At 39.7% G+C, this 72,089-nt stretch overlaps 4 protein-coding genes and 1 long non-coding RNA gene across 6 annotated transcripts in view; 1 reads left to right on the top strand and 4 right to left on the bottom strand.

Moving 5' to 3' along the window:
• LOC117482128 (microfibril-associated glycoprotein 4-like) overlaps nucleotides 1–1,438 on the bottom strand; it is a 4,788-nt gene extending 3,350 nt beyond the window's left edge. For both annotated transcript variants that reach the window (XM_034130120.1, XM_034130119.1), the window contains exons 1-2: nucleotides 1,330–1,438; nucleotides 921–1,118 (exon numbers count right to left, since the gene is read on the bottom strand). In XM_034130120.1, the coding sequence (XP_033986011.1) occupies nucleotides 921–1,118; nucleotides 1,330–1,344 (213 nt within the window). In that variant the 5' untranslated portion in view covers nucleotides 1,345–1,438. The remainder of the gene's footprint in view (nucleotides 1–920; nucleotides 1,119–1,329) is intronic.
• An 11,513-nt stretch (nucleotides 1,439–12,951) lies between these two features.
• LOC117482129 (microfibril-associated glycoprotein 4-like) lies at nucleotides 12,952–18,260 on the bottom strand. Its single transcript, XM_034130121.1, has 5 exons — nucleotides 18,159–18,260; nucleotides 17,752–17,949; nucleotides 17,383–17,479; nucleotides 14,350–14,517; nucleotides 12,952–13,485 (listed from the first exon to the last, which is right to left on the bottom strand). Exons 1-5 carry the CDS (start codon nucleotides 18,171–18,173, stop codon nucleotides 13,202–13,204), a joined length of 762 nt encoding a protein of 253 aa, XP_033986012.1. The 5' UTR covers nucleotides 18,174–18,260; the 3' UTR covers nucleotides 12,952–13,201.
• An 11,384-nt stretch (nucleotides 18,261–29,644) lies between these two features.
• Nucleotides 29,645–38,765, bottom strand: LOC117482130 (microfibril-associated glycoprotein 4-like). The gene is made up of 5 exons (XM_034130122.1): nucleotides 38,664–38,765; nucleotides 38,264–38,461; nucleotides 37,895–37,991; nucleotides 33,499–33,666; nucleotides 29,645–30,185 (listed from the first exon to the last, which is right to left on the bottom strand). Exons 1-5 carry the CDS (start codon nucleotides 38,676–38,678, stop codon nucleotides 29,902–29,904), a joined length of 762 nt encoding a protein of 253 aa, XP_033986013.1. The 5' UTR covers nucleotides 38,679–38,765; the 3' UTR covers nucleotides 29,645–29,901.
• A 3,232-nt stretch (nucleotides 38,766–41,997) lies between these two features.
• LOC117482238 lies at nucleotides 41,998–45,390 on the top strand. Its single transcript, XR_004555849.1, has 3 exons — nucleotides 41,998–42,337; nucleotides 42,766–44,119; nucleotides 44,322–45,390. It is a non-coding gene; the product is annotated as an uncharacterized LOC117482238 (long non-coding RNA).
• Nucleotides 45,391–63,340: 17,950 nt separating this feature from the next.
• The window catches only part of LOC117481583 (noelin-2-like), a 33,634-nt gene continuing 24,885 nt past the window's right edge, over nucleotides 63,341–72,089 (bottom strand). Inside the window, 4 exon segments of the mRNA XM_034129317.1 lie at nucleotides 63,341–64,258; nucleotides 66,810–66,896; nucleotides 66,898–66,984; nucleotides 68,758–68,934. Of these exon segments, the coding sequence (XP_033985208.1) occupies nucleotides 63,938–64,258; nucleotides 66,810–66,896; nucleotides 66,898–66,984; nucleotides 68,758–68,934 (672 nt within the window). The 3' untranslated portion in view covers nucleotides 63,341–63,937.

Genomic DNA, 72,089 nt, shown 5'->3' on the forward strand with positions numbered 1-72,089 from the left:
AATCCAATGTCTTTGTGTCACTTTGAAATTATTACTGATAATCCATCATAAGATTTATGGCAATAAACGTAGTTTTCATATAGTGTGTAATGAAGCTTTCGGTTTGGGCAAACTGCGTGCGCATCACTCTCACTCCTCAATGGTAATGTGTAGGTGGAATTAGGAACCCCCGCTTGATTCTATTGGCTCTAACGGTTAAAAAGTGGTGTCAATCATCAAAATCGACCAATGGGTTCCAGAAATATGGCAAATACACCCAAATGACCCCAGAGGTGGGTTTCTTTTTCTAAACCTCTCTAAAAAGGTCAAATGTCACTTTTTTTGCATCAATCTTGATACAGGGTACTCATTATATGTTATAGTTGGTATTCCTAAAGGTTTTTGTCTACTATCCCATCATTCAAGGGTGGTTTTCACTATAAGTAATGTTTTTTTCTTTGGACGGAAACTATAATTGAAATTGTTTTACTATGTTCAATCTGAATTTACTTTAAAATAAAAACATCTATATTGATTCTGACTTTTCTACATCCAACTCACAGGTGTATCATTGCTTTGAGAAAAAAGATTATTAATTTACTCCTTTTAGAAGTGAAGATATAGTCATTTGTTCTGGGCATGTCATTTTCGAGCCTGAGACCTGAAAAACAGGCTCAGGGCTTAACAGGTTAAACACGCAAGACCTCAGATAACTACATCTGAACAACTTTTAGGTGAATGTAAACAGGACTGTTATAATGTTGGTTCCCAGGTCAATTATGGAAATGTAAAAAATTCAAGCCAAATTATTTGTTATACTTAGAGGCAGCAGAAAAATCTGAAAGAACAACATCTGATGTTAAGATAAGTCATGAGTTCCCAAAGCAGGTTTACAAGGTCTAAAAAAAAGCACACAGTCTGATCAAATCTGATATACTGACCGTCCATCTGCCCCCGTCAGTCTTCATGTCACAGTAGACGGGAAGGGGAGCTGTGGGACCCCCGGGGAAGATGGTGTACACCCCACTGGAGCTGGTGTTGTCATGGCAATAGATGTCATTGCAGTCGATGGGCAGAAAATCCTTCGAGCCAGTGGGAGCTGAGGCTGAAAACCCCAGAAGAGCCACGAATAATGTCACCTGGATGCAAAAGAGAAGAGATTTTAAATACCTACAGCACCATTTGAAGTGATTTCCTGCACAGTTTTTAATGGTTATACATGAGTTTTTAATGGTTATTAAATTTGCTCAGAGTAGATCACGTTTGAGACAGCTCCAAATATTTATGCTATCATTGATTATCAGCAGAGGACAGAGACATTTAAATATATATATTTGTGTGTTTTCTTACCTGCAGCATCTTCATTGTTGAGAGGAAGGTCTACGCTGAGTTCACTCTGTTGTTTGAGGTGACTGTTGTTTGGAACGTAGGCATTTATACAGACGGTGTATCACGTGTTTTTGGAAGTGCATGACAAGTTGTGTTATTTTAAGGTTTATCAATGGTTGGTTGTATTAGATAGGCACATAGCCAATATATAAACAGGGAAGAAAAGGAAAGGCAAAAATGTAACCAGCATTCATTACTGGAATAGGTTGACGAACCTTGATAAACTGGATGTGACAGAAGGTACTAGAATGGAGAAAGACTTGTGACACTGGAGCAGGAGCCATTTTCAACAAAAAAAAAAGATTTGCCCACCTTCTAACAGTGCCACAGATTCTCGATGGGATGATATCTGGTCTTTGAGCCACTTTAGGACATTAACCTTTCTGTTGTTTAACTACTACTGTGTTGCCTCGGCCTTGTGCTTGGGATCATTGTTCTGCTAAAGGGTGAAGAAGAAGGTTCTCCCTGTATTGTGCTGTATCCATTCTTCTGAGATACTCAGTCCCTGCAGACGAAAAGCATGTCAACAGCATGATAGTGATAACGCCAAGTATTATGCAGAGCTCTCTAAAAGGTTTGCTGGTACACCTTCACTCCACGTTTAGCCACTGAACTCTGTAGCTCCTTGATTGTGATTGTTGGCTTCTGGTCTCAGTATTGCTTGTGTAGAATACTGTAATGCAGCTTCCACCTCTTTAGATTCTCAGTCGGAGCTATGATACTCAAACTATTGGAGGGTTTTACCCAGAAAATGAGAGCTATTCTAATGTTTCACAGGTGGGGCCAATTGTAGAGCCTACAGCGTCTTTGTTTGAGGAATAGTTTTCATTTGTGTCAACTTGTAGCTTCCAAAGCACTGGGGTTTTCTGTATACAAAACTAATTTCACATTGAAGGTCAGTCTTCTAAAATGAAATATCAGAACAAAATCCTAACGTTTTGATCCTTTGTAATCCAAACAAATCAGATAAGTTTCAAGTGGGTGAACACTGTTGCAAGTCAGTTTATGGACTAAAACTAATTACACAAACAAGGAATCTCTATCTGTGGACCCAAGGACCAAAAGCTACAAGTTTAATATTAATACGGTTTAAATAAACAATGAAATAACAATGGGAACTATCTGAGAAACTACTGTGAACAGACAAGGCCACACAGACTGAAGGAACAAAAGAGAAAGGTTGAACAGGGACAGGTGAATCTGATCAGGGCAGGTTATCGCAAAGCCGGGAAACACACCAGGAAATAAAATGAATAGATTGGACAAGGGCCCAGAATGTGACAAAAAAGCATTCAGTATTCTTTATTTGGAAGAAGTTGAATAAAACATTTTAAAAACAGCTTAAAATTCAATACAAATAAATAAAATATTGGGGAGTTTCACTCAGGATGTGACCTATAGAGATCATGTATATTCCAGTTATTGTAATAACTGATTATATATTTTAAATTTAAAATAAACTTAATTTCAACCAACACACCACCAACATCTTCAAAAGGAGCCAACAAAGATTATCCGTCATCCATAAACTCGAAGAACTGTACGTTTCCCCCCCTCTTCTCCGTCTGTACCAAAACAGTATCAATATGCTCACTGTCACCAACCAGACCAAACTCACACGCATCACCAACACTGCTGCCAGGGTGATTGGACTCCCTACACCCAACCTCACAGTGCTTAACAACAGGGCCATCTCACGCATAGCAACCACAACAGAACTGGACATCACACACCCACTCAATCAATTCCTCGCCAGTTTGGTATTTTGAGCAAAACACATCATAGATATGTTTTTTATGTATTTGTATATATCTGAGACCCATAATATATGCCTAAAAATAGCATGATAGGAGATCTTTAACCTCTTAAGCCCTGAGCCTGTTTTTCAGGTTTCAGACTCGAAAATGCCACTAACACAACAAAGACTATATCTTCACTTCTAAAAGGGGTAAATTAATAATCTTTTTTCTCAAAGCAAGGTTACATCTGTGAGTTGGATGTAGAAGTGTCCGAATCAATATAGATGTTTTTATTTTAAAGTAAATTCATATGGAACATAGTAAAAACATGTAAATTCTAATCTCCGCCTAAAAAAAACATTACTTATAGAGAAAATCACCCTTGAATGATGGGCCAGTAGACTAAAAGCTTTAGGAATCCAAACTATAACATATAATAAGTACCCTGTATCAAGATTGATGCAAAACAAGTGAAATCTGACCTTTTTAGAGAGGTTTAGAAAAATAAAGTCCAGGCGGACTCACCTCTGGGTAATTTGGGAACCATCAGTTCCATTTCCATTTTATTACTTTGAATTATCACTATAGGTATTCATTCCATCCAAATACAACTGTTGTAAAAAAAAAAAAAACATACAAAATGAAGTTTGATTCCAATTGGAGCAGATTTATTTCAAACATTTTACAGATTTATTTCAAACATTTTACAGATTTATTTCAAACATTTTACAAACACACTATACAATAAAACCACACTCTAGATAGGTAGACTTTATACTTACCTCCTGAATGTAAAACGTTATACTTACCTCCTGAATGTTACAATATTTTGGCATGCCACTCCTGGTAACAATTATTTTTGATATTCAAGCACAGAGGGACCTGGCACTTCACGCAGTGCCAAGGTGTCTTCACCCTCTTTTTGCCAGCATCATGGCAGTTCCTGCAGTACTTCCTGATACGGACATCTTTCCCATAAAACATGGGCCCGCATGTGAGTGGTGGGGGGGGGGGTGGTGGAGGTGCAGAGCCTTCAGCATATTCCAACATTTCTGCAGCAAGCTGCTCCCTGAAAGTCTTCTGTGTGTGTGGCTTTGTCCTGCTGGGGTCACCCTTCATCTTGTACAGCTCCTTGTGGAGAAGGAAGCTGTTCACAACTGCAATGTCCATAAAATGGTAAAAAAAAGTCTTGTACCATTTCATCATTTTGTGGAGAAAGCTGTAGTACCCGATCAAAGCGTCAGACACATCCACGCCGCCCATGCTTCGGTTGTAGTCAAACACAGCGTCAGGAACGGGAACAGTCTTTGTCTGCCACACACCAGCCTGGAAGTTATATGGCCATTTCTTCCTGCAGTCGTCAGATCGGTAGTGAACAGTGACGAGGCCTGAGAAAATTATAATAAGTTGAGGAATGTGAGGGTGAGGCAGGTGTGGGCTGGGTGAAAGTAGACAATGGTGAAGCCATTTCATCCTCATCTCCATCACTATGAAAACAAATGTGGAAAAACAAAGAGATTAGATTAATTCCTGTAATTCCTGTTTCCTTGGCAGTAAACATGCCATTTTGAGTGTGTGAATGCAATACATTTAGTGACTATAGATGAACACTGGCCTATACTTTTAGTAAATGTAACAGACAAGAAACACTATTTTTGTAAATAATCCCTCTAATTCCTGCCAAACATGCCATTTTGAGCGTACATTACATTACATTACATTTAGCAGACACTTTTATTTACTATATGAATAATCGTACACCAAATAAATAAGTAATTGATAAAAACAGAGAGATTACATACCTTTCCCGTGGTGGAATTTCATCATCAGAGTTTTGATTGATTGATTGAAAAGTTTATTAACAGCTTGTATATTGGGTACAGTACAGTACAGCTCAAAACATACAATTGTTAAGGGGATGCAGACCAGAGAAAGACTTTCGTCTTGTTTACATCAGGGTCCCCCATTTCCAATTCATCATATCATTTAAGACATATAAGACATATTTGACATACAGATGGCTTATTTACAATTTACATACAGGTGTTTTTTTACATACAGATGGCTTATTTACAATTTTCATTTTAGATTTCGTTCTAATACATCCTAACTGGACATTTAAGACATACCAAGTCTACAGATATACAGTTAGTAACAGAGTATAAAATGCGAGTATATACATAGATGGGGGGGGGGAAGCTGTCCATTGTACGACAGGTTGAGATTTGTACCATTACCGGGGCCAGTTTTGCAATGCTCTCCCCCGAAGGTGCTCTTTAAGAGAGGTTTTGAAGGTAAGTATAGTTTTACTTTCCTTTACAGTTGTGGGAAGAGCGTTCCACCTTGATGTGGCATAATTGCGAAACGTGTATTCCCCCTTTTTTGTGCCAAATCTGGGTTTTACATGATTTGTGGAGCTCCCTCTGGTGTTATGATCATGGTATTCCTTGACCTTTGGGAAGAATTTTGACATGTACATGGGTACCATAGAGGTGTAGTGGATCTTGTAGACCAGGCCCATTGCAAGTAGCTGTACTCTGTCGTCTACTCTAAGCCATCCTAGGTTGTCAAAGTGGGCAGAGGTGAGGTGGGTTCTAGATGAAAGGTTAAGCAGTAGTCTGACCAGTTTATTTTGCGATGTTTGAAGTTTTAGCGCCTTGGAGGTGCTATGGTACCATGACGTGCAAGCATAGTCATAGTACCCTTGAATGAGTGCTCCTGCCAGAGTTTTCAGGGTGCTTTTGTTTACCAGAGAGGAGATCCGGTATAGGAATCTAGTTCTTTGATTGACTTTTTTTATTACATTGGATGCCATTTTGTCACAGGAGAGGTTTGCCTCAAGAATAGATCCTAGGTATGTAATTTCCTTCTTACTAGTGACAATAATGTCACCCACTGCAACTGAGAAGTCGTCGGATTTGCTGAGATTATGTTTCGAACCGAAGAGAATGGACTCTGTTTTACCCAGGTGTAATGATAATTTATTATCGGCGAGCCAGGTGCAGATTCTGCCGAGCTCGGAGCTGAGGGTTTTTTCAACCTGCAATCTGCTCCTGTCAGAGACCAGCAGGGCTGAGTCGTCCGCAAACAGGAACAAGTTGCAGTCACATGCTGATGACATGTCATTTGCATAAATTAGGAACAGTAACGGACCTAATATGCTTCCTTGTGGAACACCACAGAGTCACAACGCTCCGGGTTCCGTTCTGGCTGCAGGAGATCCTCGTCGTCTGACTCAGAATCAACAGGTAACATATCTGCATCGCTGTCAACATTAGTCACAATTTCCATTGCCTGTAAAGTAGTAAGCATCTCTTTCCTGCAAGCCATTATTTGACAAAAATCAAAGTATAGAAAAAAGTCCTAAACGCAAATCTTGTAATCTGCTCCGTTATCTGCTGTCCGCTCTGTGCGCTCTGGGTCCTGCTGCAATTCCTGTTGTTTACGTACTAAACACGGCGTAGAGTGTGGTGCGTAATGGGTCTGCCGCTGGCTGTCATACTTTATACTTTACGCAGGACCATATCTATGGAACCCATTGGTCGATTTGAGTGATTTACACCTTTTTCTTAACCATTAGATCCAATAAAATCCGATGGGCAGTTCCCAAATCCACGTAAACATTACCATTGCGGACGTAATAGAGAAGCAAACGAAGCATATCTGAAAGTACAAGCCTTGACTGCAAAACTTTATACCCAGTTTATTGCCATAAATATGATGATGGATTATCAGTAAAAAAATTCTACGTGACACAGAGACATTGGATTAACCTTGAGCGGCGTTTTTATTCCGTTGAACACAACTTTTGATCACAAATCAAAAAAGGTAAAATGTAATTATTGTAATATTTTTGAAACCGGATGTTGTTTACTTTCTCTTTTCTGGCTGAAAGCTCCGCAAATTCGGGGTCGTACAGTGATAACACTACATGTATGGAATCTTTGGAGTCTCAGCTTTAATCGGATATCTTGTTTGTGCAGTTACGATAAGTAATAAGGGCATTTTGAGAGTGAGTGCTGTGCAAAAGTCCGTTAGCATTAGTTAGCATTTTTTCGCTCAATACTAATTCAAAGGCTTGGTATTACTCTTGTGTTTCTTTTAGCTAAAAATGGTTCATATCTTCAGTTAGCTGAGATTCTTCCCGTTAATCTGGTGCTACACATTAATAGTTTCATAAATGTTAGATGTAGATAAAAAAAAATTAAATATTGAGGTCATGATTGTAAATTCCACTACTGCAACTCCGTATTATTTCAAAACATTTGTATTATTAACTGATTATGTTTTTTGTATTACCTTTTTAAACTATGTTGTAAGAATTTAACCTGTTAAGCCCGAGAGACCCCGGTACTGGGGCACTGCCGCAACATCTTGCAGGAAACAGTGTCTGAGGGCATGTTCATTTAATAAAACTATTAATGTTTTATATCCATGTAACGGGAAGAAACTCATCTAACTGATCATTTTTATTTTTATTTCAAAAGAAAACCCACAATGCTAACACTGAGCCTCTGAATTAGCAACGAGCGAAAAAGGCTAACACCTTACTGCACCGAAAATCACTCACAAAACCTTATTATTTATCTCTTTTCTACATCCATGACATCGTTTCACATCGTGAGGTGACACAGAATCGAAGGGTACCCTCATTATCACTCAATTATACAAAATGGCGACGTTATAAGCAAAAACGGACATCAAAACAGGTGACGCTAGGTAGCTAAAAATGCTAACATTTTTACCTTGGCTCTGTAGTCTCTCCAAAGTGGTCTTCAATGGCATTAAAACGATAAAAACGCTGCTGAAGTTAATACATAGGTTAATCCAATGTGTCTGTGTCCCTTTGAAATGATTTCTGATAATCCATAAGCATTAAAACTGCTTTTCCGTTTCCAGATGTCAAAGCTAGAGATAGGTTCACTCTGATGCTAAATTACATGCGTGAAGCCCCCACCTCTTCTCTTCGCAATGAGTGTGTGTGGGGGACTCCCCCTTAGATTCTATTGGCTCTAACTGTCAGAAAGAGGTGTCAACCATCAAAATCGAGCAAGGGAAGCCAGAGATATGGAAAATCCACCCAAATGACCCCAGAAGTGATTTATTTTTGCTAAATCTCTCTAAAAAGGTCAAATGTCACTTGTTTTGCATAAATCTTGATACAGGGTACTTATTATATGTTGTACTTTGGATTCCTAAAGCTTTTAGTCTACCTTACCATCATCCAAGGGTAGTTTTCACTATAAGTATAAAAGAATCTTTGGACGGACACTATCATTTACAGTTTTTTACTATGTAAAATCTGAATTTTCTTTAAAATAAAAAACATCTATATTGATTCTGACTTTTCTACATCCAACTCACAGGTTTATCATTACTTTGAGAAAAAAGATTATTAATTTAACCCTTTTAGAAGGGAAGATATGGCCATTTGTTCTGGGAATGTCATTTTCGAGCCTGAGACCTGAAAAACAGGCTCAGGGCTTAAAAGGTTAATAAAGTTTCATCAACTTCTTCAAGGAATGAATAATGAATATTTTTTCTTTGTTCATTCTTTGGCACATTCTGGGCCCGTGTCCAATTTGATGTTTCCCAACTCTTTTATTACCTGCTCCACCCTGATCAGACTCACCCGAACATATTTAACCTCCTTTGTTAGTTTAGTCTGTGTGGCATCCTTCGTCTGTGCCAAAGAGTTGTTTTGTTTTTGAGTTAGAACATTCTCATATAATCATTGATGAATTAAAGAGGTCATCCCTTTTATGTTGCAGATAATAAAGGTGGAGCTAATTTTAACTACTTTTAATATTTAACATTTATAGGCTACTTAATAATACATAACACTAGTTTATCTATAATTTGCATTATTTATCTCAATCTGCAATATTAATAACTCATATTTGGAAATAATATTGTGGATTTCTGGTATATAGTTGGTACATCTAAAGTGCCTCAGAAAAAGTACAGTTCTTGAGTAAATGTACATTACACAACTTTTCCTCTAGCTGCGTCTGAAATGTTGACATCCTTAGATCATGAATGCTCGCCTCATAGAAATACAACAATGATGAATGCAGTGTTGCTACAGATATGTGTGTTTGAATGGTGTCATTACAGGGTTTCCACACAGGAGAGGCTCTGCTGCATGGAGATTTAAATTACATTTGTAGTTTCCCCAATTTTGCACTAGTGATTGGTCAACTATTTCTGCGGTTTTAAAGAGGCCATATTATGCTTTTTGGAGGTTTTCCCTTTCCTGTAGTATGCTGTAAAGTTTGTGTGCATGTAAATGGTCTGCAAAGGCTAAATCCCTGTGTTCCCTCCAGAGAGAGTTTCTCTCTTTTTACTATGTTCAATCTGAATTTACTTTAAAATAAAAAAATTCTATATTGATTCTGACTTTTCTACATCCAACTCAGAGGTTGATCATTGCTTTGAGAAAAAAGATTATTAACTTACCCCTTTTAGAAGTGAAGATATAGTCATTTGTTCTGGGAATGTCATTTTCTAGCCTTATACTCAGGTGCGACTTGTAGTCCGGAAAATACGGTCACACGGTAATTTGGATATTCCAAGTCTTAATAGCACCAAGAAACACTGTATTCTTTGTGTTTCTTCTTCCAGCTTAACAAACCCTCTAAAACCCAATATCAGTCAGCAGCAGTGGCTGCCGGCCCATAGGGGCGCTAGGGGCGCCGCCCCCCCTCTTCCCACATGTTTGATTTTCATTACAAATAAAAAATAAATAAAAAAATATATTTAAAAAATATATATATATATTTTTTTAATGAACAAGGTAAATATTATATAGTTGGTATCAGTAAAATGTATAATCTACAATAAAATCTCGTTTAAAAAAATTGTTTTACGATGTCTAAAGTTACTGATAAGTCACATGTTTCCTGCCTGGCCGCAGCGTGTATCATTACCCTCTCTCGTCCGGGCGGTAAGAAAGGAGCCCTCAGCCAGAGCAGCAGCAGCCAACAAGCTGACTGTTGCTGTCTGTGGAAACATGGGACACACTTTTCTTATGCAAACCCACTGGAAGTGTTGCTTCATTATTTTTGAGAATTTGGTAGTACATTTACAGACCTACACTTTTTTCTGTACAGCTACACACAAATAGACAAAGGCATTTTTTGTCTTAATGCAAATTGTAATACTTTAAATGTCTTTACATTTGACTTTGAATTCTTTGGCATAAAAATTAAGAAAACAGAGAAAGAAAGAAAGCTAAAAAACGATGTAGAAGTAAAATAAGTATGTAGAAGGTGATACAACTTTTAATAACAAAGAAAAAGGTAATAAAGAAAGATATACATAACATTTCAAACACATTTTATTTAAAATGTGAGGAGTTGCACTGGTTATGTTCCTATAATGTGAGAGATGTAACTCAGGTTTTCACCATGGTCCTTCAAGGGTTTAAACTGCAGGGGGCTTGCCTCAATAGAGACATTTAAGAGGATCTCTATAATATCCACATTTTTGGTGCCACTTAAAAAGCTGTAATTGTTTTGTTCACTGTAACACCAACATGTGCAGATGTGTTAACAAAGTAACAAACACCATCAAACATTGCAAAAGTGAATATTTTTCAATTGAGTTGTCAGCCAGTTGTCCCTGACTAGATTGTTTCGGAAGTGAAATGTATGCTTTTGAATTACTCCAACAGACATTACCCCTTTCCTTACATTATCCCAGTCCTCAGGCCATAAGACTCTAAGAGCTCATTAAGTGCCTCCATAACCGTTTATCTGTTTGCATCTGGCTATTTATTTATGTATATATCATATTCCATTTACGTGTATATAGACTCTTCTCGCACTATCTGTATTTTATTTGTATTTACTTGTACATTTTGCAAAATTCTTTATTTCTATTCTGTTATTTATTTCTGTATTTGTATTGGTTTTATTTGTTTTATGTCCTATATATATTATGTTGCATTGTTGAAGGAGCCTGGGACTTAAGTTTTTCATAACCATAATTACACTGTAGCTAATGTGCACATGACAATAAAGCTTTGAATCTTTGAAAAGTCATGACCATCAACACTAACACTGGCTGTCACTACACACCGTACCATACCCATGTTACATTCATATTCATACTGTTATATCTATCTATTCTTATGCATATGTGTTAAGAAAATATCACTCGTCACCGGCTTGAGCTTCAATATCAGGATCCATGTATTTATTATTCTCTCAAGAATGGAAGTAGTCATCACAAACAGAGCATTTGGTACAACTAGTTCCTGAACAGTGTCCTTCACATGCCTATATACAAGAGAGGGAGTTACACAGTCACAATATACAGGAGTTCAAAGCAGTATTCAATGCTTAGTTCAGATTAGCTAAGGCCCACGTAAGCAATAAACATGACAGTCATATGTCTATCTCCATAGAGGCTGAATCATCATGTTAATCACATAGCTATCATATGCCTAAAACAGTGTGTCGTGACGCTCTTCTAGGTAATCATACATCCTGTTCTGTACACAGCTACGTTGGGCCTTTGTTATCAAGTGCTACTCTGATATTGGAAGAGTACATTCAGTATTTTCCCAACAATATATGTATACACCATACATGCCATAGTGAGACATCTGACACATGTTACTCTGAGAACCAGGGTTACGCTGGTAACAGTTATGCCAGATTTAGAAAGAAGAAGAGAAGAAGAATATACCCTTAAAGGTGGGGTAGGTAAGTTTGAGAAACTGGCTTGAGATACACTTTTTGTTATATTCCATGGAATGCTCTTAACATCCCGATAGCAATGAATATCTTACAGTAAGAGCTTTGACAAAAAATCCATACAAAAATGTCATCTGTGGAAGCCGTAGTACTGTAAAAAGCACGACCAATCATTTTAGCCGGCCCGGCTAAAATAACTGGATGGCCTACCTGCCTGTCAGCCTTCCATCTGTGCACAAACTTATCTCGTGCCCTCATTGGTCATGTGCGCGTTCGTGTGTTGGAGGAGGGGCTCTGTAAGGAAGTGGCAGATTTTCTCCGGTTGTGTATTTTCAAATTCTAGCGATCTCGAGCTGGTTTCTCAAACTTACCTACCCTACCTTTAATTGTCCCACAGAGGGGAAATGTACATTCTGCATTTGACCCCTCATAGTGTTAGGAGCAGTGGGCAGCCATTATGCAGAAGAAGATAAAGAATGTATTTCTTATTTCTGTTTCCAACTGACTGAATAAAACACCTTTTAAAATCTTTTAAATGGTGTTTGAAATAATTAAAGCGGTCTAAATTAGCCAGAAATAAGACAGAATCCTTTTAATGACTCCAAGTGTCTGATTTGTTGTACATTCAAATATCTAACAGTAAATACAAGTATATCTTAATCAACTCATGAATGAATAAGTTGATTGACAGTAAATGCCAAATGTTTTAAATGTAAAGATGGAAAAGAATCATGGTTCAAGCTTTCGAATGTAAAATGTACAATATAATAATGTTGACAAAGCGGTAGGAAGATTTGACTCTGGGTCCTTTTGACAGCATTTCTCAACTTTTTTTAAAAGTTTAATAAATCAAAATATTAATTGATGAAACAAATAATATTTAGCAGATGTATAAAAAAGAAAGTAGGTGCAATTACCTCCATAATGTGGTATGAATTATAAGTAACAACCTTGTAATACTTGAAAAACATTTTCCTGATAACACATTACCTAAACTTATGTTTAAGAAATGTATGCAAGACTTTCTGTTGTAATTTCTCGTGTGGTAAAGGATCTGAATACTTCCTCCATCCAACAAAATAATATTACATTAATGGAAATTATAATAATAATAACTAAAATAACACAGTATAAAAAGAAAGTTTGATCACATACGTTTTATTAAAAGATCCCAAAGACTGAATCCAGTAAAAATGTTAAACAAATTAAGAAAGAATCAGGCAAGAACAGATTAATTCAGATTGTATATGTGTGCAAGAATAAATGTGTAAAATAAACATTTCACATACATTTTTCCCCAAAAATTGATTGTAGTGAATAGGAATAAAAAAAAAAACCTCGTCACCTAATGGTAAAGTTTCACCATAACTAGTGACTCTGCGGATAATCAGGTTAATGTGAGCATGCACATCCAGAGACGGATCTGATCTTCATGTCGAAGGTTTTCAGGGAGTACTTCGTGCCCTTCCATGTCTTCCAGATAACCCCAACATATCGATATACAGTGGTGGTCCCGCGAGGTGCGTATAAGCCGGTGGGGTTGGCATGGATTAGGGTTATGCATTTGGAGTACCAGAATCCACCGATAGAATTCTGAGCGCAGTTTACAGTGTAAATGTCCTGGTCTCTGTCAAACGTGGTGAACTTCATGTTGTTGTGGTTTGTCAAACTGTCCCCTAGAAATAAAAACAAACAAACTTGAAACCCAGAAACACTTATTTTAATGCCAATGTGTGTCAGTGGGTAATATATTTTATTTTATGTTTTTATAAATGACTTAAAGAACAATAGGTACAGCACATGTATGCCTCTTAAATAGTGATAGAATATAACCGGGCACATTTGTATTTAAGTAGAATATTAAGGTATTTCTATTTTATGTAATTTAATAAAAGTTTTCTAATATTACATTTCTCACACGTCCAAATTGCAACACTTAAGTCCCAAGAAATACCCACCAAGTGTCACCAGACCAACCTTTCCTCACGCTATTTTTCATTACATTTTTAACAAACACTATAGAGAGGACATATTATGCTAGTTTTCAGGTTCATATTTGTATTTTGTGTCTCTTATGTGACTGTGACATGCTTTAATATTCAAAAAGCTCTTTATTTTCCTCAAACTGCCTGTGCTGCAGCACCTCTTTTCACCCTCTGTCTGAAACCAGAGCCCAGTCTGCTCTGATTGGTTAGCTGGCCAGCACAGATTGTGATTTGTCAACCGCTTAGAGATACCCCGCTCCTTAGCCTATCGCGTAAGATGCGTTGGAAAGCTAGACAATACAAGCAAGAGTGTTACGTAGTGATGTCACTATGTTACGGAAGTAAACAAAGGAGTCCAATGGAGGCGTTTAAGACATGGGGGGAGTGTGGGAGAGAAACTCCCTCTGGAAGGAGCTTTGGGAATATAGCCCAGACCATTTACATGCACAAAAAACTATATAACACTACAGGGAAGGGGAACCCCCCCCCAAAAAAAACATTAGGGCCTCTTTAAACCTACATTTCCGAAAGTAATATCCACACAGTAATCCTTACCTGCTTTTCCGCCAGTGAATTTGCCCAGGTGAAGCTGATAACCGTCAACCTCAGAATCGATGGAGAAGGAGGAGTACTTGGCGTACCTCTTCCCACGCTCAAAGTCCTCCATGTCGATCCGCAGCTCGTTCTCCTTCCTCAGAGTCAGCAGGAAGATGTTTTCCAGGCCTTAGAAAAGGAAAAAAAAATCTTATGTTTTCCCATGCTCCTTAGGGACCTGGGGAACATGATGCGCGGTAGGCTCCATATAGAGTCTCCGCACTGTTTTTTCATGCACACTCTACACAAGGTAAGCGTGTGTGAGTGTGCCTTATCCAAGCTGCGGCCCCAACTTCTCCACGGTTACAACCGAATGGGAGGAAGTGGGGATGCGGTGGATGTTAGCCAAAAGCCGGTCAGGGACAGTGTGATGGGTCAATGTTGTTGGACGACAGGGCGTTTATACATCGGGGCTCCGCCCACTGTACCCATAGAGTCCAGTAGAGGGCGGAGCCTGTGTGAGATATAACGAGGGGTTACGTATTGTAACCCTGGTTATATATGCACAGGCGGAGCCCTCTACCTGGGGGCCCTGTCTGTCCTATGCCGCTCGCTGAAGAGGGTGTAGGATGACGGTCGGAGGGCGTAGCCGCCTTATATACTGTGGGCCTGCGCACGCATTCAGGTAGGCTCGCCCCGATTGGCCGGCTACGTTTACGTAACTCAGTAGGTGAAAGCACGCACAGCATGATAGAGAGTAGTACCCATAGAGTCCAGTGAGTAGAGGGCTCCGCCTGTGCTTATATAACCAGGTTTACAATACGTAACCCCTCGTTTTCTTCTTCCTTAAGCTAAACATACAGTATCATATATGGAGCAAAGCCTGCAAGTTGAGGCAGTCACAGGGGCCAGTCAGTAACGCTGACCTGGGACCCCCCTGTTACCCCTTCCAAAATAAAAGTTTATAATATTACCATTTATTGGCTATAAGGCTGGCGTCAACGGAACTACTGTAACTCAGCATTGTAGTCGGACCCCTTAGAGCGGTACACCGCCACTGGCCATGCAGGATAAAAATCAACACTTGTCATCTCCGACCAGAGGCTGTTCCCTTTTTACTTCAAGTAAGATTCAAGCCTAGACATTGAGAGACTAAAAATCACAGAAACCGCAGGATATTGTTGCTGTAATGTGAAAGAAGAGAACACTTCACCTGGGATGCCGAGACCCGGATGTTAACAAACGGCAACCCGCCCCAGGCATTGTGTTTTTTATGTGGGGAGAAACTAGCCAACAGCTCGATGAAACCAGCGCACCTCCAGAGACATCTCAGCACCAAACACCTGTGTCATGTTGGTAAGCCACCGGAGTTTTTCAAGAGAAAACTTGCTGAGTACAGATCCTCGCAAGAGATGATGCGAAAAGCCTCCACAACATCAGCCAAAGCACTGGAGGCATCGTATGCGGTGTCACTGCTCATCGCTAAAGCCAAAAAGCCGTACACGATCGCTGAGGACCTGTTACTCCTAAAGAGTGTCAGTGCAGTGTTATTACATAGTTTGTTTATAATTGCACATTTTTTACAAAGTTTTTTTTTTTTTTTACCCTTTCATGCATTGTGGTCACTACATTAGAGACTGCTAATTTAATGCTGTTTTCTTGTATATGCATGGGGTTTCGGATGGTATAGTTGCACATCAGGCACCACTGTGGATTTTATTATAATATTTGTGTATTGTATTATGTAAGGGATAATACAATACACAAAAAAGAACACCCTTCAGGCTCATCAAGATCCACTCGGGTGTTCTTTTCCCCATAATGACCAAGTCGCTGCACATTATCCCGCTTATTACAAGGCCACATTCTCAACAAAGTAACAATATGACTCCCAATATTAATTGACATGCTTTTATAGATTTAGAAAATGTTTTTATTGATTTAAAGAAAAGTAGGCTATTATTATTATTTAAAATGACATGCATCCGCTAAGAAAAATAGTCCGTTGTCACTGTTTGAACTACGTAGCAACGGCAGGAACTGCTTCGATAGCGTTTTTGCGGACCTTTTTGATTACAGATTTGAAAACATCGTTGCTTGCTTTAAAAGTAGCACAATTCATTATGTCAAACCTTGGAAAGTATCTAGATATCCCTGCCCTAATGCCAAAGTAACGTTGCAACTGAATATGTTTTGCCGTTTGATGTCTATGTCAGGACCGTTGCGTAAAAAGGAGGGTTTCTGCCCCGTTACTTCTCCGCTGTTTTCTTGTCCCAGTTTGCTTTTCGGCCAAACTGTATACAGTTAAATCGACCGGACTTCTTTCTGCAGATGTGACGTGAGCTTCCTTAACAACGGTCAATAAATCCTTGACAGCGGTCTGTACTACTGGATTAACAACGTGTCACGTGTTCTGAATTGACCAATCAGAATCGAGTATTCAACTAAGCCATGTAATAAACATAGATAGTTTTTGCATAATATATCATTTTGTTCATGGGTTTATTATTACGTAAAAATCTGTTTTAAAAAAAATTCTCATGCATAAAGATGAAAATATCGTTAGTTTGTTGTAATTCGTTCATGAAGGAGTTAATAAATCACACACTGATGGAACATGACTATATTGTAATTATTTATTTTGGCTTCTTTCTATCAATTATGTTCGGGGTCGGTCAGGGGTATACATTACTGAAAAAAGTTTGAGAAGCACTGCTGTAAAGGACAACAAAATAACAACTGAAACAAAGAACTGTAACTTACAGTTACTGAAATAAATAACTGTACAGAAGCACAAAGCAATTACTGTATTTTATGTTTATTTTACGCAATTACTATATAGTGTTTTTGTCTTTTTTCACCCGTTTTTATTGTATAATATAAATACAAAAATAACTGGCCCCAGGCTGGTCCCCCCCCCAGAAAAATTGGTCTAGAGCCGTCACTGGGCAGTCACACCAGCATTCACCAGTAGGCACCAATCATTTAAATGTTCCTTCATCTGCCAGCATATTAAGATGAAAAATGTGTTGAATTTATTAGTTGAACACTCACCGAGCCAATATTCTCCTGCCATGTTCCCAAATCCGAATTTATAGTTACTCCAGGGCCTGTAGAAGTTTATAGTCCCATCCATCCTCTTGAGAAATACCTGAGAGGAAGAGTAGGAAGAAGATTGATACAGGATAATAGGATACCAACATGTTCTACTACAATAACTACATCTGGAGAACTTTACAAAGTATCTTGACCAGTAAACAGGACTGTTGGTGGAAATGGAAAAGAAAAATCAAGACAAATTATTTGTTGTATTCCTGGAGGCAACAGAAAAAGCTGAAGCAGTTAAGACAAGTCATGAGTTCTCAAAGCAGGTTTACAAGGTCTAAGAAAAGCACACAGTCTGATAAAATCTGATATACTGACCGTCCATCTGCCCCCGTCAGTGTTCATGTCACAGAAGACTTGCAGGGGAGTGTCGGGACCCCCGGGGAAGATGGTGTACACCCCACTGGAGCTGGTGTTGTCATTGCAATAGATGTCATTGCAGTCGAAAGGCAGAAAATCCTTCGAGCCAGTGGCAGCTGAGGCTAAAAACCCAAGAAGAGCCACGAATAATGTCACCTGGATGCAAAAGAGAAGAGATTTTAAATACCTACAGCACCTTTTGAAGTGATTTCCTGCACAGTTTTTAATGGTTATACATTAGTTTTTAATGATTATTAATTTGCTCAGAGTAGATCAGTTTGAGACAGCTCCAAGTATTGATGCTTGTATTGATTATCAGCAGAGAACAGAGACATTTAAATATATATATTTGTGTGTTTTCTTACCTGCATCATCTTCATAGTGGAGAGGAAGGTCTACGCTGAGTTCACTCTGTTGTTTGAGGTGATTCTTGTTTGGACCCTAGGCATTTAAACAAACTGTGCATCACGTGTTTTTGGAAGTGCGTGACAAGCTGTGTTATTTTAAGGTTTATGAAAAAAAATGTAACCAGCATTCATTACTGGAATAGGTTGAAGAACCTGATCAACTGGATGTGACATAAGGTACTGGAATGGAGAAAGACTTGTGACACTGGAGCAGGAGCCATTTTCGACAAAAAAAAAAGATTTGCCCACCTTCTAACAGTGCCACAGATTCTCGATGGGATGATATCTGGTCTCTGAGCCACTTTAGGACATCAACCTTTTTGTTGTTTAACCACTACTGTGTTGACTCGGCCTTGTGCTTAGGATCATTGTTCTGCTAAAAGGTGAAGAAGAAGGTTCTCCCTGTATTGTGCTGTATCCATTCTTCTGAGATACTCAGTCCCTGCAGACGAAAAGCATGCCAACAGCATGATAGTGATAACAGCAAGTATTATGCAGAGCTCTCGACATGGTTTGCTGGTGCACCTTCACTCCACGTTTAGCCACTGAACTCTGTAGCTCCTTGATTGTGATTGTTGGCTTCTGGTCTCAGTATTGGTTGTGTAGAATAATGCAGCTTCCACCTCTTTAGATTCTCAGTCTGAGCTATGATACTCAAACTATTGGAGGGTTTTACCCAGAAAATGAGAGCTATTCTAATGTTTCACAGGTGGGGCCAATTGTAGAGCCTACAGCGTCTTTGTTTGAGGAATAGTTTTCATTTGTGTCAACTTATAGCTTCCAAAGCACTGGGGTTTTCTATATACAAAACTAATTTCACATTGAAGGTCAGTCTTCTAAAATGAAATATCAGAACAAAATCCTAACGTTTTGATCCTTTGTAATCCAAACAAATCAGATAAGTTTCAAGTGGGTGAACACTGTTGCAAGTCAGTTTATGGACTAAAACTAATTACACAAACAAGGAATCTCTATCTGTGGACCCAAGGACCAAAAGCTACAAGTTTAATATTAATACAGTTTAAATAAACAATGAAATAACAATGGGAACTATCTGAGAAACTACTGTGAACAGACAAGGCCACACAGACTGAAGGAACAACAGAGAAAGATTGAACAGGGACAGGTGAATCTGATCAGGACAGGTGAATCTGATCAGGGCAGGTTATCGCAAAGCCGGGAAACACACCAGGTAATAAAATGAATAGATTGAACAAGGGCCCAGAATGTGACAAAACAGCATTCAGTATTCTTTATTTGGAAGAATTTGAATAAAACATTTTAAAAACAGCATAAAATTCAATACAAATAAATAAAATATTGGGAAGTTGTACTCAGGATGTGACCTATAGAGATCATGTATTTTCCAGTTATTGTAATAACTGATTATATATTTTAAATTTAAAATAAACTTAATTTCAACCAACACACCACCAACATCTTCAAAAGGAGCCAACAAAGATTATCCGTCGTCCATATACTCGAAAAACTGTACGTTTCCCCCCCTCTTCTCCCTCTACTATACCAAAGCATTATCAATATGCTCACTGTCACCAACCGGACCAAACTCACACGCATCTCCAACACTGCTGCCAGCGTGATTGGACTCCCTACACCCAACCTCACAGTGCTTAACAACAGGGCCATCTCACGCATAGCAACCACAACAGAACTGGACATCACACACCCACTCAATCAGTTCCTCGCTGCACTGCCACCCAGGCGTAGGTACAGAGCACTGAGATGCAAACGTTTTGGAAAAAGCTTGATTCCTGCAGCCATTGCTGCCTTAAAGGTCTCCTATCATGCAAAATGCACTTTTTTACGTCTTTTATACATGTGTGTCAGGGAACTCACAAAGTGTCAGAAAATAAAACCCTCTTTATTTTCCTCCGTACCCAAATCTCTAAAAACGGGGGTACAACGGAGCTGATCCAGATTTGAGTCCGATATGACGTAATATCGGAAATGTGGACCCACAGCATTATCAGAAACGTTGCTATCAGAAACAATGCGTGACGTGTTTTGGACGTAATATGGTCTTTGTTTACATTAGCAAGCGTTGCTAACACTCAGAGCTAACCTGTACCGGAGAGAGTATGTGTAAAAAACAACAAGTCCTCCAACTCATACGACCAACTAGGTCGATTGTTCAAGCCCTTATTACGACCAAATAGGTTGTTTGTTCAAGCGCTTAGTACGACCTATAATCACGTTTTAAAGTTTTCAACCTCTAGTGCTCCCGTTGATTGCAAACGTTACAGAGGGTCATTAGGCGCGTTCACACCGGAGTACTTTGGAGTACTTTTCCCACAATAGTTCATCAGAACTACGATATATTTGCGTTCACACCAAAAAGCCCCAGGAACTAAAGTAGCTCAAATTAGTTCGTCCGACCCGCTTTTCAGTCCCTGCTAGAGAGCAGGGACTGTTGTGGGAGAAAATAGTTCGTACATCTAGCTAGCTAGCTATTCTCAGCCATGCCCGCTATGAACACGTTTTGACTTGTGAATAAGTGTGCAATGTTCTGTAATTTGCTTCACTAACTCATGGCACTAATCGTGTGTTTCAGGCGAGGTGTTTCTCTCAGGATTAGAAACTAGTTTTCCCCTCCGGGATAAAACGATAATATAACGTTAGCAATTAGCATGCTAGCTGGACATAATGCTACCTCTGTATTCTTACCTCTAACAATACATTGTAGTTGCTATAATTTCAAGTAATTTGCAACATTCATTCTACATGTTAATGGTAAAAGCTTAAACAGTTGATTACCTGCATGCCACAAAGACTGATGTTCTAATATTTTTGCACATTTAAGTAGAAATGTAATTGAAATTCTATTTATTTTTCCTTTTTTTTATTGATTGTTATAATTGTACTCAGCCATGTTATGTTAGATGTCAATCCACTTACACTGTAACTACTCTGGCCTTGAAAGAAGGTTACACATCTAACTGATGTCCACTAATCCCTATAAAACAAAGTTCAAGCATACAATAAGCACAAAACAATAAATAAGGGCACTTTGATATTTATTCTTTATTTGATATTATTTGATCCTATCTATCTATCTTATCTTCTACTTTACACCTGCATTTTGTACACTGTCCCTGCCTGCACCATGTCCAATGTTGGACAATGTTGTCTCGTTGTTGCGATTAAACTGATCTTGTATCTTGCATATTTCACCTTAGGAAAGTGGGCACGCGATGACAGCTTCCTTGACACCATCATGGCGATGGACCGCCGTGCCATGGTCAGCAAGGAGAATGAGGACCTGCGTGCCAAGGAGATGCATGACGAACGGCTGCTGCATTCACACAAGGCCCAGGAATCGAGGTGGAGCAACACAATACCTTTCAGGCTGGGCTTCTGGCAGTGCTAAGCGAGCTCATTAAATCCAACAGGCCTTCAATACAAAAATTAAGAAAAACTTGTCGTCATTGATAAACTGTACAATGACTTGTTGGGAGGCGTGTTGTGCAGTGGTCTGGTGCGTTGGTGTTCGGATCAGGGGAGCACAGGTTCAAACCCCACTGCAGTCAGGATGTCGTTGTGTCCCTGGGCAAGACACTTCACCCCAAATTGCCTACACCTGGGACAGTTCATTTTGTATTATTGTGATTATATATATATGCCACTGTTATTAATACTGACACCTAACTTTGCACTAAGGTGTGTCTGCTGCTGAGCCTACCTATTGTTATTATATATATATATATATATATATATTGCCACTGTTATTATATTGTTTTGATACTACTGACACTTATTGATCTGCTGCTGATAAATAAAAGAGAACCTACATGCACAGCACTAGCATCATGACTGTCTTTGTTTAAACCAGCAGCAGTGCAGCGGTACACAGACTAACCTGTGTGTGTGTAACATAGTTCTTCAGGTGTGTATGCTTAACATGCATGTATTTATCACAGTAAAGATGGTATACAAAAGTTTTTAAAGAGCTTTCAACCTCATCCCATTGTCTTTAACACACATTTAACATAATAATATACTCATTAATATACAAATATACAGTATGAGTACTGTTTTGATACTGACATTTAATCTTTGCACTTAATCTTTGTGTGTCTGCACTATTGTAATTGTGTCTGTTGACTGGTAAATAAAAGAGAGAACCAAATGCACTGTACAAAAGATCAGCTTTATTGTCAATTTACAATTTCCATGCTGTTCAGATGCCTCTCCCCAACGTTGCTTCCAGGCGAATACAGAGGAGTTGAAAAGAGCCCTTGGACATTCGGAAATCTTTGATCCACTGCACATTGGTGTACGTTGGCACCACCTCCCACCAGGCCGACGTTCTATTGTTCACCCAGAGTTCAGTAGTATTCGCATATCTGGAACACATACAAAGACACAAATTAGCCCTACATAACTCCATAAATCCTACATTAGATAGTATTAATGTGATTTAATGAACGTACCATTGCTGTTCTTTGGGCGTGATAACGGCCATCATCCTCAGCTGTCCTACGGCGAAACATGTCCATAGCGTGTGCTTTCGTCGTCCAATCCTTTTGTTAAGGCTTCTTAACCGCCTTCGCCTCCGACTCAGCATTTCTATTGCATTTGAATGGTCGATCTGTATTTGTGGCTGAGTTATTGGCTTAAATAACTCAGTTACGAAGCTGTATAACACGACCACCAAAACGTCAACTTCATACCGTGTCTGAGGTCGGAAGGTAAACAGAAGCATACAGCGGAAGCGGAAGTTTTTTTTCTTCTTCTTCTTCTCTCGGTTTTTTGGCGAATTGCAACTTTAAGGTGCATACCGCCACCTACTGTACTCGCCGTGAAGTTGTTTGCGGCCTGCCAGTAAACCCAAAGCAGAAGAAGAAGAAGTGACGTCAGCGGCTCATTTGCCTAATCCACCCCCAGGAACTCATTTTGGTGTGAACGCGATTCTGCTTTAGTTCATCAGAACTAAAAGAGCTCTCATGAACTAAAGTTCTCATGAACTACTGTGGGAAAAGTACTTGGTGTGAACGCCCCTATTTATTCACATATAACCCTCTCTGTAAAATCCTAAATTGTAGGATAGTTTGGCCATTAAAATGCTTTTTGATTAGATTTCTAGCGAGAAGTGTATATTGTACTTTTAGAATCCATGTCCAGTGGATGTGTAGGATCTATAGTTTGATAGATATTACGAAGATGATTTGAGGTTTCGCCAGGAGAACGTTAGCGTCAACCCTCACGGGGTGAAAACAGTATTTCCGGTCTCGAAGTTTTCATAATAAAACCAATGATCAAATGATTTAACAGTGATATCTGCAGTACTCATCCACTAAAAACATCAGTTTATCCTTGTTAATTATACGACATGAATTGGTTTAAATTGTGTCCAATGCTTTTGTGTTTTTCCCATAGGTTTTTCCCTTTCGATTCTGAGAGACACATTTCTTTTTTCAGAGGTTTTGATCTACATCGAACTACCCATAATCCTGGATGTTTTAGCCGCAATGCACGTCGGGATATGGTGTTTATGTGATATGAAATCGGAAAACATTTAAAAAATAAAAGATAATACCTTATTCCGAGTGTTCTTGCTTTTCTCTTTGGAAGTCATCACATTACGGCATTGTAATACACGGTTCGGCTGCATTAAATATTACATATCTGCAGACCCGACGCCAGAACAAATCTATAGAGAGGGCTTATGATTTTCATGGGAGGCACCAGAGATTTTCTTTTGGGGGTGCTGTGGGGTAGCTTGACGTTTCATAGAGGGTGCTCAAACATGTAGGGTTTCCCATTAATGTACTGGGCGCTGCAGTGGAATTTTCTAATGCAACAATCCCCACACGCACATACACAGTCAGTGGACTGTTACAATGAAGGCTCGATAATCAGCTCACGGTATATAGGTGTAAGCAGGGGTAAAGTGCTCATCAGTTCTTATCAAGTCATGCTGTGTGAGTATCACTTTAAATTTCATCTAGTTTTTACTTCGTACATTCTATTTTTAATTACAAAAAATAATAATGATAATAGTTACTTTAGCAAAGGTATTGATTAAGCCCAATGTTAATGTTGATTTAGATATTCATCTTGTGTTTCAGTAGTAACTGCAGCTTTAGTTGGCGGTGGAGCAGGTAAGACTTTTTCATCTGATTGTAAACACACTTTAGATTAGACACTCTTTATTGAGCCCAATTTGGGAATGTTTACTATTTCTGACTCACTATTCATTTTGGAGTGGCCAAACAAATTGGCACTAACAACGTTTCCTCTGCAGCTGGAGCTGTCGTCGCTGCTCCTGTTGTTCTGGCCGCTGTAGGGTTCGATGCTGCCGCCATGATGTCAGCAGGTAAATGTCATCACTTTTATGTTTTGTATTTTAATCTCTTGGTTAAACTAATGATAATATGGTAATATCAGTTCTCAGTGTCTGCATAGTTGATATTAAACCTTTGATCCTTGCTGTACAGTAGATGCAACAGGTGTGGCTGGCGTCGGAGCAACCATTGGATGGATAACTGCAATCCTCATCTGAGAAATCATGAAGGAACAGGATGAATATGTGTACTTTGCCAAATGAAGGAGGAAAGTACAATTGACAGCACTTTCACTGGCTAAACAGGATGAGTTTCGCTGTGTCTCGCTGTATCACGGACCCGGAAACCTGTAAACTGGTTAAGCAACATATTAAGTGATAACTTAATACCTCAGAAATGTTAGATATGTGAGTTCATTGTCTCTTCGTGTTGCCATTCCCTGCTTGAAGTCTGTGTCTTGGCAGGCTTTCACTTACAAGGAAGGGAAACATAATTTAACTTCAAAGTTTGACTTCAAATGTAATAGATTATGTGCAATGTGTGTCTTCTTTGCTGTCAACAACTCTGATACTTATTGCAACTGCAGCTGTAAACGGATGATAAACAAGGTCAACTGAAAGGATGCTCAGTAGTTTACTGTGAGGGCACATCAAAGTCTGGAGATTATCAGCTGTGTTTTCATGACTATGAGAAACACCTTTAATTGTACACAATAATTTGATCCAGCTTTGGGCAGCAGGCTTTTCAACTAGAGTTCAAAATAATTGCAGTTAGCGTGCAGTAGATCTGTTTCTTTTGAAGGAGGAGTCAGAAGTAAACTGGTTAAGCAACATATTAAGTGATGACTTAATACCTCAGAAATGTTAGATATGTGAGTTAATTGTCTCTTCGTGTTGCCATTCCCTGCTTGAAGTCTGTCTACTAAAGGGTGACGTTCTTTTTTTCTTAGTTTGATTTTTTTAGTTTTCTTTGTAGGTCCAGATCGTGCAGCCAAAGGGCCCGACAGGGATCCTGTGCCAAGTGCCAACATGAGGTTGACAGTTTAGTTTTTTCAGTGAAATGTCTTGATTACTATTTTATGAATGGAAGATGAAATCTGCTACACGACAGTCCTAACAGCCAGAGCTATACTTAATGCTAATTAGTCAAAGTGAAAAAAGGCAAATAATATATCTGCCAAACATCAGCACACAGCATTTTCATTGTTAGTATGCTGTCGTCCAGCTCAAAGCACCACGTTCACTCTTAGTCTTTTACATAAACTCCAGTAAAATAATTGAAATTGTGTGAATGAAACGGTAAATAAAAAAAAGATTTGCTTTATTTTTCATGCATTTTATTTGGGTTTAGAATTGGCCGCATAATAAGATAAAAGTATTCACAGAGCACAGAAGCATCATGTTAATGCCTTCAGATTCAGTTATAGTGTAAAAACAAAGATTAATTAGAGCTAATTCACATCCTGCAAATGAAACTATTTAGGCATCATCGTCCACATTATAAAACACACTTTTGACTTATACAAATAATAAATTACAAGATGAAAATTGGATATGTTAGACTTTTAATGATCATAACAATATAATTGCTTCTGGATTGATGCTCAAATATTTAAGCCATGGCATACACAGTTTAATGTGCATGTTTAAAGGCTCATCAGTTCTTATCAAGTCATTCTGTGTGAGTATCACTTTAAATCTCATCTAGTTTTTACTTCGTACATTCTATTTTTAATTACAAAAAATAATAATGATAGTTACTTTAGCAAAGGTATTGATTAAGCCCGATGTTGATTTAGATATTCATCTTGTGTTTCAGTAGTAACTGCAGCTTTAGTTGGCGGTGGAGCAGGTACGACTTTTTCATCTGATTGTAAACACACTTTAGATTAGACACTCTTTATTGAGCCCAATTTGGGAATGTTTACTATTTCTGACTCAATATTCATTTTGGAGTGGCCAAACAAATTGGCATTAGCAACGTTTCCTCTGCAGCTGGAGCTGTCGTCGCTGACCACATGATCACACACTACATTTAAAAGAAGCTAAAATAAAATCGGAGCAAACTGAAATAGTTAGGCATGCTGCCAGAATGTTCTTTTGGCTTTCAATAAAGAATACTCATTCTCAAACTAATTCATTGTTTTTCAAAGCAGCAGGTGGACATCTGATCTGTTGATATAGGCCCGTACTAAGTTGGACTCTATACGCCTACTGCCTGAATTTTCTTTATGGTTTATGTGTCTGAAAAACGATGGTTGTTAACAAGTGGCTGAATAGGACTACAGAAGTTGTCGAGGACGTTGTACGTCATTACGCCGAAAATGTAAACACTCCCGTTAAATTTGTTTGCCCCTGTTCTGCTTGAAAGCAAGTATCTGCGCTCTTGCAAACTGTTAAAACAAACGCTTCAACTTGTACAATTTTGAATCTGTATTTTTGAATATCGATCTTAAGCCAGGAAGCCAGACCGTCTCATTCCGTAGACCGCTCGATTTGCTGTTCCTTCACTTTATTTTTATATTTATTTTATATACATTTATTTTGGACGAAAACTTAGCATGAGGAAAGGCATGTGTGGCGTGAGTGCGTGAGATATGTGTTAATTGCGTGACTCTCACGCTCAATGCGTGAGGGTTGGCAGCCCTGAGAAATCCAATTGCTTTTTTGTCGAGGGAACCCATGCGCAGCTTACTTCCGGGTAATTACGTCATCCCTGCACACCTCTATTGTCGTTCATAATAAAAATCAGGCGATGGTCACATAAAGAATGGTGTATTTGGTGTGCCTCGACTTAAATATAAAATGTAATTAGATTCCCTTTTTGATTGCATTAAACTCTTGGTATGTAAATAAACAGTGAAGACATTTTTATCCCAAAAGCAGGCAGACCTAAACTGGGTTAGAAATCCTCAACAGTGCCTTTCTTTTGTTTTCCTCCTGGTGCTTTACAGTCAGAATAAATTGTATATTGTATATGTATGTGTGACGCCCTCTGCTGTACAAGGCTTAGGTTTCAAGAAGAGAAACCTAAGCCTTATACACAGACCTGGCGCCAGAACAAATCTACAGAGAGGGCATATGATCTTCATGGGAGGGCAGTCACACGTAGACAAAGGTTTGTCTTAATGCAAATTGTAATACATTAAACGAGTCAGCAGGAATAGGTTATATGGCAGTATTGCAGCAGACCCTGTCCTGTGTGGAAAACCCCATAATGACACCACTATAAATCTGTTGCAATACTGGAATACCTCCTGGTTTTAATGAGTTATGTTCCTATAATGTGAGAGATGTAACTCAGGTTTTCACCATGGTCCTTCAAGGGTTTAAACTGCAGGGGGCTTGCCTCAATAGAGACATTTAAGAGGATCTCTAAAATATCCACATTTTTGGTGCCACTTAAAAAGGTGTAATTGTTTTGTTCACTGTAACACCAACATGTGCAGATGTGTTAACAAAGTAACAAACACCATCAAACATTGGAAAAGTGAATATTTTTCAATTGAGTTGTCAGCCAGTTGTCCCTGACTAGATTGTTTCTGAAGTGAAATGTATGCTTTTGAATTACTCCAACAGACATTACCCCTTTCCTCACATTATCACAGTCCTCAGGCCATAAGACTCTAAGAGCTCATTAAGTGCCTCCATAACCGTTTATCTGTTTGCATCTGGCTATTTATTTATGTATATATCATATTCCATTTACATGTATATAGACTATTCTTGCACATTTTGCAAAATTCTCTTGCACTATTTTATTTCTATTCTGTTATTTCTTTCAGTATTTGTATTGGTTTTATTTGTTTTATGTCCTATATATATTATGTTGCATTGTTGAAGGAGCCTGGGACATGCGTTTTTCATAACCATAATTACACTGTAGCTAATGTGCACATGACAATAAAGCTTTGAATCTTTGAAAAGTCATGACCATCAACACTAACACTGGCTGTCACTACACACCGTACCATACCCATGTTACATTCATATTCATACTGTTATATCTATCTATTCTTATGCATATGTGTTAGGAAAATATCACTCGTCACCGGCTTGAGCTTCAATATCAGGATCCATGTATTTATTATCCTCTCAAGAATGGAAGTAGTCATCACAAACAGAGCATTTGGTACAACTAGTTCCCGAATAGTGTCCATCACATGCCTATATACAAGAGAGGGAGTTACAAAGTCACAAGATACAGGAGTTCAAAGCAGTATTCAATGCTTAGTTCAGATTAGCTAAGGCCCACGTAAGCAATAAACATGACAGTCATATGTCTATCTCCATAGAGGCTGAATCATCATGTTAATCACATAGCTATCATATGCTAAAACCTATAGTTATGCCAGATTTAGAAAGAAGAAGAGAAGAAGAATATACCCTTAATTGTCCCACAGAGGGGAAATGTACATTCTGCATTTGACCCCTCATAGTGTTAGGAGCAGTGGGCTGCCATTATGCAGAAGAAGATAAAGACTGTATTTCTTATTTCTGTTTCCCACTGACTGAATAAAATACCTTTTAAAAACTTTTAAATGGTATTTGAAACCATTAAAGCGGTCTAAATTAGCCAGAATGTGTTGTACATTCAAATATCTAATAGTAAATACAAGTATATCTTAATCAACCCATGAATGAATAAGTTGATTGACAGTAAATGTCAAATATTTTAAATGTAAAGATGGAAAAGAATCATGGTTCAAGCTTTCGAATGTAAGGCTTTGCTGCTTTTCCTTTTAATTATATAAAATGTGTAATATAATAATGTTGACAAAGCAGTAGGAAGATTTGACTCTGGGTCCTTTTGACAGCATTTCTCACATTTTTAAAAAGTGTAATAAATCAAAATATTAATTGATGAAACAAAGAATATTTAGCAGATGTATAAAAAAGAAAGTAGGTGCAATTACCTCCATAATGTGGTTTGAATTATAACAATGAACAACCTATTAATACTTGAAATACATTTTCCTGATAATACATTACCTAAACTTATGTTTAAGAAATGTATGTAAGACTTTCCGTTGTAATTTCTCGTGTGGTAAAGGATCTGAATACTTCCTCCATCCAACAAAATAATATTACATTAATGAAAATGATAATAATAATAACTACAATAACACAGTATAAAAAGAAAGTTTGATCACATACGTTTTATTAAAAGATCCCAAAGACTGAACTGAATCCAGTAAAAATGTAAAACAAATTAAGAAAGAATCAGGCAAGAACAGATTAATTCAAATTGTATATGTGTGCAAGAATAAATGTGTAAAATAAACATTTCACATACATTTTTCCCCAAAAATTGTTTGTAGTCAATAGGAATAAAAGAAACCCTCCTCACCTAATGGTAAAGTTTCACCATAACTAGTGACTCTGCGGATAATCAGGTTAATGTGAGCATACACATCCAGAGACGGATCTGATCTTCATGTCGAAGGTTTTCAGGGAGTACTTCGTGCCCTTCCATGTTCTCCAGATAACCCCAACATAGGGATATACAGTGGTGGTCCCGCGAGGTGCGTACAAGCCGGTGGGGTTGGCATGGATTAGGGTTATGCATTTGGAGTACCAGAATCCACCGATAGAATTCTGAGCGCAGTTTACAGTGTAAATATCCTGGTCTCTGTCAAACGTGGTGAACTTCATGTTGTTGTGGTTTGTCAAACTGTCCCCTAGAAATAAAAACAAACAAACTTGAAACCCAGAAACACTTATTTCAATGCCAATGTGTGTCAGTGGGTAATATATTTTATTTTATGTTTTTATAAATGACTTAAAGAACAATAGGTACAGCACATGTATGCCTCTTAAATAGTGATAGAATATAACCGGGCACATTTGTATTTAAGTAGAATATTAAGGTATTTCTATTTTATGTAATTTAATAAAAGTTTTCTAATATTACATTTCTCACACGTCCAAATTGCAACACTTAAGTCCCAAGAAATACCCACCAAGTGTCACCAGACCAACCTTTCCTCACGCTATTTTTCATTACATTTTTAACAAATACTGTAGAGAGGACATATTATGCTAGTTTTCAGGTTCATATTTGTATTTTGTGTCTCTTATATGACTATGACATGCTTTAATGTTCAAAAAGCTCTTTATTTTCCTCAAACTGCCTGTGCTGCAGCACCTCTTTTCACCCTCTGTCTGAAACCAGAGCCCAGTCTGCTCTGATTGGTTAGCTGGCCAGCACAGATTGTGATTTGTCAACCGCTTAGAGATACCCCGCTCCTTAGCCTATCGCGTAAGATGCTAGACAATACAAGCAAGAGTGTTACGTAGTGATGTCACTATGTTACGGAAGTAAACAAAGGAGTCCAATGGAGGCGTTTAAGACATGGGGGGAGTGTGGGAGAGAAACTCCCTCTGGAGGGAGCTTTGGGAATATAGCCCAGACCATTTATGCCGCGTTTCCACTACACAGCCTCGCTCGGCCCCGCTCGGCCTCCTTTGGCCGCGCCCGGCCTCGTTAGGACCAGCTCACTTTGTGGCGCGTTTCCATTACAGTTTAGGAACCAGGTCAGTATCTATAGTAACAGTGTAGGCGGAGCGACGCTGCTTAAAACTGCCGTGACGTCATCTTCAATGCGACACAACAATGGAGATGTGAAAGCGATCGTTTGCTTGTTTTTTGCTGTGTGGTTTATTATCACAAGAAATAGACAAGAGTTGTTTCGAAAGAGGCGACGTATAGCAAGACGAGGTATAGAAGAAGCTGACGCGAGAGTTCGGGCAGTCCTCCTACGCCGCAGAGACTACAGGACGACTCGAATCACTACTAACTACAATGCTACTTGGTAAGCTAACGTTCGCTAACTAGCAATGTGTTTAGGCTCACTCTCCCTATACGACCAAAGTATTTCAAGTATTTAATTAATTGTAGCTACCACTTTTACGTATTAAAATATGTATGCTTTTGTTTGTGTATTTCAGAAGTTACCGACCGAGCTACCGAGTGGTGGAATGTGATTGTTCCATCTTTCACACACTCAGTGGGTGGAGAACTTCAGGATGCCTGAGGAAAACCTACGTGTAATACCTAAATATTCATTGTATTGTATTGAACATAAATACATCTTTTCTTTTTCACATACATGTGTTTGTCAAATTATTTAAACCAAAAAAATGTTATCAGAATTGACTATTTAGTAAATATTTGAATTTCAAGCACCAGTACTGCCCCCATAATAATAATCTAATAAATTAAGCAAATATCAAAGCAAACTATAAACATAAATACAAAAGTGTAAAACACAACAGAACTATATTCATAAATGCAAGTGTAAAAAATTGTTAACATGGATGGAGGCTAAAGTATCCACAGCATAAAATAATATGATTATGATGGTTTGTCTGAAAGACACAGCCTCAAGGTTCAAGGTTTTTTATTTTGTCATACGAACATAGCTAGTGTAGTTATGACAATGAACATCTTAGGTCACAGGCTCCTCCAACAGTGCAACACAATAACCCAGATCAACAGAAATATAGTGCAAGTAAATATTAAGCGCTGTGCACCGCTCTCTTTGTATAGGTGTTTTCTTTTGTTCTCTTCTCTTTGAAATATATAAGCAATGTGTTTGAGTCTAGCACAACGAGGGTATTACAATTGAGTAATTTTTCTACATGTATTTATCATGTATTCTTAATACCATTATGTAATGTTATGTTTTAGAGGAGGACCTCAAGCTAGCAAACTCAATTTCAAACAGTATGCAGAGTTGTCCTGCTAAAGAGTTAAAATGTATTATTTAACCAAGTATTTATTCTCTTATTTGCTTTAATTGCAACAGATGATAAAGGTTTCACTGTGATAAGTATTCTCTTAAATCCATAAACCCCTGTACAGTGCTTTGTGGACGATGGTGTTTATGATATTTCTGACTGCAGAGGGACGCCTAGATGATGCCATCTTTCTGTGCGATCGCTGGTGGGTGCAATTATTTATCAACAAGCAATAAGATAAGACATGGCATTGATTCTGCTGGGCCAGTTGCCGTTCCTGCAGGGCCAGATCGTCTCCTCCTCGGTTTGTGCTGTTGATGCAGAGGACGTTGTTCGGAACTGTTCCTCCTCGCTAGTCCCAATGTAATCATCTAGAACAGAAACATGACTTGTAAATTCCACAAACTACTGCAGCACAATACTATAAATAGCAACAACAACTATAGAAAAGACAAACTGAACGTAAACAATGGCACATATGGTGTTAGCAAACAATAGCTCTCGCTAATGCTATCTGCCTAGCTAGCCTTCGGGGCTCCATCGGGGTTGTCGAACATAAATGTAAGGATAAAATAAACTTATTTGTTAGAAGTGAGCTTTAAAACAGATAGGGACACAAAGCAGGGACACAAAGCAGGGACACAAAGCTTTCAAGCAAATAACACAGCGTTAGCAAAAACGTACCATGCAGACTCCAGTAACGCCGTTGGAGAGTCCAGTGTCTGTGTAGAGACCTCCTGAAAGACTTTGATATTGCGAGTTGTCCCGTCGAGCACCCGCTGGACCTTATCATCTGCAATATAATGGACGTCGTCACTTCCTCGACCGACCATGGTGTGCTTTTCTTTGCCATTGTTGTAGCTCCTCCGTTAACAAAAATGCTGTTTGTAAAAATGGATTATCTCGCGCGCAGATTGTGACGATTCTCTCCGACCAATCAGCAGCCGAGAGCGTTGACGTCACAAACACAGCCCGGTTGTCTTTGGCCCTGGCCCCACGATTTTATGAGGCCAGAAAAACTGAGAATTAGGACCAGCCGGCCGGTACTAGGCCAAGTGGAAACGCAACCACAAACGGGCCGCTGACGTCACAGCCCTCTTAAACCGGGCTGCGCGCTGTAGTGGAAACGCGCCATAACATGCACAAAAAACTATATAACACTACAGGGAAGGGGAACCCCCCCCCCAAAAAAACATTAGGGCCTCTTTAAACCTACACTTCCCAAAGTAATATCCACACAGTAATCCTTACCTGCTTTTCCGCCAGTGAATTTGCCCAGGTGAAGCTCATAACCGTCAACCTCAGAATCGATGGAGAAGGAGGAGTACTTGGCGTACCTCTTCCCCCGTTCAAAGTCCTCCATGTCGATCCGCAGCTCGTTCTCCTTCCTCAGAGTCAGCAGGAAGATGTTTTCCAGGCCTTAGAAAAGGAAAAAAAAATCTTATGTTTTCCCATGCTCCTTAGGGACCTGGGGAACATGATGCGCGGTAGGCTCCATATAGAGTCTCCGCACTGTTTTTTCATGCACACTCTACACAAGGTAAGCGTGTGTGAGTGTGCCTTATCCAAGCTGCGGCCCCAACTTCTCCACGGTTACAACCGAATGGGAGGAAGTGGGGATGCGGTGGATGTTAGCCAAAAGCCGGTCAGGGACAGTGTGATGGGTCAATGTTGTTGGACGACAGGGCGTTTATACATCGGGGCTCCACCCACTGTACCCATAGAGTCCAGTAGAGGGCGGAGCCTGTGTGAGATATAATGAGGGGTTACGTATTGTAACCCTGGTTATATATGCACAGGCGGAGCCCTCTACCTGGGGGCCCTGTCTGTCCTATGCCGCTCGCTGAAGAGGGTGTAGGATGGCGGTCGGAGGGCGTAGCCGCCTTATATACTGTGGGCCTGCGCACGCATTCAGGTAGGCTCGCCCCGATTGGCCGGCTACGTTTACGTAACTCAGTAGGTGAAAGCACGCACAGCATGATAGAGAGTAGTACCCATAGAGTCCAGTGAGTAGAGGGCTCCGCCTGTGCTTATATAACCAGGGTTACAATACGTAACCCCTCGTTTTCTTCTTCCTTAAGCTAAACATACAGTATCATATATTGAGCAAAGCCTGCAAGTTGAGGCAGTCACAGGGGCCAGTCAGTAACGCTGACCTGGGACCCCCCTGTTACCCCCTCCAAAATAAAAGTTTATAATATTACCATTTATTGGCTATAGCGCTGGCGTCAACGGAACTACTGTAACTCAGCATTCTAGTCGGACCCCTTAGAGCAGTACACCGCCACTGGCCATGCAGGATAAAAATCAACACTTGTCATCTCCGACCAGAGGCTGTTCCCTTTTTACTTCAAGTAAGATTCAAGCCTAGACATTGAGAGACTAAAAATCACAGAAACCGCAGGATATTGTTGCTGTAATGTGAAAGAAGAGAACACTTCACCTGGGATGCAGAGACCCGGATGTTAACAAACGGCAACCCGCCCCAGGCATTGTGTTTTTTATGTGGGGAGAAACTAGCCAACAGCTCGATGAAACCAGCGCACCTCCAGAGACATCTCAGCACCAAACACCTGTGTCATGTTGGTAAGCCACCGGAGTTTTTCAAGAGAAAACTTGCTGAGTACAGATCCTCGCAAGAGATGATGCGAAAAGCCTCCACAACATCAGCCAAAGCACTGGAGGCATCGTATGCGGTGTCACTGCTCATCACTAAAGCCAAAAAGCCGTACACGATCGCTGAGGACCTGTTACTCCTAAAGAGTGTCAGTGCAGTGTTATTACATAATTTGTTTATAATTGTTACAATGTTTTTATTTTTTTTTACCCTTTCATGCATTGTGGTCACTACATTAGAGACTGCTAATTTAATGCTGTTTTCTTGTATATGCATGGGGTTTCGGATGGTATAGTTGCACATCAGGCACCACTGTGGATTTTATTATAATATTTGTGTATTGTATTATGTAAGGGATAATACAATACACAAAAAAGAACACCCTTCAGGCTCATCAAGATCCCCTCGGGTGTTCTTTTCCCCATAATGACCAAGTCGCTGCACATTATCCCGCTTATTACAAGGCCACATTCTCAACAAAGTAACAATATGACTCCCAATATTAATTGACATGCTTTTATAGATTTAGAAAATGTTTTTATTGATTTAAAGCAGGGGTAGCCAACACGGTGCCCGCGGGCACTTGGTCGCCCGCAGAGGCAACGTGAGTCGCCCGCGGGGCATGTTCTAAAAATAGCTCGCCAAGCAAATCCAAAATGTATAAAATACACAAAACAAAAAAGGAAATGTAATTAAAAGAATCTACCCTATGCACCCTATACTTACTACAACTCTATATCTATCTAACACCCCTCCTCCCCCCACCCCCAAAATTAATATCTACCAATCACGTTCTTGCTTGATTTGCGGGACCAGCGAGCGTTGCAGTCTGGAAGAAAAGCAATGTGGCACCTCCCCGCTGATTTTCCTTCTGGCAGAATCTACACAACACATCAGCCCCATTGAACAGCCTATCATGCAGCCTATACAACACATGGGGGGCAGAGTTTTACTCTGTGTGTTGCAACTTGCATATCTTTATTGCACTTGACGCACACACACGCATGGCGTAATTTCCACCTGGGACAGGGGGGAAATGTCCCCCCCACTTTTCAAAATCCCGTTTGTGTCCACCCCCACTTTAAAAATATGTTTATTATTTTTTTTTAACGCAAGCCGTCGATCGCCACGGAGGAGCTCACAGCCTCTGTGAGCGAGCGAGACAGAGCGAGCGAGAGAGCTTGGGAGGGAGGGAGGGAAAGGGGGAGAGAGAGGGGGAGAGAGAGAGCGAGAGAGCTGGGGGGGGAGGGAGGGAGGGAGAGAGAGAGAGCCAGGGAGAGCATACCTTTATCTATTTAATATAGATAAAGTAAGAAATCATTCCAATGTGTACTATAGGACAGTAAAACAAATCAAAAAACAGTTTGAAAGGGGAGTGATTAGTAAAATAAGCATACATAAAAAGAAAAAATGCTAACTAGGTAACATAAGATAAGAATAAACCAGTTTAAATGATTTGTTATTGGTTGTGATCATATTCTAAAGATGTTTGGATTATTGAAAAGTATACAGCTCTCTTTCATCTGAGTGTTGAGAGCTGTATCCATCAATTCATGTTGTGCTCAAAGTGCTCCAGATTGATGCATTTCACTTCAACATTAAAAAAATAATCTTCCTGGGGGTGCATGCCCCCCGACCCCCCTAGAGGAGGTGAGGACCCCCCTGGAGGAGGTGAGGCCCGTCCACCCCCAAATAAAGCAGGTTAAAATAATTAGATTGCATACATGTTCTTTTAGTAAACACTGCAAACGGGTCCCACAGACCCAAACAGCAAACAAAGGTTAAAGGTCAGCATATCATAATGTTAAAATGTGCTAAATATATACACCGCAAAAAAAGAAAAGAAAAGTAAAAGTAGCCCCCGACTTGTTTTATTTTTTTAAAGTAGCCCTCACCCTAAAAAAGCTTGGTGACCCCTGATTTAAAGAAAAGTAGGCTATTATTGATTTAAAATGACATGCATCCGCTAAGAAAAATAGTCCGTTGTCACTGTTTGAACTACGTAGCAACGGCAGGAACTGCTTCGATAGCGTTTTTGCGGACCTTTTTGATTACAGATTTGAAAACATTGTTGCTTGCTTTAAAAGTAGCACAATTCATTATGTCAAACCTTGGAAAGTATCTAGATATCCCTAGCCTAATGCCAAAGTAACGTCGCAACTGAATATGTTTTGCCGTTTGATGTCTATGTCAGGACCGTTGCGTAAAAAGGAGGGTTTCTGCCCGTTACTTCTCCGCTGTTTTCTTGTCCCAGTTTGCTTTTCGGCCAAACTGTATACAGTTAAATCGACCGGACTTCTTTCTGCAGATGTGACGTGAGCTTCCTTAACAACGGTCAATAAATCCTTGACAGCGGTCTGTACTACTGGATTAACAACGTGTCACGTGTTCTGAATTGACCAATCAGAATCGAGTATTCAACTAAGCCATGTAATAAACATAGATAGTTTTTGCATAATATATCATTTTGTTCATGGGTTTATTATTACGTAAAAATCTGTTTTAAAAAAAATTCTCATGCATAAAGATGAAAATATTGTTAGTTTGTTGTAATTCGTTCATGAAGGAGTTAATAAATCACACACTGATGGAACATGACTATATTGTAATTATTTATTTTGGCTTCTTTCTATCAAATATGTCCGGGGTCGGTCAGGGGTATACATTACTGAAAAAAGTTTGAGAAGCACTGCTGTGAAGGACAACAAAATAACAACTGAAACAAAGAACTGTAACTTACAGTTACTGAAATGAATAACTGTACAGAAGCACAAAGCAATTACTGTATTTTATGTTTATTTTACGCAATTACTATATAGCGTCTTTGTCTTTTTTCACCCGTTTTTATTGTATAATATAAATACAAAAATAACTGGCCCCAGCCTGGTCCCCCCCCAGTAAAATTGGTCTAGAACCGTCACTGGGCAGTCACACCAGCATTCACCAGTAGGCACCAATCATTTAAATGTTCCTTCATCTGCCAGCATATTAAGATGAAAAATGTGTTGAATTTATTAGTTGAACACTCACCGAGCCAATATTCTCCTGCCATGTTCCCAAATCCGAATTTATAGTTACTCCAGGGCCTGTAGAAGTTTATAGTCCCATCCATCCTCTTGAGAAATACCTGAGAGGAAGAGTAGGAAGAAGAGTGTTACAGGATAATAGGATACCAACATGTTCTACTACAATAACTACATCTGGACAACTTTACAAAGTATCTTGACCAGTAAACAGGACTGTTGGTGGAAATGGAAAAGAAAAATCAAGACAAATTATTTGTTGTATTCCTGGAGGCAACAGAAAAAGCTGAAGCAGTTAAGACAAGTCATGAGTTCTCAAAGCAGGTTTACAAGGTCTAAGAAAAGCACACAGTCTGATAAAATCTGATATACTGACCGTCCATCTGCCCCCGTCAGTGTTCATGTCACAGAAGACTTGCAGGGGAGTGTCGGGACCCCCGGGGAAGATGGTGTACACCCCACTGGAGCTGGTGTTGTCATTGCAATAGATGTCATTGCAGTCGAAAGGCAGAAAGTCCTTCGAGCCAGTGGCAGCTGAGGCTAAAAACCCAAGAAGAGCCACAAATAATGTCACCTGGATGAAAAAGAGAAGAGATTTTAAATACCTACAGCACCTTTTGAAGTGATTTCCTGCACAGTTTTTTTAATGGTAATAAATTAGTTTATTCATGATTATTAATTTGCCCAGAGTAGATCAGTTTGAGACCGCTCCAAGTATTGATGCTAGTATTGATTATCAAGAGAGGACAGAGACATTTAAAATAGTGTTTTCTTACCTGCATCATCTTCATCGTGGAGAGGAAGGTCTACGCTGAGTTCACTCTGTTGTTTGAGGTGACTCTTGTTTGGAACGTAGGCATTTATACAGACGGTGCATCACGTGTTTTTGGAAGTGCATGACAAGTTGTGTTATTTTAAGGTTTATGAATGGTTGGTTGTATTAGATAGGCACATATATGAACACGGAAGAAAAGGAAAGGCAAAAATGTAACCAGCATTCATTACTGGAATAGGTTGACGAACCTGATCAACTGGATGTGACAGAAGGTACTGGAATGGAGGAAGTCTTGTGACACTGGAGCAGGAGCCATTTTCGACAAAAAACTGATTTGCCCACCTTCTAACAGTGCCACAGATTCTCGATGGGATGATATCTGGTCTCTGAGCCACTTTAGGACATTAACCTTAATGTTGTTTAACCACTACTGTGTTGCCTCGGCCTTGTGCTTAGGATCATTGTTCTGCTAAAAGGTGAAGAAGAAGGTTCTCCCTGTATTGTGCTGTATCCATTCTTCTGAGATACTCAGTCCCTGCTGACGAAAAGCATGCCAACAGCATGATAGTGATAACGCCAAGTATTATGCAGAGCTCTCTAAATGGTTTGCTGGTACACCTTCACTCCACGTTTAGCCACTGAACTCTGTAGCTCCTTGATTGTGATTGTTGGCTTCTGGTCTCAGTATTGCTTGTGTAGAATAATGCAGCTTCCACCTCTTTATATACTCAGTCTGAGCTATGATACTCAAACTATTGGAGGGTTTTACCCAGAAAATGAGAGCTATTCTAATGTTTCACAGGTGGGGCCAATTGTAGAGCCTACAGCGTCTTTGTTTGAGGAATAGTTTTCATTTGTGTCAACTTGTAGCTTCCAAAGCACTGGGGTTTTCTGTATACAAAACTAATTTCACATTGAAGGTCAGTCTTCTAAAATGAAATATCAGAACAAAATCCTAACGTTTTGATCCTTTGTAATCCAAACAAATCAGATAAGTTTCAAGTGGGTGAACACTGTTGCAAGTCAGTTTATGGACTAAAACTAATTACACAAACAAGGAATCTCTATCTGTGGACCCAAGGACCAAAAGCTGCAAGTTTAATATTAATACAGTTTAAATAAACAATGAAATAACAATGGGAACTATCTGAGACGCTACTGTGAACAGACAAGGCCACACAGACTGAAGGAACAAAAGAGAAAGATTGAACAGGGACAGGTGAATCTGATCAGGACAGGTTATCGCAAAGCCGGGAAACACACCAGGTAATAAAATGAATAGATTGAACAAGGGCCCAGAATGTGACAAAAAAGCATTCAGTATTCTTTATTTGGAAGAAGTTGAATAAAACATTTTAAAAACAGCTTAAAATTCAATACAAATAAATAAAATATTGGGGAGTTTCACTCAGGATGTGACCTATAGAGATCATGTATTTTCCAGTTATTGTAATAACTGATTATATATTTAAAATTTAAAATAAACTTAATTTCAACCAACACACCACCAACATCTTCAAAAGGAGCCAACAAAGATTATCCGTCGTCCATGAACTCGAAGAACTGTACGTTTCCCCCCCTCTTCTCCCTCTACTATACCAAAGCATTATCAATATGCTCACTGTCACCAACCAGACCAAACTCACACGCATCACCAACACTGCTGCCAGCGTGATTGGACTATGGAGCTAATTTCCTGCCATAACTCCACAAACAAACTAAACAGGTTTTACAAATGCCTTATGATTCACTAACAAACACAATGTGGTTTGCAAATACAAAACACCATCTACAAACTAATGAATTTAGTTTTGCAAAGAAAAAACGTATCTATCAAACAAACACATAACATTATTCTAATAAATCATGTTTCAGAGACAAATTCAGCTTAGGTTTTACAAGTACACAACTTTTTTTTACAAGTGCACAAATTTGTTTTACAACTACAACACTTTGTTTTACAACTACAAAACTTTTTTTTACAAGTACACAAATTTGTTTTACAACTACAACACTTTGTTTTACAACTACAAAACTTTTTTTTACAAGTACAAAACTTTTTCTTCTCACGGCGGAATATTACTGCCAAAAGTCACGTGACTGAGACTTTTGGCAGTAATATTCCGCCGTGGCTGGCTCATACACAGTCACACATGCTCACTCACACATGCTACACGGCAGCAGGGGGCACTACTGAGTCCATTGGGAAGACGGGAGGTTGAGCAGAGCATGGAACAGCTCTTGCCAGCCTGATGACAGGTGTTATAGTGATAATATTATAAACAAGGTGAATTTAGCGATCACAACGAAAACAGCCAAGACACATATTGAGCCCAGAAAATAAATGTTATTAGGGGCTGTAAATATAATAAGCCTTTGTCTAAAATGGACAACATTGTAACTAAAGAGATTTAAACTATATATACAGCCAGGGGACGTTCGGGACGAATCCCGATGGGCCGGTACTGAAGTGGGCCGGTCGGATAAGTCACTGCTCACCCCCCCTTCCCCCCCGTCGACAATTTCCTCGCGGTATTTACTTGCGGCACCACCGAGGTGGGCCGCTTACTTGCGGTACCGAGGTGGGCCGGCGGTACCGAAGTGGGCCGGTCGAGAGTCCCGGGCTGATTTGTTGTCCCAGTCCGCCCCTGTATACAGCGATTCTGCACTCGGTCAATCAGCTGCTTTTCATTTTTATTCCTGCTATATTCAATGAGTGATACAAATATTTTTTACCACAAGTTCTTAATAAAACTGACACTGTTGGACTTGGTACTAGTTGACTGCAACCAGAAATAAAATGAAGTACTTTACTGTGTACTTTGTGAGTAATCCTCTGTCAGAGTCCCCTCCATAGTACATAATGCATGTTTTTTGCTATCTTTGATGAATGATAAAAATAAAATGTTACCATTAGTTCTTAATGAAATTGATACGGTTTGACTTTGTATTAGTAAGCCTACACTGTAAAAAAAGTCCGTGAAATTAACAGGGAAAAGCTGTAAAATCACAACATCAAAAAACTGTAAATAGAGAAACAATGAAGCAGTGTTTAATTTACAGTAATATTTCGTAAAGTACTGAACCAAACAAAACTGTTAAATTCACATTAAGAATATGTTAAAATAATTATATTTCATTGTATAATTTACAGATTACTGTGGTTTGAACACAGAAAAACTGTAATACATAAAACAATACAATACAGTTAAAATTACAACATGACAGTGTTAAAATCATGTTTTTTTATATTTTTTCATTCTTGAATATACTATAATATACTTACTTCTTATTTCTATTTGTTTAATACATATATTTATTTTTGAAATTGGAAATAACCCAGTACTGAGATATTCTTGGAAATTAAATGAGAATCCATAAAACAGCTGGCGTTTGGATTCTGCGGCCGACCGGCTATTTGGAGTGGAATGCAGCCCACGGCAGACAGCCCAAACAGTAATCGAACGCCTCCGAAGGAAACGGCCGCTGAACTGAGACACGCCTACTGAGCAGTATAGTTTGTTTCTGTTATTTCATTGGACTATTTAATTATCGCGGGAGCTGCCACTTTTTGCAGGTTAACGGTTGCGGCTCAGTGCGCGCCAAGTCTGTCTCTCAAGTCTGCCTTCCACGGAGCTGTATGTACATGAGCGGAGGATCACATCTGTAGCACTGGTAAGCTAACCTTTTATTTTCTTCAAACTTCAATTATAACACTGTGTGTTGTCAGGACAAAACTAACTTCTGTTTGTGATTGAGTGCATTTTGCAGCAAAACGTTGAGGGTTTATGTTCTGCATTGCATAAGTGTTTTTTCAAATGTGTTGGCGCGAACTGCAAGCAAACAGGTGTGTTGTCAGGACAATGCTAGCTTCTGTTTGTGATTGAGTGCATTTTGCAGTCATAGTTATAACTTCTACTGACCGGGAGTTAATTTTAAATAGTCTGGTAACGTTATTGAAGTATCATGCTAAAAGCTGAACTCTTTATTTTCGTTTAATTCATGCTGTTGTGAAGCGGGGGGTTTGAAGCTACATCTGAGGGGGTTCAAATTTAACGGGCAGTCATGTTAGCACTAAAAATGATTACCTGCCGTTTTTGCAGGTTAACGGTTACGGCTCAGGGCGCGGCCAAGTCTGTCTCAAGTCTGCCTGCCACGGAGCTGTGTGCACATGAGCGCAGGATCACATCTGTAGCACTGGTAAGCTAACCGTTTATTTTCTTCAAACTTCAATTATAACACGGTGTGTTGTCAGGACAATACTAACTTCTGTTTGTGATTGAGTGCATTTTGCAGCAAAACGTTTATGTTCTGCATTGCATAAGTGTTTTTTCAAATGTGTTGGCGCGAACTGCAAGCAAACAACGGTGTGTTGTCAGGACAATACTAGCTTCTGTTTGTGATTGAGTGCATTTTGCAGTCATAGTTATAACGTCTACTGACCGGGAGTTAATTTAAATAGTCTGGTAACGTTATTGAAGTATCATGCTAAAAGCTGAACTCTTTATTTTCGTTTAATTCATGCTGTTGTGAAGTGGGGGGTTTGAAGCTACATCTGAGGGGGTTCAAAGTTAACTGGCAGTCTACTTTTTTCTGTTCTTTCTGCCACTTCTTTCTCTCTTTTCTGTCTAATTTGAGACGTTTATGTTGCACAATCTTTTTTGTTACTGTAAGCTCGTAAAGGGCTAGTTTGGATGCTTATGGATACTTATCCATAGTCAGTGTATTACTTGCATGTCTTTGGAGGAACAGGCAGGAGTACGGGTACGTATGTAAAGCTGTGGATGGGTGCAGCAGCGAAACGTATTTTAGCCACCTAAAAATTCAGTTTACGTGTACGCTATATTTATAATATTGTCACAAATGTACCCTGCTGCTTCAGTCCCTATCAGAAACAGACTGTATAGCTGTCTGACAGAAAGGTAGAGCTTTGAAAATATTCTTTAATATAGCATACACTAAGAGTAATATTGTTTTAGTTTTTTTGGTGGCTTAACTATGTCCACAGCAGTGCATTGCTTAGCTGTCTGCTGGTTCTCCTCTCTGTTTCTCCAAACTGTAGCTCCTACAACCCCCCTTCAAACAATATGAACTATCCCCTAAAAGCAAGTCAAATTGACATTACATTTATCTCCCCTTAACCTGCAAATACACATACATACATTTTTGTATTGATGGTGAGCAATTTAACAGACCTTAAAATGTGTGCTAAAATTGTTTTGTGAAATATTTCAGGAAGACAAGTCTTGTTTTAATTTAGTTTGAATTGTGTTTTTCTTCTTTTTTAGGACGATCATGCTATTCTTCAAGGCGATTCATGCTGAGTGTGGATCGAAACATAGTACAGGACAACATCCCCTCCTTGGTTTCTGCCCTGTCCATGATGTTTGGGAGCTATTATTGCTTCAACATCGCCTACCCGTCAGAGCTGGCATCCACCCTGGAGTTTGTCCAGAGGTATGTGTTTTTTGGGATTGGCTTTATCCAACAATTTATTTTATTAAACTGCAACAAATCTAAAGCAGCTGCTTCAGTGAATTGGGGGCTAAGATAATTGTCATTTTGGCTTCAAAATAATAAGATTGATGTGAAGTTTCTTTGTTGTTAGGCAAGCTATTTTATTATTAATTCTGTTGTTTGTTTGTATTTTTATTTTAAGGTGTTTTTTCTCCATCAACCCAGAGAAGGGCACCAAAGTGGAGAAGACACGTGCATCCCGTCTTCAGGTGAACCCGAGAGTCCTCACCTTGATACAGGAACTTTCGGACCATGAGTGGCGTGATGTCTGAATATGGACAGTAAGATCAATGGCATGTAGCGATGTGCCCAAGTTACAGTTTGTTTGATTGTTTAAATCGTAGTTAAAATTTGAAGTGCCTTTTTTTTCCCATGTTCTTTTAACTAATTTAAAAAAATGCAATATGTAACTCTCAAAATGTCAAACTATTCTTTTAAGGTCATTGTAAAAGCTCAGGACATCACTGTTGAGTGTAAAAATGTTGATGTGTTACACTCCACTGGGTGGTTTTGTTTTGTTTTCCACTTGGGTTTTTGCTTCTGAAGTGAAGGGTCTCTGCTGACCCTACCTCTTCACCTATCTCACTTAGACACACACACATGTGTTTTGCAACTGTAGCTTCATCACGTACACACTTCCTTTAGCAATGAACATGTATTCAACTAAGACAATCCCTTATTTTGGCTAAGTTACAGCTCAGTCTGTGGCTGTGACAGTCGAGTATTATATTATACAGGTGCCCACTATAAGAGATGAGACATATAAAGTACTAAAATATTTAAAAACATTATTTCCCATAAATCATTTGATGTGATGCAAGTAACCTCTCAACTTTGTTCAGCTTGAATTTCCTGGACAATGTGAGCTGTTTGTTTATTGTGCAGCCTTAGTTTGTATGTTTTACCAATATGTATGTTGAGAAATGACAGATGTTTTTGATCACTGCTATTATATATATATATAATAAATTCTTGGAAAGGCAAGTTCTTGTTGGAATTTTTTCAACTTTTAATACAGTGGCTCTTGAGGTTTATCTAGCTTTGCATTTTAAATTTTAAGTGCTTAATCTGTGTACCCTGGATTACATTCTTCACATTTCTGGTAATAGTCAAACATATATATACGAAGGCAGTGTAGTTTAAATGAAATCTTTCAATCTGACTAATGTATAGGAAAAACATTTTTATATATCAATAATCCTTACAGGCGGTTTTATACTATATATATATATATATATATATATATATATATTTGAGATTGCTATTCATAGAACAGTTTTTTCTGCATTTTAATTGTAATAAATACATTTTACAGAAAATTTAAATTGCAGTATTTAGATGTTGCTTTCACTGTAAAACTCGTCATTACTACGGCAAAATACACTAAATTATACACAACTTTTGATTACAATTTGCGGGAAAATTCAGTTAAATTACAGCATTACACTGATGCTTTTACAGTTAAACAGTGTTATTTGTTTGGTATTTTTCTGTAAAATTGAATGGGATTCAATGTACAATAGACAGCAACTGCATGTAAATCTTACTGAAATAATCAGTTTAATAGCAACGTGATCATGCTAATTCAGCAGAAAAGGGCTGTTGAAATGACAGATTTAAAATGTAAATTACAACAGTTTTAAACTGTAAAATATACACGTTGTTCTGTAAAGTTGTTTACAGTTTACCGTATTTTTTACATCATTATTCTGGCAACAAAGCTGCCAGGTTTTTACCGTAAAAACAACGGGTTTTTTTTTACAGTGTACTACTAACAATACATTGAAGTACTTTTACTGTGTATTTTTTGAGAAATACTCTGTCAAAGTCCCCTCCTGTGAACAAAATCAAGCCACTTCTGCTAAGTTTGATGAGGGAATTCTTTTTTGTTGCCATTAGTTCTTCGTGAGATTGATCCTGTTGGACTCAGTACTACTGAAACTACCCCCACAAGTACTATGAAGTACTTATTGTGTACTTTTCCAGTAATCCTCTGTCAATGTCCCCTCCTGAGTACAAGAATGCATGTTTTTCTTTTAATAAGCGTTAAAAAACATTTCTTCCTGAGACTGATATTGTTGGACAGAGTATTTTAAGAGGATGGTAGACATGATATCAGCAATACTTCCAGTCAGTACTCCGGCAGCAGCATTTTCACACCTTGGAAAGTCTTTAGAGTCTGGCCTGGAATGGATAGCTGGTCACAAATATCCTTCAGCAAAGTAACACACTCTGTCACATGGTTGCCCTCTTATGATGCTGCTGTCTTTTAATATATAATTATTCCTCTGCCGCTAGTTCGTTCCTCGCAGATTCTTCAGTCTCATCAGCCTCATCCTTCCATCAGTCCCAGTTAACGCCTCCAGCCCACTTCCAGTATCTGACTCCATATGATATTGTCCTGATGCTGTAAGGGTGATGCCCCATGATCACAAAATGACCCCTCTAGAGTGCCAAGGACCTCATATTATGTCTGTCATTAATGTTACATCACCCATTAAATCACCCAAAAAATATTTTTTTCCCTCATCAAACTTAGAAGAAGTGGCTTGATTTTGTTCTCAGGAGGGGACTTTGACAGAGTATTTCTCAAAAAAATACACAGTAAAAGTACTTCAATGTATTGTTAGTAGTAGGCTTACTAATACAAAGTCAAACCGTATCAATTTCATTAAGAACTAATGGTAACATTTTATTTTTGGGTCATTCCAGAATTGGAGGACATTTCATGTCCCCCATATAAAAATCTAATAATCCATGCCCAAAAAGCTAAGACATGCACTTGTTGTGTTAAATATACTTGTCTTGAGACAAGATGCATATAAAGTTGTAGAAAAAGTGGTTTAAAAATATTATTTAAAATATCAAATAGCTCTCGAACACCCCCTAAAATTGCCCTTTTCTCTTGTCCCAGCTTCTTGGTGACCAACTTGCATGTCAACTATAACATTTAAAATAGGGTTTTTATTTACTTTTTTGGTATTATTCTATTGATATATGTGTCTTGTAATGGTAAAATCAATTTGTTAAATCATAAACACATTTTAAATAACAGTAATTTTGCACAGAAGGTGTGTCCCTCAACATGCGCGCAACCCTGTTACCGAAACCTTTTTTAGCTTGGCAGAGGAAGTGAAAAAACTGTTTGTCGCATGACACAGTGGAAAGGACATCAGCAAGCCATGTGCTACTACCATGGGTAGACCAAAACTAAGTCCTCTCTTTTATTTGTAATATATTTCCAATCTTGTCACTCTTGAAGGAGTGTGGCACTCATACAAACGCAACCCTGTTACTCAAATTATGAGACAAAAACAAATTAATTTCAAATGTATCTTTCTTTGTTAAATATATATAAATATAAATATAATATAAAGTGTGTCCATTCCTTGACAATAGCATTACATTGTGCAGCTAGCATTAATTCCTGAGGTAAAAGCTAAAATTAGCATTGATTTTCAACCCTGTTACTTGCAACCCTGTTACTATAATTAGAGTAACAGGGTTAATTCTTCATTGGAAAATATACATTTGATGCCTTAGCTGGGCAAATCACTTTTTTTTATGGTTTATTATCTGTTTTTCCTAAATACATAACAAAAAATAATCAAATGAAAGGTTTATTTTTCAAAAATGTTGGTGTCTAAATTGTCCTCCAATTCTGGAATGACCCTTTTATCATTCATCAAAGATAGCAAAAAACATGCATTATGTACTATGGAGGGGACTCTGACAGAGGATTACTCACAAAGTACACAGTAAAGTACTTCCTTTTATTTCTGGTAGCAGTCAACTAGTACCGAGTCCAACAGTATCAGTTTTATTCAGAACGTATGGTAAAAAATATTTGTATCACTCATTGAATATAGCAGGAAAGAAAATGAAGAGCAGCTGATTGACCGAGTGCAGAATCGCTGTATAGTTTAAATCTCCTTAGTTACAATGTTGTCTATTTTAGACAAAGGCTTATTATATTTACAGCCCTAAGAACATTCATTTTCTGGGCTCAATATGTGTCTTGGCTGTTTTCGTTGTGATCGCTAAATTCAGATGCTGGATCGCTAGAAACACCGCTGTCATGATCAGGCTGGCAAGAGCTGTTCCATGCTCTGCTCAACCTCCCGCCTTCCCAATGGACTCAGTAGTGCCCCCTGCTGCCGTGGAGCATGTGTGAGTGAGCATGTGTGAGTGTGTATGAGCACAACCACGGCGGAATATTACTGCCAAAAGTCACGTGACTCAGTCACGTGACTTTTGGCAGTAATATTCCAGTCACGTGACTTTTGGCAGTAATATTCCGCCGTGAGAAGAAAAAGTTTTGTACTTGTAAAAAAAAGTTTTGTAGTTGTAAAACAAAGTGTTGTAGTTGTAAAACAAATTTGTGTACTTGTAAAAAAAAGTTTTGTAGTTGTAAAACAAAGTGTTGTAGTTGTAAAACAAATGTGTGCACTTGTAAAAAAAAGTTGTGTACTTGTAAAACCTAAGCTGAATTTGTCTCTGAAACATGATTTATTAGAAAAATGTTATGTGTTTGTTTGATAGATAAGTTTTTTCTTTGCAAAACTAAATTCATTAGTTTGTAGATGGTGTTTTGTATTTGCAAACCACATTGTGTTTGTTAGTGAATCATAAGGCATTTGTAAAACCTGTTTAGTTTGTTTGTGGAGTTATGGCAGGAAATTAGCTCCATATTGGACTCCCTACACCCAACCTCACAGTGCTTAACAACAGGGCCATCTCACGCATAGCAACCACAACAGAACTGGACATCACACACCCACTCAATCAGTTCCTCGCCCCACTGCCACCCAGGCGTAGGTACAGAGCACTGAGATGCAAACGTTTTGGAAACGCATTGCTGCCTTAAAGGTCTCCTATCATGCAAAATGCACTTTTTTACGTCTTTCATACAAGTGTCCCCGGTGTTTCAGGGAACTCACAAAGTGTCAGAAAACAAAACCCTCTCTCTTTTCCTCCGTACCCAAATCTCTAAAAACGGGGGTACAACGGAGCTGATCCAGATTTGCGTCCGATATGACGTTATATCGGAAATGTGGATCAGAAACGTTGCTATCAGAAACAATGCGTGACGTGTTTTGGACGTAATATGGTCTTTGTTTACATTAGCATCGCTAACACTCAGAGCTAACCTGTACCGGAGAGAGTATGTGTAAAAAAGCAGGAAATAATAAAAGGAACTCACCTTGTGGTAAACCTGCAAGAGAAAAGGCATTTCAGCTCCATACTGTTTCAGAAATAATCCTTGAAGTGGTTTTGAACATCATATGGCGTTTCATCACGGCAGCATTTAGCTGGGTATCTGCCGGTCGAATTCTGAGCAGGCATTAGCTCCCCCCCTCTTTTTTTTGTAATCTTCTTTTTTAAGCTAAGGACCCAGAATCAGCAGTTCTCTAACAGCGCTGAAACAGAGGGATATGAAGGATGTCTAAAATGCATCATCAGTTTGGTATTTTGAGCAAAACACATCATAGACATGTTTTTTATATATTTGTATATATCTGAGACCCATAATATATGCCTAAAAATAGCATGATACAGTAGATCTTTAAATAACAGGCCTCACTGAGTTTAACTGCCATCTGTGTCGCTATCTCTTGTTGTCCGTGTTATTGTTGTTGTTTACATATTGTATGTATATTGTGTACATGTACAGTGCTGTGAGAATGAATTTCCCCCTTGGACAATCAATCTAATCGAAAATCGAAAGCAAAACAAGGACAAATATCCACAAGCATCCGTCCAAATACCGCACAGTCTTTAAACAATCATATTAACAAACAGCAGGAATAATTTACAACTATAAAGTGCAAAACTGGCAAATGTACTTTAAAGGGGACCTATCATGCAAAATGCACTTTTGTACGTCTTTTATACATGAATATGTGTCTCCGGTGTTCCAGGGAACTCACCAAGTGTCAGAAAACACAACCCTCTCTATTTTCCTCCATACCCAAATCTCTAAAAACGGGGCTGCAACGGATCTGATAAAAACTGATCCAGATTTGAACACTGTCCTGACGTCAGGACGGTGGCGCTGCGGTTATTGGGCCAACTCTCCACCTATCAGGGGAATGTGGGGTTGGGCCACGGCCGGCCATTGCCGCTCGAAAGCGCTGGAGACGCTGTAGTACATATGCCAGGCCTGTAAGTGGCGCTGTAGTCTGCCACAAAAGCAGCGAAGAAGACTTTCCGCGCATGGTTACCATGGTTACCCTTCTGTTTATTCTCCGCTGTGGCTCTTTTTCTCCCCCCGAGGCAAGCGTTTGCTCCTGCTGCTTTAATTCAATGCAATCCCTCCCCGTCGAGGCAAGCACTGTAATTCTCTCCGGTTAGTCCACCAGCAGATGACAAACACCCACCTCTCCGCCTCTTCCAAGGAACAAGGGGACCGTGCGGCAGAGTTTCAGTTAGGTTTTCTTTCGCCGGTCAAGATGTCCGTTAAAGTTTAAATCTTCCGGACAAAATTTGAAAAGTGCCGGTCAAAGGTCTTCTTTGTTATTTATTGAGCTTTAAAACAAATGAATAACGACTCTATATAATAATAGGCTATAATAAAACACGGAGGACGGAGATCTATTTTTCTCCCCCTCTTCTGACTTGATCAGAGCGGCTCCCCTCTCCTGCAGGGGGGCGTGGTCAGCTGCAGCTCACAGAATCAGCCCCCTGCAAAAACAGGGCTGGAGAACAGCAAATAGAGCGAAATGAGGCATGGCTAAAATGCATGATCTGTTTGGTATTTTGAAAACAGAAACATATAAATATACCTTATATAGGTATGGCCCTACAATATATCATTTAAATATAGCATGATAGATCCACTTTAAATCTCCAGTGTCCTGTGTGGAAATCCGGTACTGACACGATTCAAACACACATATCTGTAGCAATACTGGATTCATCGTTGTTGTATTTCTTTGGCGAACATTCATCTTTGCACATTGTCCTTGGCCTTAATAAATCAAAAATGATTCTGAATCTTATAAAATCATTTAGGAAATAAAGATGTCATATCTTTTATGTTGCAGATAGCTAATTTTAAATACTTTTTGTATTTGATAAGTATATGTTACCTAATGATACATAACACGTTGTTAGTTGATTTATAATTTTTTATGAATAATCTCAATCTGCAATGTTAATAGTAACTAATATTGTCTTTACTGTAGGGTATTTTTACTATTTGTACAGCACTTTGGCTCGACCAAAAATCGTTTATAAATGTGTTATATAAATAAAACTTGATTTGATTTGATTTGATTAATATATTGATTTGGTGTATACTTGGTAGATAAAAAAAAAAATCAAATATTGATTGTAAATTCCACTACTGCAACTCCGCATTATTTAAAAACTTATTTTTAAATAATTATTTTATTACCTTTTTAGACTATGTTGTAAGAAGTTTAATAAAGTTTCATCAACTTCTTCAAGGAATGAATAATGAATATTCTTTCTTTGTTCGTTCTTTGGCACATTCTGGGCCCGTGTCCCATTTGGTGTGTTTCCCAACTCTTTGGTTACCTGCTCCACCCTGATCAGACTCACCCGAACATATTTAACCTCCTTTGTTAATTAGTCTGTGTGGCATCCTTCGTCTGTGCCAAAGAGTTGTTTGTTTTTTAGTTAGAACATTCTGGCAACTAGGGTTGGGTATCGTTTGGATTGTAATGATTCCGGTTCTGATTCCGGTTCTGCTTTTCGACTCCGGTTCTTTTCGGTTCTGGATTCCGGTTCTTTGAGAGGGTAAAAAAAGGGTCCCATGCAAATTTCACTGCGAGATAAAAATATTTATGAAAACATTAAGTAAAATCTGTATTCCTATTTACAAATCATTTCATACTGTTTAATTTGGTTGCGGTTATTTAATAAAATTATATTAAAATAATCTCTGCATTGTTTAGTTAGTTCTAAGTGGTGCAGTTTGAGAATGTACAATTGGCCCAGTCTCCTCTGATGTTACACTGCAACCTGCCTGTGAGACAGAGTCCAACCACACAGTCTGTCCAACACATGTCCTGCAATACACATGCTGCAGCTGCCCAGCTGCTCACTGTTTGTAAAAGTAAATAAATAGTATTTTCATTTAAATAATGTACTTTCTATACCCTGCTTCATAAACAATACTGACATCCCTGTGCTCCTCCGAGTCTGTCCCACAGTCCGGGGATGTGAGGACAGCGCGAGGACACAGTCAGGCAGGCTGCTTTACTTCTTAAAGGAAATGGCGGTCAATATTAACAACATAGGAGCTAAAACGGTTAATAACCTTCATTACGTGTTAGAGAAAGAACATAAGAAAGGTTGACAAAGATGAGGCTGTTAAACGGGCAGTGGAGCCGCTGTGTGTAGAAAGAGAGAGAGAGAGACACAGAGACACAGACAGACAGAGAGAGAGAGAGAGAGAGAGAGAGAGAGAGAGAGAGAGAGAGAGAGAGAGAGGAGAGACAGACAGACAGACAGACAGACAGAGAGAGAGAGAGAGAGAGAGAAACAGACAGACAGACAGACAGAGAGACAGAGAGAGAGAGAGAGAGAGAGAGAGAGAGAGAGAGAGAGAGAGAGAGAGAGAGAGAGAGAGAGAGAGAGAGAGACACAGACAGCTGCGGTCCTCCTGTCCTCACAACTCTTATTAATCCCGGTACCGGACAATTGTTATTTGTTCTTACTTGGAACCGAGTTTTGCTTCCCAACCCTGCCACTGTGCTACACGTCCCGCCCCGCCCCGTCTAACAGAAATGGAACCGGATTTCGGTACCCAACCCCACAGGCAACACACTAATTCTGAATCTCATATAATCATTGATGAATTAAAGAGGTCATCCCTTTTATGTTGTAAAGGTGGAGCTAATTTGAACTACTTTTAATATTTAACATTTATAGGCTACTTAATAATACATAACACTAGTTTATCTATCATTTGCATTATTAATCTCAATCTGCAATACCAATAGTAACTCATATTTGCAAATAATATTGTGGATTTTGGTATATACTTGGTACATCTAAAGTGCCTCAGAAAAAGTACAGTTCTTGAGTAAATGTACATTACACAACTTTTCCTCTAGCTGCATCTGAAATGTTGACATCCTTAGATCATGAATGCTCGCCTCATAGAAATACAACAATGATGAATGCAGTATTGCTACAGATATGTGTGTTTGAATGGTGTCATTACAGGGTTTCCACACAGGAGAGGCTCTGCTGCATGGAGATTTAAATTACATTTGTAGTTTCCCCAATTTTGAAATAGTGATTGGTCAACTATTTCTGCGGTTTTAAAGAGGCCATATTGTACTTTTTGGAGGTTTTCCCTTTCCTGTAGTATGCTATATGGTTTTAGCGCATGTGGTAGTGGTGGTCTAATGGATAGTGAGGTGGGCTGAAGCTCGGAAGGTTCTGAGTTCAAATCCCGCCTGGAACACCACCACTAATGTGCCCTTGAGTAAGGCACTTAGTCCTTAGTTACTCCAGGGAGAATGTCCCCGTAATTGGTAATTGTAAGTCGCTTTGGATAAAAGCGTCAGCTAAATGAAATGTAATGTAAATGTTCTGTAAAGGCTAAAATCCCTGTGTTCCCTCGCTCCCCCCCCCCGATACACCTCAATTGGACTCCTTTGTTTACTTCCAGACCATATTGACATCACTACATAACACTCGCGCTTCTATTGGCTAGAGCTCCAACACATTGTACGGCTAAGGGGCGGGACATCTCTAATCGGTTGACCAATCACAACAGAGCTGCAGCTAACCAATCAGAGCAGACTCTGGTTTCAGACAGAGGGTGAAAAGAGGTGCTGCAGCACAGGCAGTATGAGACACATAAAGAGCTTTTTGAACATTAAAGCACGGAGACATGTCCCAGTGGAGACACTAAATAGAAATATGAACCTGAAAATGAGCATAACATGTCTCAAAATAACAAACTCAAGGTCAGAGTGTGTCACAGGGACCATATGTTCACTGTTTTCAGCTCTGATTCTTCCGCCAAAAAGCCTTAACAGGGCTGAAAGGAGCTGATGGTTGTGCGTTTGGCTCGTGTTTACCAATGAACACCTCATTTTGTTAACAAAGACCAAAGATGAGCGCACGTGAGAACAGATGTTTATCAATGAAACATTCAGAGTGCTGCAGCATTTCTCTACACCACAGGATGGCACTGCTCCTCCTCTCCCTCCTCTCCCGTCTCTCACTCCAACACTCCCTCCCCTTTTTTCTCTTTTTCGCCCTTTTTCCCAGCGTCTCCTCATCTCATGTAGGAGGAAGATTAAAATCGCAAGAGAGCACATTGAGGATTACCAGATCAATATCGGAGACAATCTCTTTCTCCCATCTCTTTTACATGGTGTATCCTTCCATTTCCCTCTCCTCTCTGCCTCTGCCACTCTCTCTCTCACACTCTCTCTCTCACTCTCTCTCTCTGGTTAATTTCTTTTCACCCTCATGCCCTTCAAGTCATTCATTGCTTCTGGGTATATGAGGGGAAAGCACAGATAGAGAAAAGGGTGGAGGGTGGAGGGTGGAGTGAACAGATAATGCTGAAATATTGGTGAGAAAAAGACAGATTCAGCTATGACTCGGAGGCGGAGATTACAGATTTGGTTTCCTTTCACTCCACAGATACTATTGATTCAGCACGACCTGCTTGCACACACAGTCATAATAGGCAATGTTGTTAATTCATTACACAACGGCAAACAGGCTGAGCCGAGGGGGAGAGACGGCGTGACACATTTCATACACGGACACGGATTTATAGCTGAGTGGCTGATGATAAAAAACACCTAGAGGTATTTTCAGTCCTCTCAGACAGACTGAGGCCTGAAGGGGGAGGAGAGGAGACGAGAAGATGGGAAGAGAGTGGATAGGAAAGATGGGAGGAGAGGTTAGGTGAAGAGGTGAAAAGAGGAGAGAAAAAGGAGAAGATGGGGGGGGAAAGAGTGGAGGAGAGGAGGGGATATGAAATGAAAGGAGAGGAGAAGGAAAGGGAAGGAGGGATGAGGGAATGAGAAAGGAAAGTGAGCAGAGGAGAGGAAATGAAGGAAAATGAGAGGAATTAAAGAAGAACAAAGGAGGAGGGAGAGGAGAGGAAATGAAGGAGAGGGAACAAGAGAGGAAGAAAGGAAGGAAAAGGAGAGGGGAGAAAATGAAATGAAAGTGGAGCAGAGATAAGGAAAGGAAAAAAGAGGGGAGGAGGAAAAGACAGAAATAAACAAGTGCCCAGAATAAGTGGAACCTTGTTGATCCAGGTCGCAGGTACACAGAGAGGGGGTACAATAAATCCTTCAAAAAGAAGATTAGTCCATTAACTCAGATGAACACTTATAGATATAATGGTGTGTGTGTGTGTGCGTGCGTGCGTGTGTGTGTGTGTGTGCGTGTGTGTGTGTGTGTGTGTGTGTGTGTGGAGGAACTCATCTATAATGTATGAGTGTTTGTTTAGCTGCACTTGCAGCTGTGCCCGGGTTACTTCCCATCTCAGTCACACACAGCGGCCTAATAAACCCTCTCACCACATTTGAACACACCTCTACACGCACACCCCCCAGTAAAATCGGTCTGAACGCCACTTTGTTCACTACATAATATGTCCATACGATTCAGAATTGTAAAGAAAAACATGAAATATGTCAGTTTATGGGGTTTTACAATTACGAAAACATGAAATATTTTCATTGGGTTTGGTGTGCTGAGCTATTCATATGAATTGCAATTTGTCTGTTTGTGTGCGTGTGTGTGCGTGTGCGTGCGTGTGTGTGCGTGTGTGTGTGTGTGTGTGTGTGTGTGTGCGTGCGTGCGTGTGTACCGGCCACCTCCTGTTGCAGAGTTCTGCCTGGGACAGCGTTCCTCACAATCATCTGTTCCCGACCAATCACCCCCTTTCCTGTGTCCAACTGAGATCCAAGCTGGCGACACAAACACACACACACACACACACACACACACACACACACACACACACACACACACACACACACACACACACACACACACACACACACACACACACACACACACACACACACACACCACACACACACACACCACACACACACACACACACACACACCACACACCACACCAACACACACACACACACACACACACACACACACTCTTGCATAATCGCCCAAAGTAAAGTCTGCCAAAACTCGTGGTTGTAACGGCAAATGCAAATATCAAAAAGACTAATGTGAGGAGCACAGAATGCAGACACATGCTCAGAATGAAATATGGAATTTCAGATGTATGTGTGTGAATCTCATTGATATGCACGAGCGAAGGCGTGTTATTGGTTCCTACGGGCTCGTTTGGGGCTAATTAGAGAGAGTAATGAGATAAGAAGAGTGGGAAAGGGAGGCGATGCTCTGATGGATGTTGGGTAAGGGGACGGCATCTGAATGAAGAGAGGGAGGGAGGGAGATCACATTTAGAGGATGAAAGGGAACAAGAGTGAAGGTAGCGAGGATGGAGTAATGCAGAGAATCAATAAAGTTTGTTGAAAGGGAACCTCTGCGTCCACGGGTAAATGTTTCCAACAAAGTGGATCATCTGGACTCAGACACGTTCCTGCTCACTTCAACTTCAGTGGCGTGCATAATCACAATCAATTATTCATTGTCATGTCTGTCCCCGGTACTTAACACCAGGATCCATAAAGTGGGCTCTTCTCAGTCCGTCTGTGTTAGGGTTTACTTTAGCAGGTCAATAACAGTAACATTTATGTGAGGAAAACATAAAAAGAGTCACTTCAGGGAGAGCAGACGGACATTTTCTGGCATCTTAAAAACCACAGCCGAAAATGTAAGGAATGGGATGTTTGAGAAATAACTTCTACTAGTTTTGTTTTCTACCAGAGAGTTGGATGAGATATAATGTCTGACCACTAAACACAAAGCGACATTTAGCAGCTTAGCTTAGCATTAAGACTAAAATGGCGCCAAACTAAGAGACAGTGGGTGTTTCTCAATCGCGAGTACGCTTGCTTGTAGCACATGTCTTCCGAGTCACTTGCTTCAAGAAGCGAGGCAAGAATACTTCCTGCCATTCGGAAAAACGAAGAGTGGAACAGGCTAGCAAGTGTGCAGGTGTGCGTCATATGAGAGGCCCCGCCTTACATTTTCCGCCACAGATTTGGGGAAATTGGTCCGTGCGCAAAGCATTGTGGGGATTTTAAGACCGCGGAGTCTACCCATGTGCAGCCTCGAAATTCCCCCCAAACCAAGGACGCGGCCTCGGTGGAATTCCAAGTATGCTGGAGATTGGAACAGTCCTTCGGAGGCACTCGATGACGTAGTATGCTTGAAATATTGGCTTGGAAGCCAGTTTCCTCGAGATTGAGAAACGGCCACAGTCTTCTTCATGACGTCGCTCCCGTGTTGAGAACAAGGGCAACTTTATGTTAAATGTATGCGAATCAAATGGCTTTATGAGTCAGCTTCAGAGAAAAGAGGCAAAAAGGAAATTGATAGGAGGCAAATAGCAGAGAAGTAGATCATTTTAAATAACACAGGCACTCTGACTCATACATGAGTGTCTGTTGATGTCTGTACAGGTGGTCCACTTATTGTCAAGGACAAATACTTTACATGTACAGCACACATGGTGCAACTGTCAAAAATGTGCATGAATGAAGCCGAGCTGAACTAAGTGTTGGTCTTGACACATATTAAATAAGTAAGATACAACATGTTAAATGCAAAATGAATGATGTAGTTTTATGCCGCTAGGGATTTCTCAACCATTGCAATAAAATGAGTTAGGTGGCTCGGTGAAGTATCAGGACCATGGGAGTGGTTTTCTTCACCACCGTCGCATTAAAGGGGCCCTATTATGCTTTAATGTGTGGGATCTGCAGGCTGTTTGTATGTGAGACACAATTACAACACGTCGTCATCATCATCAGTCATCTGAGCGGAGATGTTCGGAGATGTTCCCCAATCTGCAGTGCCATCTGGGAGTAGGTTTTATTTGTGTATTCAAGCATTTAGATAGTCATTTCGGTTTTACTGCTTCTGAATTTCCAACTTTGCTGATATAGCTGTTAGCTTTTCATCCCAGATCAACCACTCAGGTTTTTATTTTTCCTTTTCTTTAATTGGGTTGATTATTGCAACAAAAGAAAGACACAAATTACATAAACTGGAGAAAACCATGCCAAACTAAAATAACGTTTTTTTCTTTTATGTATTGTGATATTTGATGTAGCCCAGGCAGCTTTTAACTTCACATAAGCTCCATTTTGTTCACGTCTAGTACCGTCTATGGAGAGAATATAAACAAAAAATTGAAAAAAAGTTCTACATTAACTTCAACCTCTTTGTAAATGTCCATAAAAAGGTTCCATGTGTAGATGTCGGATTTTAGCAGGCGGTCCAGATATCGAATCACTTCCGTTCATCTTCGTCTGAGGACCTATTGGCAGGAAAATGAAAAAATTCTGCAACTTTTATCCAATGCCAAGTTGTTGCTCGCTGATTAAAGAACCCAGTCCCTTCTCTGCAACAGCGGTAACCCAAAAAACCGATTTGTTACTTAACTGCTGCAACACTGCTGATTTACCACACACACAATTCCCCAAATGCATCACAGCCCGTCGGGCCCAGATGAGAGAGTTTCCACCTCTGCACACAACATGGCCGACCGAACAAACAAACAGCCATCGGCAAGGTTCTCCATTATCAGTCTGGGTGATTTAACAACACCCACATATCCCGACCCTGATGCAGGTAAGTGACAACAGCAAGTCTGACAGGTTTCTGAGTGCATGTGTGACTGAGTGAGGCTTTACTGTCACTGGTACAGCTTTATTCTAATTGGCTGGTTTCCATTCCCCAATGTGCGCTGAAGTCTATTTATAGAAACAGCAGCCCAGTTGGAACCTGATGCCTCTCTTTTCTCTCTCTTGCCCCCACATCCTTTCAGTTTCTCCTTTACAAACCTCTTTATTTCCCCTACTTTCGACACACTGTGCCCTACTCTGACCTCCTGGCTGTCGTCCATGTTTCCCTCCTCGTCTTTCAGCCGGTGTCCTTGTTTAATAGGCTGATCCCACCGTCATTAATTAAACATGATCACAGGCCGTGTGTCTCTCACTGCGCTCGGCTCTGCGTTTAGGCTACGCTCCGTTCCCTCTCTCCCATATCCGGATTTTATTTCTCCACTAATAAAGGTCCTCCTCTGCCCCCTCAGGTGGTCTCTTTTAACAGCAGTCAATTATTTACCAGGCTGATATCTGCCCGGGAGACCTATGCCAAAAGGATAGATGGACAGATAGAGATTAATAAATGAAAAGGTAAGAAATGATATATCAGGCAGGGTTTTGTTTCGCGGATGTGTGTGTGTGTGTGTGGGGTGTGTGTGTGTGTGTGTGTGTGTGTGTGTGTGTGTGTGTGTGTGTGTGTGTGTGTGTGTGTGGAATTCCGGTGGGTCTTTCCGGAGCAGCCCTCTCACTATGCAGAAAATGGGAGCCAATGACGGTGATAGATGGTTGAGCGAAGGAAGCCTTGCAGCAGGGTCTGTGCCAAAGTGACTGGGGCCTTTGCCAAAGACAGCAGGAAGGTGGGCTAATAAAAAGAGAGAGGGATAAATAAAGGTGGAGAAACACAAAAGGATGCAGGGAAATCAAACCGTCAGTCTGTCGGAGCAAAGTGAATCCAATAATATGCTCAGAAAGCAGAGTTAAAATGTGTGTTATGTAACATGTCTGCAAGGAAGACATCTCAAACTGGAAGACTAGACAAGGACCTGTTGTTTAATTTATGCATGAGGCTCCAATGAGACAATTAGAGATGATGGATGGACTCTAATATCAAATTTGGGCTAATCTGGTTGCTGGCCTTTAAGATAATTTCTTAATGATTTCCTGTGAGGTTTCCTGGAAATAGCAATTTGATTTTGTAATAATTACAGGAGACAGTGTTCAATGTGTGCACTTAGTTGCTCATCTACAGTACAGAGTATTTTAGTGAGTGCACAGCAGGTCTGCTGAAAACGCTAACATATCTCTAAAAGGCAAGCGTACAATGATAAATGATAATAATATAATCTTTTATATAAATGGAGCTATGCTTTAAAGGAAACTTTTATTGAACTAAACAAATAAAATGTGTCCATTAGTTCCCATGGTAAGTACTAAATAACGTTTTTTCAATGAAACTTTCTATAAAATCACCGCTAAAGTTTGCTGTACGAACTTAAGTGGTGAAAATACATCAAGGTTTTCTTTCAAAACGTTATGCTGCTCCAAAAAGCACTTAGAGGCTTATCAGAAACAACACACTTATCTCCCATTCACATAAATTGCAGTCCTGACGAAGCCGAGCATGCATTTCCTGTCTGCGAAAAACATAAAATGGTTTAGCTGTGTTTCAAAATCTATTTCCAGCAAAGATAATATCCCAACCATATAGTATAAACCTCAATACACCCTGCAGCATTGCTATTATTTGTATGAACTATGGACACCTAAAACATTTTTCTGTGATCTGAACTTGATGCAGAAGTTTGTTGAGTAACCCAGCTCTGTAAAATCCTTTCAAAATGACCTTGATGCACAAAACAAACCTTGTTAAGACGTTTATATAAGCGCTGTAATTATATAAGCATCGCCTCGTTCTGGTTATAATCAACTAATTATTGTTGTTGGAAGGAAAGTGAACAGGTGCAGCAGGTTCACACCTGTTCTCTCTCAGGACTGTAAACCACACTCTGAAGAAGAAGTCAGCGAAGCAGGCTGAGGAAAGATGGGAATCTTTAAAGGGGCTCTATTCTACTCATTATCAGGTTCATATTTGTATTTTGTTCCTCTCCTGCACATGTGTCAAACTCAAGGCCCGGGGGCCAAATCAGGCCCTTGGTGGATTTAATTTCGGCCCGCAGGATCATTTCTAATTACTGTTAGATCTGGCCCGCCGGTATATTGCACGCACACCTTCACTCCATCCTGAGGGTCTCCTCAGCTCAGAGCCTGACCCCAAACATTGATGAACTTGCACCCAAGATGAGATGCCAAGTATCTGGCTTGAACTAGCATCACAGCAGCAAACTGAGTTTACATGGATGTTTCCTTCTGCACTTTGTTTCTTGAGACAACAGGGCATGTTTGGGCTTTTCTTTGAGGGAAATAGTTTTGTTGAAGCTGTTGTTGGCCTGTGGAAAAATGTAATCATAAGAAATGACTCTGGAAAAGCTGCTGATAGAGCCGTAAGAAATGAATGCAACTGATTATTTAATGTTTAATGTTGTTTTTATAGGCAATAATTTAAGCTTTGTTAGTTCCAGGTTTAATATGTGCAATAAATTCATTTCAATAAGTTTTGCAATAAACATTGAACCAGTCCGGCCCTCGAGTAGTACCCATTTTTTTATTTTGGCCCACTGTGTATTTGAGTTTGACACCCCTGCTCTACTGTGACATGTCTCCATGCTTTAATGTTCAAAAAGCTCTTTATTTTTCTCATACTGCCTGTGCTGCAGCACCTCTTTTCACCCTCTGTCTGAAACCAGAGACCAGTCTGCTCTGATTGGTTAGCTGGCCGGCTCTGTTGTGATTGGTCAACCGCTTAGAGATGTCCCGCCCCTCAGCCTATCATACAATACAATGTGTTGGAGCGCTAGCAAATAGAAGCGTGAGGGTTATGTAGTGATGTCAATAAAATGTAAAAATGTGATCATTGTCATCATTAAAGGTCTCAAATTAAAAACCGAGTTAGAGGGAACATCTAGTTTCTGGAGCAGTGACCCAAACTCGGGGCACACAACATCGTTACAGTCACTATGGCAACAAAATGGCCATTTGTGATGTTTCCACGGAAATATCCAAATATAGCCGACATCCTGTGTGATCTCTTCGTATCGATCCAGTGTTTTGTATTTCAACGCAAGTGAGACTTCTTTGTGTCTATAAGGCTGTTGAGAGACATGTGTGTATCTGTGACCATCTATGCTATCATACAGTGTCATAGTTTGTGTGTGTGTGCGTGTGCGTGTGTGTGTGTGTGTTGGTCTCAGGCAACAGTATTGACTTATTTCGAGGGAGGTTGAATTCGATTTTCAGATCATAATAGCCACTTAGATAATAATGAGCAGGTTAACCTTTGCATCAGCACTCCAAGATTAAAAGTCAAGTTCTCCTTAACAATCTATTCAAACACAATTACTTATTACCTGCTTATAAAATGTGTCAGTAACCAAATCCAAGAACATACCTTTCACTTTCTGACATGAGAAAAGAATAATGTGGAAATTATTTTGTAAGTTAAGCAGAAAAGGAGACTCACAGTACAGTACAGTGCAAACCCAGGACTACATAAATCAATATGAATATACCTACCCGTATAAATCAAATGGACCCAGTTGCAAATTTCCCGGTTTGTATTATTATTCGTGGAAATAAGAAGGTTATCTCAGTCTCTTTGCATCGTCTTTTCAGGCTTGGTTGTGTCTCAGCAAGATAAATAATCTTGATAAATTGAAATATGAACACACCATGTGTCTATTTTCACACATATGCGCACAAGAAGTGAGACTAACAGGTTCATATAAAGGCACAATGAGAAGGATCCCGTTTAAAGCTGTTTTGCTGAACTATTTTTATGTTTTTCATGTTGCAATCTTTGTATTGGACGCTGTTGAGGAAATATTTTCCTATATGCCCATAACTTTGAGTTTATCTGTTTTCACTGCCCTCGCTGAGCACAGGCCCGCGACATTGGGCTGCTGAGCTCTCTGTGTTTCGTCTCCTGCATGTTGGCATCAGCTGATCGAGGCGTTATAGTGCTTAGCCTATAGTTTAATCTTGTTATGCAGAATGTTGATTATTCTCTCAGAACCAGCTGGGGGACTCGGGGAGAGATCTTCAGAATTGGTTCGGGTCACCTTGTGGCTGCAGCAAATGTCTTTCTCAATTCTCCGGCCGTAACTTCAAATAAATCTTCAGTGTTTGCCATCAAGTTCCAGCTCCCCCGTGTCTCATTGTGTTTCGACTCCGTGCTCAAGACGTTTCCATTACAGACGCTTTTGATTTTTGATCCTCGCTCGTGATCACCTAGTCAGTGCGTTATTGTAAAGGTTGCACAGAAACTTTGCAAACACAGCAAAATAAGAGAATTCACTCAACAACATACACTTCTAGAGGGTCATTCGCAATGATTTTAATATTTGATGAGTCATGGTTTTCTTTTCTTTTCTTTTACATTTTGTGTTTAAAAACATGGAAGAAAACGAATGGTTCGCGTCACCCTTTAACTGTACCTGCTTTAAAACAGAGAAGACCACAGCTTGTAAAGTTTGACAGTAATGTTTATTGAATGAACAACCATGCTGACTGAACACGTCCACGACCACATCGAAGACCCAGAATATCTCCCTCCGGTCCGTCGGCAGAGCTCAAGGTCCTTTTTTATTTTTTCTCTCTCGACGATTTGACCTCAACGTCACTTCTTGAGACACAAGTGGAATAAAACGCAACAGAATATGGATGAGCTTAAACTGTCTTCTTTTCTTCAGCGTCCCCTGTAGTTCATTTTCTTCTCTCACTGTGATGAATACTCCTGTCCGTGACCTTTGGGCATGTGTCTGAAAACTGTGTTTAGTGTCTTGTTATTAGCTCGGTTAGCTCTCTCAGTCCAGAAGGCCTTCAAACTCAGACGGTACTCTTTTTCCTGTTGACATGAGTGTGTGCATGTGTGTGTGTATGTGTGTGTCGTGAGTACCCTCTTTTGTCTCCACCATGTCGTTCTATCCGTCGCTCCTGATGACGTGAAACAGCGTGACGTTGTACAGCACCTGGTGTCCGTTGTTCCAGGTGTACAGCGCTCTCTCTCGGGGGTTGTAGTCCATCATGCTGATGTGAGAGTACTGGTTGTGGAACGGGATGTCGGTGTACTCGTACGAGGAGGTGTTGGTGTGGTAGGCGAAGTGAACCTTGGCCCCGGCCAGGTGGGAGTTGGTGACGTACAGCGTGCCGCAGATCATGAAGGACTCCCCTGCGCTGCGCTTAGGAAACCCCGTGTCCCAGCTGCGGAGAACTTCCAGGGAGTTAGAGTCCAGACGACTCACCTGCACACAGAGAGGAGGGTCAGATATAAGATCATCATTCTTCAGGAGTACACCCCCCTCTCACTCCCTCCGCTCCTCCTCTGCTGGTCTGCTAACAGTCCCCATCCCACGCCACGTCACCATGGGTGCTCGGGCTTTTAGCTGCACTGCTCCCAGACTCTGGAACTCCCTCCCCCCCGCACATCCGACAGTCAGACACAATCACCATAATCAAATCCCAATTAAAAACCCACCTGTTCAAATCTGCCTACTCACTGTAGTGCTCCCCATTATATGTTTCATTTGTGTCCACTTGATTGTCTCCTCCATGATTTCCTGTTTTTAACTAATTGTACGGTGTCCTTGGGTGTCATGAAAGGCGCCTAAAATAAAATGTATTATTATTATTATTATCATAAAACGGTTAGCTTAGGTTATAAACGTCAACATCCCATTGCAGAGCTCTGAACAATGTTCTGTTTTCACAATGTTTGTTGAATTGAATGAGAAATGGCCTTTTTGTGTGCCCAGCTGTGTTGACCCCATTGATGGACTGTGAATAATTGTCATTAATCCAATAAGGTCCTTACCAGGCTGACATATTGGCCAATAATATCTTAGTGCATAAACTGTATATCTCTTTTAGCACACGTCTGTCCAGATTGTTGGTTGTTGTGTTAACAAATGCCATGGATATGTTCAAAAAAAAAAGTGGTATCATTCGATATTTTGTCAACCAGAGAGTACAAACAAACATATTTTTGTCATGTGTCTTACACCTTATCAGTTGGCTACAAAGGCTTGTCAGTGATGGGTCTTTGATGTCAACTTATTGGGAATAAACCAGTGCACCAGTTCCCAACAACATTCAGTTAAAATCTATATTATTTAAGGAAACTTCAACTTCGCTGAGATTATTCACAGATTGGCTTTTACAATGAAAACAAGTTCTCTTGATAATACAAATTAAAAAATATAGTAAAATTCCTCTTTACTTAAAAAACAAATGCCTCTCCTTCATAGTTATTCATTTGTGTTTTGATAATTAATAAACCAAAAAAGAAATCCTGCAAGCATTAGGCTGCCGTTTGAAGCTAAAGTCTGTCTTGATGCAGGTAATTACATTTTAGCAAGGTTACTGAAACTTTAAACATCACCCTCATTCAGAAAAAACTGAAGAAGCTAAGAAGTCTAAAAGATGTCAGAGTTTCTGGCTGACAATGTTTGCTGAAATGAAGTGTGCATTAAACCAAGGAAGCATCACAACCTCCTGGGTGTGCACCTCTCCTCCTCTGCTAAGCTGTGAAGGGGCCTCGTCACTCTCTGATTGGCTGAGAGGGGAAATGCACCCAGCTGTTTTTAATTGCTAATTAGAAGCCATTCTCCACGTCTCGCACAACAGGTGATCTGAATAACCTCCAATTAACTTCAGATAAATTGAATTAGAAAAAGGGATACGTCCACAACTTGCTGTTTTCATGCACATTATCATAAAAAACTAAATATGTGTTTATAAAAGTGTCACACTAGGCTAGGATGGAAAAGTTGGTGCATTGATAAATGTTAAATGAAACAAATGGTAACAGACCCAGTGAAAACCACATAATGTGACTGAAAGGTCCACTGAAAGGTCCACTGATGCTTCGTGTTTCCTTTTGCTGAATTCTGTCCAAATATATGAGAAATTCTGGATGAAAGCTTATGACTGAACAATGGCTGTGTGGAGGAGGGCTTTAACAAGTGTCAGTCAGGTTATATAGTACCTATTGTACCTGTACATGTCATCTCTTGAGAGCGCTCTTAACATAACATTTACGTGACGCTTCTATTCAAAGCGACTTACAATAAGTGAAACCAACCAAGAGGATACATATTCAAATCTGTAATAATCCTGCAGGTACACCAGCTTCAAATAAGCCAAACCATTGTCAGTGCTGGTGCTTTAGCTCCAAAGGGGGGGGGGGGTAGGTTCAGGGGGTTTCATCCCTCATTTTCCTCCTTCAGTTCATTATTTTTCTTTGGGGTGTAATTTGTTATTTTAAATGGATGAGTTGCATTTTGTTTATCATGTTGGTGAACGCAAGACGTTTCACTTCCTAGATGAATTGTTTGCATTTCAGTTCAGCCTTTCAATCAATCTTTAGATTACAACACACACACACACACACACACACACACACACACACACACACACACACACACACACACACACACACACACACACACACACACACACACACACACACACACACACACACACACACACACACACACACACACACACACACACACACACACACACACACACACACACACACACACACACACTTTGTAACAAGTGCACATTTATATAAATAGCCGTATCATGTATATCCAAACCATGTTAGGCTAAATTACACTCTTTATGATAGCTTACATTCAGCGCAGCAGTCTATCACTTTTGAAGGGTAAAGCAAACCTGACAACACGTCATTAGGTTTAGATTTATTATCACATTATACCACATTAAATATACCTTTTTCCAAACAGAGTGAAAACACATCTGTATGTTCTTTGTGTGAGCGGACTGTACCATGATGTTCCCAGCGTTGGGGATGGAGGTGTAGACGGCCCACAGCCCCATCTCGTCGGCCATGAGGTCGATGTCGGAGGAGCCCCCCCCAGCTGTAGGGGAAGGTGTTGTTGTATCCCGCTCCACTCAGGCTGCGCTGGAGCAACACACTGCGGGAGCGGAAATGGTACTGAACCTGGGAAGAGAGACGCACACGTGTATCACTCTGGTCTTTATCAAACTGTTACTCCTCCTTTAAAGTGGACCTATCATGCTATATTTGAATAATATAGTGTAGGACCATACCTATATAAGGCATATTTATACTTTTTTTTTTTCAAAATACCAAACAGATCATGCATTTTAGCCATGCCTCATTTCGCTCAATTTGACAATTTCAAGCTCTGGGCAGATTCTGTGAGAACAGCACCATCTACAGGCCTGGCATATGTACTACAGCGTCTCCAGCGCTTTCGAACGGCAATGGCCGTGGCTGTCTCCTCCTGATTGGTGGAGTTGGCCCAATAGCCGTAGCGCCACCGTCCTGACGTCAGGACAGTGTTCAAATCTGGATCAGTTTTTATCAGATCCGTTGCAGCCCCTTTTTTAGAGATTTGGGTATGGAGGAAAATAGAGAGGGTTGTGTTTTCTGACACTTGGTGAGTTCCCTGGAACACCGGGGACACATATTCATGTATACAAGATGTACAAAAGTGCATTTTGCATGATAGGTCCCCTTTAAGATGCACCCATTGCACTTTTTCTTAGCCGATTCAGATTTCCCCCCTTTTTAAAAAAAGGCTGACTTGATGACTTCTTTCTTTCAGAAAAGAAACCAAGAGGATCAAACATAAAGTGTCATTGGTTGGACAGTTTTTGGTACTGCACCATCAGCGCTGCCTGCATGCATTAGGATAACCTACAGCAGGACATGCAGACATTTCCCTGGGTTCATGAAAAAAACTAAAACAAAAAGAGTATAATTAGTTGAGACTGCAAAGACTGTAACTGACAGCACACACATATCTTTGCAATTTTTCACAATGAATATTCAATTGTACTGCGTATTTACAATGAAACATTAACTAACTTACATGTTCTCCAACATTGCAACAAGTAACAGGACGTTCTCTTACTCAAACATATCTTAGAGATCTTAGGACAAATACAATCGGACTGAAAATGAAATCGTTATCTAACATATTTAACTTTGCCAGAAGCAAACAGGTGCAACATACGTGTAAAACAACACACGTGACATCACTGTCTGTGCTGCAGTGTGAGTATCAAATAACGTTGTTTGGGCTCATGTTTTTTAAATGTAACCGGTACAAAGAAATCGGATTAAGAACACTGATCGACTGCTGGCCAACTGATGGGTGCCCCAATATTAAACCGAACCCTACGCCACATCACTCTGTTGGTGCGTTCGCGGTAGGGTCTGCCACATTCCAAGTGTTCCAAACCAACAAGTGGGGAGTGGGTTATCAAACCCCCCAAGAGCGAGTCTGCATCAGTCCTGACTTCACCACCGGCCCTACCTGACCGTCATGAAACACGCTGTTTACAAACAGTTCCAGCAAACTGCTCAAAACAAGATTGAATTTTTATTTAATATCATCATTCATATGTTAACAACTTCGTGGTTACCTCGTTTTTCTTTTTACTTAGGATCATGTACCCGTGTCTAGTCTAGAAAACGGTAAACGTGTGAATTTGATTGTTACGTTTTATATATTTACAGGGACTGCTGCAAAAAGCAAGAATCTTATAAACATCAGATTTTAACACAAAAAGAGGTGTAGAGGAAATGAACACCATTAAAGATTTTTGAGTTTTATTTCAGTTATTATATATTATCTTTTGTCCAAGAGATGCTGATTTGAAACTGTTGTGACCAAAAGTTACGGGTAGAGGGGAGTTCTTCCCAAAGCTTGTTGCTGTATTTTTATTCCAGCCACTCTCTTACCAGGATGTTGCTCTGGTGTTTGTTGTAGAAGAGGGACCCGTTGTACACCACGTGTCCGGTTCCTGCCCAGGGGTGAGGCAACAGATGCTGCACAAAGTTCTGCCCCTTTGTGAAATCCCCCATGGTTCTGTACTCCAACACACGCCGGCCCTTATAGTAGCCGTCCATCGACCACACCTGATGGAGGAAGGAGGAGAAGCTTTAACTCTGAGTGCAGGAGGCAAAACCAAGATTTAAAGGTCACCCATTATGCAACATCCACTTGTTCATGTCTCTTCTACATCAACATGTGTCCCCTTTGTGTAAAGAGACTCTGAAAGTTTCAGGAAAAAAGATTCTCTCTCTTTTTGTCCTGATCCATTTATATAAAAACCTGTCTGAAATTGAGCTGATCAGATTTTGGCCACTTTATGATGTCATAACGATGTGTTGGCTTGTGTAACCATTAGCCAATCACCAACCAAGGTAACCCCCCCCCACCTTATCACCTGAATCTCCTCCTAGAGCACCATTGTGTTCTTTTTAACCAAATATCTCTCAGAGGGGCGTGGGGAGTGGCTCCTTATTTTCATCTAAAGTAACAGACAGAGAATCAGCACTTTTGAAACAGGGCTGAAACAGAGGGGATTATGGGATGCTGCAATGATCTGTTTGGTGTTTGGAGCCAAACACTTCAGAGACATGTTCTGTATATATCTGAGACCTTTAATGTATTAATAGGGTGCTACTTTAACCTCACACCTTAACAATGACGGCAAACGAAAGACATTTAAAAGGCGGTAAGCTAAACTACTCACCTGAACAGCGGTTGTCTAATCATAGCTTAGCAACTGTTACTAGGCACAGCACGTATGTCAGGATTTTGATTTCTACACATGCTGTGTACATACAAGTGCATGGCACTCTAGTGAGGTGAGGTACGTTTATTTATGTAGCACATTTTAGACTTAAAGGCAATACAAAGCACTTTACATAAGCATTTACACACACAAAAAAATGACGATTCATAAAGAACATAAATATCAACATTGGAAATACAGTAGATTTTGTAAGACGTGCAAAAGAGAGCGCAGTGAGTGATGCTCAATTTCAGAAGAGTTTAGAGGTCTGTGCTTTCTCAAATTGCTTTCTGCAAGCTAAAAATACAAAGAAATGTGTTTCAGCTAGCCAGCTTACGCATATTTAAGGAAGCCATTTCATCAGCAGCGTTACTTCTAACACTAAGGAGCGCAGCATATTCATGTGAGAGTACAGATTAAATTAGAAATAGCCATGACACATCCACTGTCTAGTGTTTCTAAGCCTCGACCTGAATATTCAACTATTTCTTTGTTGGGTAGCTAACTTGTTGATTTTGTGATAGGCGGACCTATCATAATGTACACTGCCTTCAATTCTGTATATTTATATTGTGTATTCAGTATATATACTCTATAGATATATATTTCCTTCACTATGGATTTGTTTATATTTATATATATTGAATCTAATCTTAATGATTTGGATATTCAGGGAGCTGTTGTTTTTGTGTGTGCAAAATGTAGCTCATCAAGAATGGCTAACTGCTTGTAGGAGCCATATCAAAGGTGTTTTTTATTTATAATGTGGTATTTTCCCCCTATTATTGGTGGAGGGCATGCACTGGAGCTTGTGACGGAGTTAGTGGGCGTTTAACCTGACTGCATTCACCTGCTAGCTTGTGGTTTTGTATGAACAGAGAGCGGGGAGGGGACATTTTCAGTTGACAGATATTCTACTGCAACTTTAAACCACATTTTCTGACGCAATTTCACCGTAATCACCATCACAAACGCCATCTCCCTTCAACTGCTGGTACTGTGCTTTTGCCCTTGGTGTAGTCATGGACTCTGACCTGAGTTTCAACAGTCACATTAAAACAGTTACTAAATCAGCCTACTATCACCTAAAGAATATATCCAGGATTAAAAGACTAATGTCACAGGAGGATTTGGAAAAACTTGTCCATGCTTTTATCTTCAGTAGACTCGACTACTATAATGGTGTCTTTACAGGTCTCACTAAAAAATCTATTAGAAAGCTGCAGCTAATTCAGAACGCCGCTGCTCGAGTCCTCACTAACACTAAGAAAGTGGATCACATCACTTCTGTTCTGAAGTCCTTACACTGGCTTCCTGTGTGTCAAAGAATATATTTCAAAATACTGCTGCTGGTTTATAAAGCTTTGAATGGTTTAGGCCCAAAATACATATCTGACCTACTGCTAAATTATGAACCATCCAGAACTCTCAGGTCTTCAGGGACTGGTCAGCTTTCTGTCCCCAGAGTCAGAACTAAACATGGAGAAGCAGCATTCAGTTATTATGCTCCAAATATCTGGAACAAACTCCCAGAAACCTGCAGGTCCGCAGCAACTCTTACTACTTTTAAATCCAGGCTGAAGACTTTTCTTTTTGCCGCTGCTTTTAATTGAACTATTCATATCTTAAACGGCACTGTATCTTTGATCCATGTATTTTTTTCTTTTAATATTTATTTTATTATCTTTGCTTTTTAATAACTGTTTTTAAATGCCATTGTCTAAATGTCTTTCATTTTTGTAAAGCACTTTGAATTGCCCTGTGTTGAAAGGTGCTGTATAAATAAACTTGCCTTGCTTATGATAATTGTTGAAATTAACGGAAAGAAGGGCGCGCTTCTGTTTTTTTGGACTTCCTACAGCAGCAACACTGCTTAAAAAATGTTCTTAGCACATGCTTGTGTACTAGATTTATATTTTGAATGTTTTTAAATGTAGAGATAATGTCTATACAATCGTATCTTGGGCTCCTGACTCACTCAGAACAGTGAACGTCCTATTTTAGCTTGGCCGTGACAAAGAAAGATCCGGGGACCTGCCGTTATAGCCGCAGTCTTTTAGCATATGTTAGTAGGCATCAAGTCAATATTTACTTCAAATTAGACAGTTATCAAGCCATATGGAGTCAACATTAATTAGCTAACACTTGTTTGCTGGAGCTTATAAAATCTGCAATATGGAACTCTCTTTCCCCCGTCAAGGATCTCTGGAGAAACAAACTGAGAACTGGAAGACTGGAGGGGGGAGAAACAAGATGGGAGGGGAATTGTGTGTCGACAGCACGGTGGATTAATTACTCAAGAGGTGAAATAGATGAAAGAAAAGATCAGAGAGCATTGTGGGTAATAAAAGACGCTTGTTATTTCCTCTGCAAACAGAGAAAAGTACATAGGTTGAAAACAGGGAGCAGATGAAGAGGATCTTTCCTTTTTCTTGTGTGTGTCAAAGAAGATCAAATCTCTCCTGCAGTGGAAGCACCATGTTTTGAATTGCA

The sequence above is a fragment of the Trematomus bernacchii genome, unplaced genomic scaffold, assembly GCF_902827165.1.
Source record: "Trematomus bernacchii unplaced genomic scaffold, fTreBer1.1, whole genome shotgun sequence".
In the NCBI taxonomy this organism is placed as follows: Eukaryota; Metazoa; Chordata; class Actinopteri; order Perciformes; family Nototheniidae; genus Trematomus; species Trematomus bernacchii.

Bases quoted from the DNA above. Each gene is read 5' to 3' on its own strand.
- LOC117482129 (XM_034130121.1), bottom strand. The intron at 17,480-17,751 runs GTCAGTATATCA...TCTTCCTCTCAG, and splicing joins CTGACGGGGGCAGATGGACG to GTATTTCTCAAGAGGATGGA. The intron at 13,486-14,349 runs GTAAGGATTACT...TTTTATTTCTAG, and splicing joins ATTCACTGGCGGAAAAGCAG to GGGACAGTTTGACAAACCAC.
- LOC117482130 (XM_034130122.1), bottom strand. The intron at 37,992-38,263 runs GTCAGTATATCA...TCTTCCTCTCAG, and splicing joins CTGACGGGGGCAGATGGACG to GTATTTCTCAAGAGGATGGA. The intron at 30,186-33,498 runs GTAAGGATTACT...TTTTATTTCTAG, and splicing joins ATTCACTGGCGGAAAAGCAG to GGGACAGTTTGACAAACCAC.